This window comes from Chenopodium album, chromosome 15 (genome assembly GCF_948465745.1).
Source record: "Chenopodium album chromosome 15, dcCheAlbu1.1, whole genome shotgun sequence".
Classification (NCBI taxonomy): Eukaryota; Viridiplantae; Streptophyta; class Magnoliopsida; order Caryophyllales; family Amaranthaceae; genus Chenopodium; species Chenopodium album.
In genome coordinates, this window is record NC_137848.1 from 23,217,158 (window position 1) to 23,289,246 (window position 72,089).

The window sequence follows — 72,089 nt, forward strand, 5'->3', positions numbered from 1 at the left end:
ATTAATTTATTAATAACCGAAGTCTCATTCAGTCCTTAATCGAGTCTAGACACATAGTCCCTTGGTCTTACACAAGTGTCAAAGCATGCCACTTTCACTCACTATTCTAAAAGCACACACTTTATGTATGTTTCACTATGACCCTATATAGAGAGTCTTGTGTGCGAGTGTTTTCCGTCATTTTTTTTAGGAGGGTAAGTCGAATATTAATCCTCCTAATTTTCTTAAACCATTAATCTTGATTCCCAAAAATGCACCCCATTTTTTTTTTTTTTTTTTTGCTTTTTTGCCTTTTAAAACCAATAAAAGTCAAAGTCAATTCGAGTCGAGTCGAGTCATTAAAAAAATCAATGGTTTAATATTACAACGCTTGGTCAAGAAGAGAAGGACGGTTAATCAAAGACAACACCTTCGTTCAAGTTCTACTCTTCGACAAACCCATCGGGCACAGAAAAAAGTTTGTACTAATGGCTTCCTAACAAGAAGTCGATGAACTAAGGCAAAACATGACTAACTTGACTGAGATGTCCAAAACTCTCGCTCTTCAAGTCAATGACCCTACTAGACAGCAATAGCTTGAGCGTATTGAAGAAAGCTTGAGCAAAATTTCCAATGACTACAAGTTTTAGGGAATTAGCTCATAAGGAGTATTGGTGGACAAGGAGATTTTTCCACAGAAGTTCAATGCCAACGACATCCCTAGATTCAAGCCAACTGACAATCCCTATTTTCAACTAAGAGCTTTCAAAACTATAATGAATATCAAGGGGATTAATAGGAAAGTTTTCCATTCGCTGTTTTCACTATCTCTAGAAACCATTTGTCAACAATGGTTCTTCTCCCTAGACAAAGAGAAGATTTCTTCTAGGGATTCTATAACAAACGCTTACATTAATAGATACAAGTGCAATATTCAAGTTGAAACCGGCCATAGAAAACTGGAGATGTTGAAGCAAAAGAAGAATGAAGGATTTACTTCCTTCTTCAACAAATGGAGGGAAACTTCTTCTAAGATGGTCGAGGTTCCGACTGAAAAAGAATCTGTGAGGTTGTTCATCAAAAACCTCCAAGAAAAGTGCTCGAAACATCTCAAATACCAAAGCAATTTGAGTACTTTCAATGTCGTCTATGACATAGGAATTGATATTGAAAACGATCTTGCAAAACAAAAAGCTGCTAGCAACTCCAACAGTGGCTGGAAAGGAAAGAAGAACGACAATCCTTCTTCTTCCAAAACTACCCACTCAAATAATGTTAGCAACTTTAACATGAATGAGGTTCTTGCCATGAACAATCAAGGGTAAAAGAAGCCATTCAGGAGGAACTTCACACCTATTGGTATAAGTTATGACACGGCGTTTGATCGACTTCATGCTAAGGGTCTCATAACTCCTATTGGCCCTTTTGGAGATCCACCAATCGAAAGAAGGACGGCTAGTTGGAACACCAATGCGCATTGCAAATATCACCAAGGAAGGAGCCATCTCACAAAGAATTGTTGGAAGTTGAAGGAAGGGAGCCAAGACTTAATTAATAGCAATAAACTTCCATTGCCTCCTACAAGCAAGAAGCCAAGCATTAATAACGCTCCACTTTCAGATTCCTTGGAAATTTATGATGAGGAAAACAATATTGATCCATCATCCCTCATCAAACCAATAGAAAAAAATCATGCTATTGAAGAAGAGGAGGAAACCTTTTTCGATGCTGTGAGTGATTACCCCACAGGAGAACAACTTGCCACTAAAGAGGAGGTATGGCTCCTCACAAACACAATGAGGGAAGCAATAGACATATGTCGCCCAGGCCCTCGACCATGCAAAGTTGGTTCAAAACAAGCGTGTCATTGAAGAAAATGATGATCACAAAGACTACTTAAAGAAAGCCATTTTCTTTCAATGTAGTCAAACCACCCCAAAAGAATAATAAGGCATACACACCTATTAAGACTTCATATGCAAACATGTTCAAAATGCTCTTCAAGAATGGGAAGATCAAACCTCTCGAGCCAAGACCATTTGAATTGCTGAAAAGAACGTATAGATTCTACTGTTCGTACCATCAATTAGGAGGATATACCATACAACACTGTTTTAAATTCAAGGACCTATTCCAAGGATTGATTGACAGTAAAAAATTGGTTCGAATTCAACCAGAAAAGGATGTTAACATCAATGGAGTGTGGGAAAGTGATGATGAGGATGTCTACCTCAAAGATATAGAAGAAAATCCACTTTCCTCGATTTATCGAGTCGATGATATTTGGGATGAAGAAGATTCCTCTATCGACATCCTTACAAGATCAAGAAGAATGCAACTTCCCATCACAAATCAACCCATTCCTACCACTCAACAAGTCCCCATCCCAATTATAGAAGACAACGACGTTGTCAAACAATTGAAAAAGACTAAGGTAGAAATGAACGTATGGAAACTCCTAGCTACATCCCACAAGCATAGGCACGTAGTAATGGATGGCTTAGCTAAAGTAGGGATAGATTCAGAAACCTCACCTGAAGGTTTAGCTAACTTCCTTACTAGTGATCTTCCTAGTCCCATTAATTTGATCACCTTTTTTGACAAGGACTTACCTCCTGATGGTGATAAGCATAATAAAGCCTTGAACCTCACAGTGGTTTGCAAAAGGACGAATGTTCCAATGACCACTTCGTGGATAATGGATCGGCAATTAATGTTTGCCCACTTCGGACCGCGAGAATGTTAGGAATAAGTGATGAGGGATTTGTCCCCGTCAACATAAGGCATAAGAGGTTATGATAACACTTGTCGTCAATCTCTTGGGACTATTACTATGAATGTCACGACAGGAGTTATTGAGCATGCTACTACTTTTCAAGTGGTAGATATTAAAGCCTCTTTTAACCTATTATTAGGACGCCCTTGGCTTCACGGCCTTAAGGCCGTCCCTTCATCCCTTCACCAACAAGTCAAGGCTATAGTTGGAGGAGTTCCTGTCACAATCGATGCTTCCCCTATAAGGATCAATGAAATTGATAAACCACTCATAAATGTAGAACATGATGAGAATGACGAAGATTTATGGGGCTTTAATGCCGAAGAGGTCTCTTTCATTGAGTAAGATGAGAAGACCCCTTTTTGCTACGACCTCCATTCGAACATGATAGTCAATGGCAATCTCAGAAAATAAGGACACTTTCCTGGAATGACTCTAGGAAAGAAGAAAGGAATAGCGCAACAAATGAGACTACCTGGCCTTCCTAAATTAGCTACTTTTGGACTTGGTTTCGAACCGACTCTGAAAGACTATAAGCAAGCCCGGGAAAAGTTCAATGCACGGAGAAATGCTCATACCCAGAAAAAGGTTATTCCAATGGATCACTACCCTCTCACTCTGAATGGACAATTCATAAAAGAGGGTGAAGATTATCCATGCCACAAATTCCCCGAACCATTTGTTAAAGATGGGATAAGACAACCAAGGTTCGAGATATTCTTGGATTGCAATTTCTTAGATGAGATCCCAACTCCCATCTACAAGGAGCAAGAACCCCCATGCTTTGACTTCAATGTTATGGGTCTCCTCTTTAGGTACGAGAAAAATGAGCCTAAGCGTATCGACGATGATTCTATGCTTATCCAAACGGTATTACAAAGTGAGAACTTTGATCCCACAAAGCTCATAACTCCGGCAAAAGGATTAGTTCAGGGATAGCGAAAGACTGTGAAGGTGACTACGCCGAGTGGAAAAAAAATCTCCATCACCACAGGACAAGGACCAATGTTCGATGAGTCTGAGTCTTCTGAGTCTGAGTCTGATTCTAAATTCAAATCTTCTGTAGTCGAGTCTTCTAAACCTTCTATAGTTGCGTCTCCATCTATCCCTTTTAGTTCAGAACCTAATCCTAGGATAGTCCGTAGTCAAGTCCCAACGGACGTTTCTTTATTTGATGTAATGATTTCTGAATTTAATAATATGTCTTCTTCCGCTTACTTCTCGTGTCATTCTCTTACCCAAGATGATGAGCATTGCTTTGCTAACAATGAAAGCGATAAAGAAATAATTAAAGCAGTGGAAACACTTGAAAATAAAAAATCGGTAATTGAAGACACCAAAACAGTTTATATTGCAAAAGATCTAACTGTTAAAAGAGAAGTTAAGATTGGTTTAACCCTTAATCAAGAGGAAAGAATTGATTTAATAAATCTACTAAAAGAATTTTATCGATGTTTTTGCTTGGTCATATGAAGATATGCCAAGAACAAATAGAGAAATTGCTCAACACACTATACCACTAATCCCAAGAATGAAACCTGTAAAACAAAAGTTACGTCCAATGAAACCCGATGTAGTTCTTAAAATAAAAGAAGAAGTACAAAAGCAAATAACTGCAGGTTTTATCAAGGTACCCAAATACCCCGAATGGGTCGCAAATGTGGTACCGGTTCCTAAGAAGGATGGTAGGGTAAGAATGTGTGTCAATTACAGAGATCTAAATAAGACAAGTCCAAAGGACGACTTCCCTTTACCATACATCGACATTTTAGTAAATAATACAGCGAATCACACGCTTCTCTCGTTTATGGATGGATACGCAAGATATAATCAGATTCTCATGGGTGAAGAAGACATGGAAAAGACTACTTTCACAACACCTTGGGGCACTTACTGTTACACGGTGATGCCATTCGGGTTAAAAAACGCGGGTGTCACTTACCAAAGAGCAGCAACTTCTTTACTCCATGACATGATGCATAAAGAGATCGAAGTATATGTGGACGATATGATTGTAAAGTTAAAGGACCGTCCAGGATACCAAATAGCCTTAAGGAAATTCTTTGAGAGATTAAGAAAATTTAACATGAGACTAAACCCAGCAAAGTGTGCATTTGGAGTCACCTCAGGGAAACTCTTAAGCTATGTCATTAGCTCTAGAGGAATAGAGATAGATCCAAATAAGATCAAAGCAATCATGTCAATGCCGTCACCCAAAACCGAGAAACAAATTCAAAGATTTATCGGCCGGTTGCAATATATAAGTAGGTTCATATCCAAACTCACTACGATATGTGAACCAATATTCAAGAAGCTCAAGAAGAATATACCAGTAATATGGGACGACGAGTGTCAAAAAGCCTTTGATAAGATCAAAGCCTATCTTGCTAATCCTCCTGTATTAGCACCTGCGCTTCCAGGAATCCCTCTTCAATTGTACTTAACAGTTACTAAAGAGACAATGGGAGCTATGATAGCACAAGAAGTAGAGAATAAAGAAAATGACATCTACTACTTAAGCAAGAAGATGCTCGAGTACGAAGTTCGCTACACACCACTTGAAAAATTGTGCCTGGAGTTAGTGTGGGCCATAACCAAGTTAAGACACTACATGCTTGTCCACATAGTATATGTAGTATCTTGAATGGATCCTCTTAAATACCTGAATATGTAGATGGATAGTCAACTTAGCCCAATTTGATGTAAGATTCATGCCTCAAAAAGCTATCAAAGGATCAGTGGTTTCGGACTTCTTGACAGATTTCCCGATTGAAGATTCCACACCAATGCATGAAAATGATTTTCCAGACGAAGATTTAATGGTCATGGAAGATGATACTTGGACATTATACTTCGATGGAGCCTCAAACCAGAAAGGATGTGGCGTAGGAGTACTATTAGTATCACCAAAAGAAGAACACGTCCCAATCTCAATAAAGTTGGATTTCGATGTTACCAACAATGCTGCGGAATATGAAGCATGTGTGGTAGGCCTTGAAACCGCTTTGGCATTATAAGTAAAGAAGCTACGCATATTCGGAGACTCTTCTCTCATCATCAACCAAATTTCCAAAAAATGGAAAGTAAGGAGTGAAAGTTTGGCCCTTTACCAAACATACTTGGAAACCCTCACTGATCAACATGAAAAGATAGAATATACATATATACCAAGAGAGGAAAACCAATTTGCTGATGCCTTGGCAAGACTAGCCTCGATGGTTAGAATTCCTAAGGAAATTGAGCAAATGCCTTTAATAATAGAAAAAAGGCATAAATCGACTTATATTCAAGCCATAGAAGATGATGAAACCATCCAAGAGGAAAAGGAACCTTGGTACATTGACATCCTTAACTATGTCACCAAAGGAGAATATCCACTTCATGCTGACAAGAGAGCAAAACATGTTCTAAGACTTTTGGCTTCCCAATTTGTGCTCATAAATGATGAGTTACATAAAAGGGTACCTAAAGGAAGAGCTCTCTTATGTGTAGGGAAAAAGGAAGCTCAAAGAGTGATGAGAATAATCCACGAAGGAGCATGTAAAACTCATATGAATGGCAAAATGTTAGTCCAAAAGATAATGCGCCAAGGGTACTATTGGACTACCGTAAATAGGGATTTCCATCAATATGTAAAAAGATGCCTTAAATGCCAAATATACGCAAACTTGCAACATGTTCCGCCATCGCTACTTTACACCTATACTTCTCCATGGCCATTCTCAACGTGGGGAATAGATATCATTGGAAAATCACCCCTCTTGGAACAGGAGGCCATGAATACATCCTAGTTGCAATTGATTACTTCGCAAAATGAGTTGAAGCAGCGTCATATGCGAAGCTCACTGCAAAGCATGTAGCACTCTTCATTAAAAAGAACATTATATGTCGATATAGAGTCCCGCTGAAATGATAAGTGACAATGGAACTCACTTTCAAGCAGAATGTGAAGATTACTGCAAAAATACGGCATTTAACATCATCACTCTTCTCCATACAAAACCATAGCCAAGAATCTAGAAGGATAACCCTCCCAAGGAAAACGTAGAGGATTTTTTTTTACGTCGCGTAAGAAAGTTTAATTTTAATTTTTCATTACTATCAATATTATTACTAATTCTCAAAGGCAAGGAGTACCACGTCCCCACGTGTCACTTTATTTTTCTTATTTAGCCACATCATCGATCAACCTGCCACATAATCAATTACATGTACATGTTAAATATGAGTCGAGTATTTAAAATGTAGTAAACTTATCAATTAGTGCTAAATTTAATTTCCTAACGGATTTGGGTTTATTCCAATTTCCGTCTAATTCACAGCGGTGGTGGAGTATAAATTTATTTCCATTTAATTGTTAAGCTTGATATACTCTTCGTAATGATTATCAGTCTTCAATTGGAGCCGAAATTAGTGCCTAATATAATTGAGTGATTAATGAGCATATTTTAATTCCCAATTAATTTGATGGTTTTAATAAATTAAATTTTTGAACGGACTCTAAATGCTCATTCAATTCCCTTTTGATTTGCCAGTTGACAAGTGTGACTTTTGGACTATTTAACCAGTGCAAAGAATAAAGTATCTAATTTGATTTGATATACTCCATAGTAACTAAATGTAAATGCTAATTTCTACTCCCTCCGTCCCTAAAAGAACGACCCATTTGGCCTAATTTTAGTCCCAAAAAAATGACTCATTTGTTTTTCCCAACATCTATTAAAATCACAAAATTACCAATATATCCTCAAATATTTTTGTCATGTAGCTCCTTCTCCCTATTTTACCCTTGTATTTTTTCAGATCTTTGTGCCATCTCCTCTCTAAATTTCTAAACTTTTTTTCTCTCTTCTATCACCATTAATTTTTCTATCCCGCTTTCTCTCTCTCTCTCTCTTCATTTTTTTGGGGTTTGGGTATTTTCTCTTGAAAAACCCTTGTTCATCTTCTTCTCTCTCCTTAATTCATCCTCTTTCATAGATAACTTGGAGCAAAAAAAATACAAATCGGCGGTCTAAGTGTGTTTGCGAATCAAAGCCATCCAAAAAAAAGTCGAAAGTGAAAGAATTGATGCACTTGGTATGCGTATCTTACCCCTACAAATGCGTTTTTTTTCTTTTTTTTTATGTGAACTATTATTCTTAGTTTGTGTGATTTGTAATTTGTGATTGTATACCTTCGATTGATGATGATTTTCGTTTTATCTTGATTATTATAGTGTTTTCCATTTCAATTATACGGGTTTGGAATTTACCTTGAAAATTTGAAAGATGTTATGCTGTATAATACGAATTATATGTTAGGGTGATTAACTCATATTAGGGATTGACATGTTTATTTGGGTGATTAACTCATTTTATGGTATGATTACTTTGGGTGATTAACTCATGTTAGGGTTTGATTATGTCGGGTTAATTCATGTTATGGACTGATGTATTTGGGTGATTAATTCCTGTTATGGTATGATTACTTTGGGTGATTAATTCTTGTTATATATAGAGAGATGAATTTGGGTGATTAATTTATGTTAAGATGTGATTAATATGGGTTTTATTATTCATGTTATGTTCTGATTAATACGGGTGATTAATTCCTGTAATGGTTTTGATTCATTTGGGTTATTCTTTCATGTAATTGTATAAGTAAGTTTGCTTAATTCATGTTAGTGTTTGATTAACTATGCACACGGTTTGATTAAATCTATTTATAGCTTCTTTTGATTACCTAGTTTTAGTAATGTTTGTGTCGTGAAGCCTCTTATTTGAATGTTTCATGGTAGAAACAAAAATGAAGGCTTAAAGCATAACATTCCTTGAACTGTTTGAATATGTTATATTTACTGTCAACTTGTTATATCCCTTACTATCCCTCTGTCCCCTATCCATGCCCATTTTAAATTTACAATGTGTGATCATCAATATTTACATTTTTTTTTGTAAACCTATGTTTTTTAGGCTTTGTGGTCATCATGAGTTTGTGCCCTAACACATCTGAATCACACTCTCATCACACCCACAACTATGAAATGTATAGAAAACAGAAAAAAAAATTTGTGACGATAAGGTTGACAAATCAGCCAAATTTAGTAGGGAGGAGGTTGATCAACCACCCAAATCTCCTGCTAGAGTTCCAATTCCTTAGGAGATGCAAACTGAATCATTTAATGATAGACTATTTGCTGACTCAAGGTCTCATTACACATGTGAGACCTACTAGTGCACTGATAGGGATTGTGAATTAGGTAGTGGCTGTGAAGGTGAGCACAACTACAACAATAAGACAAAATTGTACAGGTTTGGGATTGTTCCAGCAGGCCAACCTCCCTTACATGATTGGTATTGGCCAAGAGGCAGTGATCACTATTGTTCCTCTGACTCTGACTCTAATGATGATGTTGGTAGCTGCCCTTCACCTAACAAAGTGAAGTCCAATGATGATGCCGATGGTGGTTACTTTGCAACCAAAAAAATCAAGTCTCATAACAAAGATTCTGACAAAGAATCTCAAAGCTAAGTTATATGTTGCCTTGTTTGTAAGAATTGGTTATTTATGGTTTGACTTTGGAACAATGATTTGCATGTGACTAGTAGTATGCTGACTTTGGATTTTAATTATGGCATTTTGGATTTGGATTCAGTAAAGTATATGTGGTTGTGTTTGGCTTTTAGAATTGAATGCATTGATATGACTTAAAATTATGTATGGATATTGTTGCTGCTTTGGTTGGCTGGTTATTGCCTGTGACCTTAATGTTTGTTTTTGCCTAGTATTTTTTGTTGCCTTGTGGACTGGTTGTTGCCTTGTTAGCTAGTTGTCTAGTTGTTGCCTGAATCTTTTTGTTACATGTACCATGTTTGTTGTTTTAGTCTATGATGTGAACATTCAGGCATTGAGAAGGCTTTAATGTATTGTGCAGGTGTTTTTGTTCCTTTTTAATGTTCCTTGCATAAATGAGATTGTTGCTTGGGATGTGTTATCTTAACCATTAGGTGCCATTTGTGTCTAGGGTATGTAGTACAATCAACCTGTTGTGTGTTTGATGTACATGCCTTCAATGATTAAAGTGAAGACTCTAAGATCTCTTTAATAAAGTCAAATAAATTATTATGAGAAGGTTGTCACATAATAAGTTGTATTGTGTCTAACCCTTAAATCATTTGAGATTGCTAATTGGTTGAGAGAGCTTTCAAACAAGCTACCATTTCATTTGAGGTCTTATTATGTGGAACATACACTTCATGGGTTGCCTTCAATGATGTGAAATGTTTTCCTGAGACCTTTGTATTGTTTTTTTTTATAACTATGATGAGTCCATTAAAGTAGAGATATGTAGCCAATTTGAAAATTCTCAAGATTTCTGTTGTCCCTAGTTAGTAAGTTAATTTTACTTGACTTACTAACTTTGCTGACTTTGGAAATTACTCTTGAAGTTTTCTAAGCTGTTCTATGAAGCTTGGGGACATCTGAGTTCATTTTTTCCAAAACAAAATGACTTCTTTTTTCATTTCATATTTTATATTTGAAAGTCATACATAGATTTTGAACTTTTACCATTCACCAACAAACAAAAGATACCAACTGACTACAGTCCCCCCCACCCCATTACATATTTGAAAAAAAAAACATAAAAAGCAAAATAAATCCATAGTTCTATGTACTCTGAATCATTGATGTTGGCTATTCATAGCATTGGAATTAGATGTGGATGCCTCATGGTCATTTGCCATAACAAATGGTTGTTGTGATGCATTGTTTTGTGTGGTTTGAATATTTTCTTGTTCCTGTTCATCATCTGAGAAGTCTCTGTCTCCATGAACCCTTTCTCATGCATCTATGACAGCCCAAAGAGGTGCTTCAATTAGATCCTGTAGTCTCCCTTCTCTGTCTAACTTGGCTTTATTTACATGTGGAGGTTCATATTTGTTTCAACCTTTAGCCTTTAAAATCTGATTCATAACATGATTAAGAGTGACTAAACACTTGAACAATGTCTTTGCACTCAACTGTAGAATGCTTCTTTGACAACCTTTATAAGTTGCTCTGGGTTTCTTGTAAATTTCCTGTGTTGTAGTGACTGAATGCTCCTGAAAAAACCCAAGTCCAAAATGTGTAAGTCTGGACTATTTGGTGGTTATTGAATGAGAATGAAACTGAATCCTGGCTGCTCACAATGTGGTTGCCACTCTAGATCATCTTGAAGCACATGTGGTTTTGCATTGTCTTGTTGGATGTAAATTGTGTTGTGTTGTCCTGTATTTGGCCATTTTTCCATAATTGCTGGTACAATATTCTCAATGAGCATCTTCCTTGAAACATCTCTTATGACTCTCTCCACCATCTTTGTAACCATTTCTCCTTTCTTTCTGTACTTTGAATTTCTTAAAGCAGTTGCTTCATATGTGAATGGGAATATTCCTAGTTTACCATAAAAAAAATGCATTCTTTTTGTGCATTGTACCATAGCTTTGCAACTGCTGCACTGAACATAACCTTAGGGATGTGTTTTCTTGAATGAGCACACCTATAATGCCCCTTCTCTCCTCTTGCCAAGTAGGCCCTTTTAGATTTCTTTGTCAACTCAAACTATTTCTCATCAATCATGACTGTGTTGTACTATGGTAGATACTCTTTTTTGGTGACTTAAAATCCACCTTAATCTTTCCTTTTTGTTTGCAGGTTTGAGACTTGGTTTCAGAGCATTTGTATGGGGCCGTATGTCTCCCCTCCTCACAAGCCTTTGCACGGTGCTTTTTGAGACATTGAGTAGAGTTGCCAAATCCCTTTGACAAGACCTAATTCCCATTGAAATGCTCTAAATTTGTTCAAGTGATATCTGGATTCTTTTCCTCCTACAAAGATGTAATTTTGTGGTCACATTATACACTTAATCACCTCTATGTTGCCTATTTCTCTAGTTCCATATGAGGCCTATGTATTTCCTAGTTATGTTGAAATGTTGTGTAGTAGCTGTGATTGCTCCCCTTCCTAGTTTGCCATTAGTTTCTCTATTTAGAAGCCATACAAGTATATTATGATTGTCCTCACTTTTGAGCCTGCGCTTGTGATGACCATTAGTTTGCTGTTGTTATTGATTATGTGTTGCTTGATTGTCCATGTAAGCTTGCCCAATATGAAATGTTGCTTCTTGGTCAGATGTGTGCATCCCTTCAGTTGTTGTAATTTGGTTAAGATCTATTCCAAACGCAAATATGATAAGAGGAAAATGTAGGTCGTTATCTACCTCTCCCTAGAGCCAAACTTAATTTGTAAACACTCGACCAACCCTAATACAAGTATATGGTAAGTCAAGGGTCGAACCCAAAGGAATGAGTAGGAACGATGCTATAGCCTATGTCAAGCTAAATCGAAGAATATAAATGGTAGTGGTTGGTAATTAAGATGTCAAAAAGCTAAACAAATCGAAGAATTTAATATGCTAAACACTAGGGATATTGGTTCCACATGCAAGCTCGATGATTATGCTAATTTATAGATCACTCAATCGATTCAGAATCACAAGGGACAAACAATAGTTGCAATCAAAGGAATCCAAAAGCTATCTCCTATAAGCCAAGCTAGGGTTCACTATGAATGGCTAACAAGGAAAATCACAATCAAATTCAATCAATTAAAGCAATTCTCAAATCAAGCGTTCATGTCATTGAAATTTGCAATGCAATGTAGATTAATCTTATAGGTTGATCACTCCTAGTTTAATTAATCACATGCACAACTATGTCAACCAATTTAATTGCAACATTCAAATCAACTTAGCATAATCAACTAGAAAAAATCATCAATCAAGCATGCTTCCCCTTCTCCCTAGCAACTAATCTACTCACTAATCATGGTGAAATTAAGGAACAAAACAAATTCAATCAAATTCATATTCATTCAAGCTTAATCAAAGAAAATCAATAAATTAACAAATTCTAGAGCAAGGAATGTAATTTCAATCAATAATTCAAGAAACAAGAAGGAATTGCATTAAAAGTAAATCAAAGGAAAGAAATCTTACAAACTTTCATTGAATTGAAGAAGGAATTTCAAGATCAAATTGAAATCTAAGATCAAATTCAAGTACAAACAAGTAAATCTTAAGCTTCTATCTCTACTTTCTCTCTCTACTATTTCTAGAAAATTCTCTCTCAAGTACCAAAGTTAAGTCGTCATAAAAAAGAAAGTCAAAAGCTATAAATAGGAAAATCGAGCGAAGGGGGCCGCAGAGGGCCGTGCGCACGCACAGACTAGCCGCACACGCGCACAGCTGGGTCTGCGCGCACGCACCCCTGTGCCGCGCGCGCGCTCGTACCCCTGTGCCGCGCGCGCACCCCTGTGTGGTGCACGAGGCCTTGGCTCTTTCGCTTGCTTGATCAAACTCCGCGCTCCCGAGCATCCCTATCATCAGTGCACTCGAGATGATGCCCGTGAACAAGGCAGTCCCAAAATGAGCAAATTGACTTGATTATTCACCTACAAAACACAAATAAAACAAAGAGAGAAAGCATAACAAAATAAAACTAAAACTAAAACTATGAATTATCAACTAAAAATATGAAAAACTCGTAAAAACTAATCGAGAACCAAAGTGAATTATAAAAATGGAAAATCAAATAAAAATAAGAGAATTATATGAAAATGATGAAAGAAAATAAAGAAAATGAACCTAAATCTTATTCTTTTGAGCGCCATAAATGACGCTCATCAAAATAGTCCCCTCCATGACTTACATCTTCATCAGCAACATCTTCAACAACAACATTCAAATTGAAATTTATGTCTGAAGCCATGATGAAGCAGGAAATGATGAAGTGGATTAATTTTAAAGCAGATTTTTTTTTACTCCGTAGAGTGTTTAGTGATTGTGTAAAAAAATTTTTAGAGGGAATGAAAATTTTCTTTTATACAGTAAAAGGAGGGAAATCTGATTTCATTTCCCTTCCTTTTAAAAGTGTCAGCTTCCCAATCTTGTGTATTTTAATTATATTGGTTGTTGTAAAACAATATTTTAATCTTATTGGCTAATAAAGCATCACATGGATTAGTGAATTATTACATCATGTTTATTGGGCATAGGATAAAGATAAAAACCCAAAGGTTTTCTCTTTGAACTTACATCTAGGACTTTCTCTCTCTAGGTATTAATTGGAAATTATTGCTGACTTGTGTTTTCCCATACATTTGTACTTGCAAATTAAGTTTCTTAATACCTGCGAAATCAACCCAAATGGGTCATTCTTTCGGGGATGGAGGGAGTAGCTGTTATGTCATTTATGTAAATGCCAATGTGTTTTAATTTTTGAAACAGATGTATTTTATGTTTTCCTAAAATTAAATGGAAACCATTAATGATCACCGGTGTTTAGGGTAAAAATACCCTAGACACGTGGCCCAATCAAAGAGGGACACGTGTCAAGGTTAGGCAGGTCCAACATGGGCCATTCACTAGCTGACACGTGTCAGCCTCAGATATCAGCTAGAATTGCGGCCTTCAAGGCCCAATTCCCGAGAAAGCCGCAAAACGGAGCAGCCCATTAGGTCAGAATGACCTAATGAGCAAGTATCCCCATGACCCTATAAATAGGGAGATTTCCCCCATTTTGGAAACACGTTCATTTATTACATTACCCTACATTCTCTCTCATCAGAGAAAACACCTGATCTTGGAATCCGAAAAGATCTCACTTTACTTTTCCGCACTCTTTACATTCTTCTACATGTTCTAACTTGATCGTCGGAGGCAGAGCTACTACCAACCGGAGTCTCCGTGTTTTTGCAGGTACGGACCGTGCCGGACCAGTCTTTGTGACGTAACTCTCCCGAAGGACAAAAACACCCAAAACATTTGGCGCTGTTTATGGGGAAAGTACCTCTAAGATGGTTCAAGAGTCTGTACCGCCACCTGAACCCAACTGGCCTAGAGCCGATGGGGTGGTCTACTCAGACCATGATACAGACAACGACTATGAAGTCGAAACCCGAGTGGGCTTGATGGGTCACTCCTCTCTAAACACATCCGTTCCAAAGACAAGATGGAACGAGTCAATAATGAAGCGGGTACCAGCAAGACTGCTGGACCACCGCCTGGTAACACCTAGGCGTCAGGGGGTCAGGCTCCAGTAACCCGAGATGAACTCATGAAATTCATGACAAGTTTCAAGGGTGAAACCAAGGACCTGATCAACAAGAGGATGGTTGGCTCTAACAAGGGTCAGTCGGAAAAGAAGACTCCTCAAGCTGAGAGGAGGAAGTCAGTCAGAGACAGGCAGCCTACTCCACATCCAAAGGAGAAGACTACTCCTGCCATTGACTGGACTAAGATCCTTTAGCCTCAGACGGGCAAAAGGAAGGTCATCCGAGCTGTTCAGCCGGATGGCAGAAAGAAAACCTTCTCCGATGCTCGACACATCATCGTGCACAACGGGAGACAATAGTTGTCTAAGTCAGCCTCTACATCGAGCTTTCCAAAAGCTTCAAAAATAAATCTGCAAGGAATTCTTAGTCCTTGCATGAGAGCCATACAAGCGGCAAGTCCGTCCATACTAGCCCCTCAGATGATTGGGTCAGCCCCGTATGTGCTTTAGATGCCATACGGGCAGTACACCCCTCTTTTAATGCATCCGGCCCTCTTCGGGGGACAGGCAGCATATAATGTCCAACCCTTGCACTGGCAGCTCCGTCTGCTTAAATTTAATGAACAAACTTCTGCGTTCACCAAGGAGATAACCGAGGCGGCACAACTGGCCAAGGTTAAGAATGTGTTGGTTGGTGCCTATGATGGTAACACCAACCCTGAGGATCACCTCATGGCCTACACCAACCTTATGCACATGCAGGGGTTGGAGGATGCTATGTGGTGCCGATGCTTCCCAGCCACCTTGAAGGGCATAGCCCAACAATGGTTTGGCAACCTGCCAGCCGGATGCATCGATAGCTTCAAGAGGCTTGCCTTCCTATTTGTTTCCAAATTCTCAATGAACATCCTTGCCAAGAAAACAAGTCTTTACTTAAGCACCATACGGCAGGAAGAGAGAAAAGGACTTTGCTCCTACGTCAGACGGTTCAATCTGGTGAGAATCCAGATACAAGGGTTGTTTGACGAGGTAGCCTATATAGACTTCTTCAAGGGTCTAAAGGATGGGTCTACCTTTAAGTTCAACCTCATCCGGAATAGGGTCTTCACCCTCCAAGAGGCGCTGATAGAGACGGAGAGCTTTATTCAAGCCACCGACCTCTGCTCGTCCAGCCTTGCTGATCCAAGCTACAGACGGATCACCTTGCTGATCTCCGAGAAACCTTCACCACACTCAAGCGGCATAAGGTCATGTTAAATCCCAAGAAATGTGTTTTTGGTGTTGAGTCTTAGAAGTTTCTCGGATTCCTAAATGATCAAAGGGGGATAGAGGCTAACCCCGAAAAGATACAGGCGGGATTGACATGAAGTCACCCAACACTGTCAAGGAAGTTCAGAAGCTCACCGGTTGTCTGGCGGCATTGGGAAGATTTCTCAGCCAGTCAGGTGACAAGTGTATATTTCTTCCAAGCAATCAGGAAAAAGACAAGGTTTGAATGGGGAGATGATGTTGAGGCGGCCTTTCAAAAATTGAAAGAACACTTACACTCTTTGCCAAGGCTTGTTATCCCTCTGTCCAAAGAGACGCTTTACATGTACTTAGCCGTCTCAGATCATTCCCTCAATGTTGTTCTCCTTACTGAGAGAGACGACATTCAGCTCCCGGTCTATTTCATTAGCCATGTCCTCAGAAATGCTGAACTACGATACCCTATGGTTGAAAAATTTGACCGCGCCCTTTACATGGCTGTTAAGAAGTTAAAACCTTACTTCTTGGCACATCCGCTTGTGGTCTGCACAGACCAACCTCTCAAGCGGCCAATGAAAACCTTGGAGTCATCCGGTAGGATGTTCAAATGGGCTATTGAAATGCAAAGTCTTGAAAACACTTACGAACCAAGAAAGGCAGTGAAGGGTTAGGTGTTTGCCGACTTCATTGTCGAAATGACAAGGCCGGTTGCTTCGAACCATCCTGATCAGGTTTGGAAAGTGTATGTAGAAGGGAGCTCTACTATGAACGGTTGTGGTGCAGGTATAATTTGTCAGTCTCCTGAAGGGAACAAATATGAGTATGCACTACGGTTCAAGTTCCAGGCCTCAAATAATGAGGCAGAATATGAAGCCCTGTTAGCCGGCATCCGCATGTGCAAGGCGGCAGGGGCAATAAAAATTGACGCCTGCTTTGACTCTTAGTTGGTCGTTAGCCAATACCATGGTGACTATGAAGCCACTCATCCGACAATGATCAAATACCTTCAGGTAGTCAAAGCTGAAGCTGGGACACTTGAAAAGTTTAATCTAAGTCAAGTGCCTAGATCTGAAAACAATCAGGCGGATGCACGTCAAAATTGGCATCCTCTGCCTCCTATGATATGCCTCGGTCAGTCTTCTGGGAAGTTATGGGAAAGCAAATTATTACTAAAGAAGTGCCCATTGGAGTTGACCAAAGCTCTACCTGGATGGATGCCATCTGGGCATATCTTCAAGACGGCACGCTGCCTGATTCGCCACAAGAAGCGGCTGTCCTGAAGAAGCGAGTAGCAAACTTCGAGATGAGAAACGGAGAACTCTTCAAGACGGGTTTCCTCAAACCCTTGTTGAAGTGTCTTACCCCAGAAAAGGGGAAGGAAGTTATAAAAGAGTTGCATGCGGAATACTACGCCTCTCACATAGGCGGCAGATCTCTAGCTGTCAGGACCAGGCGGCAAGGTTACTTCTGGCCCACTCTTGAGGCAGACGCCATGGAGATGGTCAAAAAATGTGAGAAGTGCCAAAGATTTGGCAAGCTCATCCATGAGTCGGCAACTGAACTGACAGCAATCCACAACCCAGTCCCATTTGCTAAATGGGGCATGGACATTTTGGGTCCTTATACGCCTGCACTAAGCGGAAAGCGTTACATTCTGGTAGTTGTTGATTACTTCACCAAGTGGGTGGAGGCAGAGGCGGCCAAGAGCATCAAGACAAAGGATATCATCTCTTTCATTTGGGAGAACATCATCACCCGGTTTGGGGTACCTATGTAAATGGTGTTTGATAATGGCCCTCGGTTCGAAACCCCTCAGCTCAAGACTTGGTTAGGATATCAAGGGATCTCGCATTGTTTTGCATCAGTCGACCGATCCGAAGCAAACGGCCAAGTTGAAGCCTTCAACAAACTCATTTCAGACGAAATCAAAAAGAAAATAGAAAGAGCCGGTGGTTTATGGGCTGAGGAACTAATTCACGTCCTATGGGCCATCCGGGTAACTAAAAAAGGGGCAACCGGTGAAACCCCATTTCTTATGGTATACGGTGCTGAAGCCGTCTCGCCCATCGAGCATTATGAGCCGACTCTACGAGTCATGCTATACGATGAAGAGGCAAACTGGGAGGCCATGCGGCTAGGATTGGACTCGCTTCCGAAACGCAGGGGCAATGCCACCTTGCGTCATGAGATTTACCGTCTGAGAATGACCCGTGCTTACAACAAAAGAGTACACAAACAACCCTTGAAAGTTGGGGACTTTGTGTTACGGAAAATGGAGGCAACCGGTAGGGCCAATGAGCATGGAAAGCTAACTCCTAATTAGGAAGGCCCCAACCGGATCTATGAAGAAGTAAGAGATGGCACTTACCGCCTGGAAACTCTAGACGGCAGACGGCTGCCTAGAACTTGGAATGTAGACAACTTGAAAAAGTACTACTTTTGAGACTTGTAAATTTTTGTAAATGAAAAGCTTGTCAATGAAAAAGTTGAGTTTTGTTTTCAATACTGTTATTTAATTTTTTTATGCATGCGCAATATTTAAAGCACCGCCTGTGCAATGCACAGACGGTCAAACCATCACAATACCAAAATTAAACTTAGTGGCTAAATCAATAACAGAGGTCAATGGTCAGATGATACTTATTTTATAAATTCGTCTGCTTCAACATGAGTATGGCGTCCAGTGACGCCCATCCGGGTGGATCGTCGTAGAGAGTATCTCCCATCCGGGTGACAAAGTGCTCTACCAACTCATACAGACAGCAAAGATTGAACAACCTAATTGGTCAACTCATAGCCGTTTGACCATGATAATCTAAAGAACAACTAAGTCCGCCAAAGCCGGATGTCAAAAGACATCAGCCGGTCGTCGGCCGAAATTCTAACTTAGATTATTTTTCGAAATTATGCAAGTCCTCCCAATGGGGCAAATGACATTGAACGTAATTGGATCCTTAATGTACCCCAGACGGGGGAGAAGAAGTTAAGTACAACCAATTCCCCGCCTGGGCTGACGGCTACCCGCTTGTATGCTTGGACGGCTGCGTACTTGGTTTGGGGCAATCACTACTATGATTGATTGACTTAGGAAATCTCATACTCTTTAAAGTATCAAAAGTTCCTAAGTCAATCATCCGGCAAGCTTTTAAACAAATTACACAGCCGCCTAGGGGCAAGTATAGCCGGATTGTCAAATGCCGCATGCTATTAAAGAGTTAGGCAAAAATTGCAAAAATTCAAGTATATATGTATGCAAAAATTTAAGTGCAAAAATTAAAACAAATTGAACAAAACCGACTCAGTCGGCATACTTCATTAATTCAAAACCGACCAAAAGGCCGGGTGATATTGTCAACCGGATAGACATCCGGAGAAAAGGCAAAAAATTGTTGAGTTACCCGACTCCTCAGTCGATAAAATACAAACATAAACGGCTCACAGGCCGGTGAAAACAAGATTGGCATACTGCCGCAAAAAAAGTTAAGGCTCCTGAGTCTGCTCCGGCTGGTCTTGGCTGACAGTGAGATTTTCTTCAGTTGGCTCAGGGGGAACTTGATCAGTTTAGACCTGGTCAGCTTGGTCCTCCACCTTCTCCTCTTCCCCATCAGAAACCTTAATACCTTGCTCCAAGGTCCATGCTTTGAATGGAGGCGGTGCCTGCTCCTTCAAGACCTCAGCATCATACACCGCAATGGCGTAATCATACCTCAACCGGAGATACTCGAAGTCAGATCCTGGGTGAGCAAGATCCCAAGCCATCCTCAGGCGGGCCTCAGTGTCTCTCTCATTCTTAGCGACCAGCCGGTCTTGCTCTTTAGACAGCTCCGCTTTATGGTTGTTCCTCATTTCAACCATCTCCACCTTGAGCCATCTGTTCTCTTCCTTTAGCTGAGTGTTCTCCTTATCCACCGCCTCCAAAGCCTTCAGTTCAGACTTGGCATTTTTTAGCTCCAACTCTAAGTTGGTGACTTTGGCATTGGCCTCCTCAACAGCAGCCGTCAGGGACTTGAACAGCTCCTCCTGTTTCAACTCTTGAGCTTTAATTTCTATTTCACTCATTGTATTTTGATATTGAGCAGAGTTGAGAGCAGCTTCGGCCCTTTGTTTAGCATCATTTACCTCTTCTTGCTTTCGCCTGAACGGGACCTTGAGCCCGTCCACCCTCAGCATTGTCTGTATAATACAGACGGCAAGTTAGAATCCAGGCAAGAAGAGTAAAAAACTTAAAATAAATTTTAACTTACCTCAGCAAGCAAGGCCAGGATCTGGTCAAAGTTGACCACCTGCAGCCCAGGCACTTTGTCCTTCTCTGACCTTGTGAGGGTCCTAAACATCCGTTTGGCGTACTGCTGGACGTCAAGATGGCTGCTGGACGCATCTGCACCACAAGAAGTACATGGTGAGAAGGCAACATAGACGGCACCTAAGTTGTGCCGGCTGCTAAGTGAATCTCCAGACGGGCTCACTCGAGTCTTGACTCTCATGAAGTCAAGTGGCCATGGGGGTTCAAAGTATTTATTCTTACCTTGGTCTTTAGTTTGGGAAGATTCCCCTTCCCCAATCGCTGCATTAGCGGCTGCAGCATCGAGTGGTCGCCACTCTTCGACGCCATAGAAGTGTCCGACAATTTTGCAGACGGCCCTGAGCTTTCGCTCAAGGCCTTGAGTTCAGCCGAGCCCTTTCCACTGGTTGTGGGGCGTATAGGGTTCGGTTGAGCAGAAGAAGTTGGTCGGGGAGGGTTTTGTCTCCCCACCTTAGCCAGAGTCTTCTTTAACTCGTCCCTAGGCCGCTTGAACATTTTGCTGATGGAGCGGGGGATGGGTTTGTTGCCACTCTGTAAAACCAGGCAAAGGGGTTACATACGGCATATTAGAACAAAATGAAAAATTACCAGAAAGCATGGCAGGAGAGCCTTACCCCATCTTTCTTGGCGTCCAAAGCCGCCTTCTTTAGTTGTAACTGCTCTTTCCTCAGTTGAGCAACTGACTTGGCAGGTGTTTTGTCAGCATCCACCATTTTCAAAGCCTCCTTTGCAAATGAAAACCGGCTGTGTAGTTACTTTACAACAAGTTAGTTAGAAAATAAACATTAAGCAAAATGGCAGCCGTAACAAATCACATACGTTTCTCAAACATGGTGCTAAGACCACAGGCGGAGAGAAACGCCCCATCTTTCAAGAAGTCCAGGTGGGGTATCCAATTTTTGGGCACAATTATATGAGTCCCATCATCCAAAGGTTCGGTGGTGGTCTCAAAAAATCCCTGCTCATGTAGTGCATGTGAGCAAAGGCCTCAAAGCTAAGCTCAAGGTCATGGAACTGACAGGCGGCTATGTAGCATAAAATGTTAATCCACGAATTAGGGGTGAGTTGCCAGACTTCTAACTTATACCCCTTCAAAATTCTTTTTATTCCCCTATGTAGGGGGAAGCGGAGGTCGGCTCTAATCACAGCCTCATAGCAGCCGAAATAGTTATCGACGTTAGCAATGTCATCCTCCCAGGCCATCGTTGCCTCCGCAGGTGGCACTACTATGTCCCAGTCGGGCCCTATTGGGTGTTTATCTATGAAAGCTTGAAAACTACCCTCCAAGATAGCAATGTCCCTAAGGGACATACCTACCTGTGTAGGGCTGGAAGCAGACGGCCCCTTGGCCAGCTACTGATTGTCAGTCGCAACATCCTCTTGGCCAGAGCTGGAAGCCTCTAATCCAGATCTTTCAGTGGCCTCTTCGCCGCCTGACTCCTCGTTTGTATTATGAACAGAAGCGGATTCTTTGTCGTCTGCCTCCCTCAAGATCTCATCACTAGGAGTAGTAGGGGTGCCACCCGGAGAGGATCCTTCTTGCTCAGTTGACCCCTCATACTCCCCATCCAGAATAACTTCATCGGCGGGCACTTCTAGAGCACGCCGTCTCCTTGGATTGGTAGCCGTTTGTTTTACTCTAGCCATCGTGTCCTGCATAGACACAGAGACGGAGGGATTCGGGGATGAGCAAGGCAGGTCCAAATGTCCAGAAAAGGCACCCTCAGCTTTAGACTCAGCCGTACCAGGAGACCGGCTGAATGACCTAGGCAATGCCGTGTGTGTCGATAAAGAGTCCATTTTATTTGAAAATGTATGTATACAAGCGGAAAAAATGTAAAAAGCTGGAAGAGAGGAGAGGTGGTTATCTTTTTGCTTAGCTCTGGAAACTCTGAAAACAGCCTCAGACGGTGACCGGTTGAGTGTGCTGGAAAAGCAAGCGGACAGTTGAGAAATCACTACAGGCGGTATCAAAGTCTCTCTCTCTAGAAACGCTCTCTCTTTCTTTCTCTAGACTTGAAAAAGGTCAAAGATGGGGAGAGAGGGGGGGGTAAAACCTATTTATAGAGAGGTAAGATGGGGGCATCCCCATCATACCTCAGAAGGTGAACAGTTTTTTTACTGTTCACCATTCACAGGGTGACGCGTGTCACAGGCGCAACGTGGCCTGCCACGTCACCCCTGTGAGGGGCAAATGTTTAGGGTAAAAATACCCTAGACACGTGGCCCAATTAGAGAGGGACACGTGTTAAGCTTGGGCAGGTCTAACATGGGCCACTCACTAGCTGACACGTGTCAGCCTCAGATATCAGCTAGAATTGCGGCTTTCAAGGCCCAATTCCCGAGAAAACAACAAAACGTCGCAGCCCATTAAGTTAGAATGACCTAATAAGCATGTATCCCCATGACCCTATAAATAGGGAGATTTCCCCCATTTTAGGAGCACGTTCATTTATTACATTACCCTACGTTCTCTCTCATCAGATAAAACACCTGATATCGGAATCCGAGAAGATCTCACTTTACTTTTCCGCACTCTTTACATTCTCCTACATGTTCTTACTTGATCGTCGGAGGCGGAGCTCCTACCAACCGGAGTCTCCGTGTTTTGCAGGTACGGACCGCGCAGGACCAGTGTTGGTGACGTAACTTAATTGAGGGACAAAAACACCCAAAACAACCGACATATTGAAACTAAATGTAATCGTTAACCTCTTCTTATATATTACTAGACTGTAATAGTAAATCTACAACCGAAACTCTTGGAGGTATAATTAAATCTACAACCAAAACTCTTGGAGGTATAATTTATCTCTGGTTTGCAGCTAATACTACCTCTGTTATTCGTTATTTGCAACTTTGGGGTATTATTTGTGAGATATAAAATATTCTAAATTTGCAGATAACGATTAACAAAGGTAGTATATTCGCTTATTTTAGTGTGCTTATTTTTTTTATTAGTGCTAATTACTTTTTGCTTATTTATATGCTATTTAAATTTAATAAAGGCCTGCAAAGTGGATTTTTGTTTATCTTCTCATAACTAAGTCATTCTTGGTGAATTATTTTTTAAAATTTTCAACTATTAATATTATAACCGGGCATCGGTTGAGTTACAAACTAGTTAGTTTTACTAATCAAATTATGAAAAATGGTAAATAAATTTCTAAAAAATGTTTCCAATCAAAACAAAGGGAACCTTTAATGTCCCGACGTTTATTCAGAATAGAGCTGGCAATCATGACCCGACCCGTGACCTGAAAACGTAGACCCAAAATTGACCCGAACACAAAGCTGACCCAACCCGACCTATACCCGACCCGAAGTGGAGTTGACCCGACACCCGAATTGACCCGATCCGAATCAACCCGACCCGAAGTTGACCCGATACCCGAATTGACCTGACTCGAAATTGACCCGGTACCCGAAGTGACTCGAAACCCGAAGTAACCCAACCCGATTTGATTGACCCAAACGGACCCGAAACTTGAAGTGACCCAAACTATACTCGAAATGATCCGATCCAAAATTAACAAATACTCAAATTGATATAACTGATTTACGGCTTAATTACTTTACCCGAATAAACATTTATCAAAATTAACCTATATTAAATAGTATAGTATTGTGTGTAATAATGTTGAGATGTGCGTGTAATTTAGTACTTGTAATTCATAAAGAGTTCCATTTGATTAAGAACACTAGTTATTGTTATTATTATTACTATTAGCTTCTTCTTTTAAGTCTTACGTTGAATTTTTTTCCACTGTTCACTTTATCTAATTTGAATTTTGAACAATTCAATGATAGTGGTCATACATATTAAACAATACATTCTTGTGTATATAGTATTGTTGAAATTGTCTAATGAATATATTATTAATATATTCAATTGTTATACTTTATACTTATTGATAATTATAATATACTAGATGAAGCTCGTGCGATGCACGGTTTGTTTGAATTTTTTAAAATAATTTTTTTATACATATATTTATGTGCTAAAAATTGTTATATATTTAGATAAAATTTCCGATATCAAAAGATAATATTTTATATTTAATTAATTTAAATTGGGAAATCTCATTCGCCAATTTTGCTTACGTGTCATTTAAATTATTTAATTCTAAAAGAAATTAATAATCTCGTATTTAATTGGCTACCACTAAAATTTATTATCCTATATGGTGCGCTGAAAAAATTAAATCCTACGTGGCTCTCTAAAAACTCGGGAAAAAACTCCCCTTTATATATATTATATTATATTATATTATATTATATTATTGGTCAAATTTCTACATCGACATAGACGAAAATTGACCCGACCCCAATTGACCCAACCCGAATTGACCCAACTCGAACTTGACCCGATAATTGAACCTGAAAACTGACTCGACCCAACCCGAATTAACCTGACTCGAACTCGACCCGAAGTGTTGACCCGATACCCGACCCGAATTACCATTGACCCGAAATCCGAATTGACCCGACCTGACCTAAACCCGACCCAAATATTGATTGATCCAAAATTGACCAAACTTGAACTGACCCGACCCAAATGACCCGTTTGCCGAGTCTTTTTTAAGAGTAACTTTGGTATTCCATATATGAAACTAATGGAAGCATGAAGTTGGAAGAAATATAACAAATAGCAGTCACATTAGAGAGCCTAGCCTGAACAAAATCAGGCTTCATCGTTGAAACCCTAACAAACATGGCGGGTAACAACCCCAAATCATCCTCCACCACCACCACCATCACCAACAACCGTCCTCCTCCTTCCTCCGAACGCAAATCTCGCTGGCAATCTTCCTCCTCCGCCACCCTCACCACCACCTCCGCCGCAAATCCCACCTCCGGAACCCCATCAAAGCCCTCCCCAAGCAACGCCAAACCCCCTACCAACACCAGCAACGCCGCAACAAGGTCGTCCTCTGAAAAACCCACCCCAAAACGCAGCTCACCTTTCCCGTCTTCCGTTGGCCCTCCACCTCCTCCTACTTATGGGTTCCACATGCTTGATCGTCGCACCATTGTTCTTGCTGACGGTAGTGTTCGATCCTACTTCGCTTTGCCTCCTGATTACCAAGATTTCACCCCACCTCCTAGACCCCCAATTGGGCGTTTTGGGCCGCCTCATGAGTTGGGCCGGGTTGGGCCGATGAGCCCGGATGGTTTTCGCGGTAGGGAGGATCATCCCTTTGGGTCTAATTCGTTGTCGATGAAGAGGAAGTTTGGTTTTGGGGAGGAGAGAGATAGAGATAGAGATGGGGATGAGTTTGCCAGGCAGAAGCAACAGCTCTTGCAGTATGGTAATGCCGGTGCCGGTGCCAATTTGGGTTCGGGTACTAGTAGTCCCTTTAGACGTGACGATGAGTTTCAAAATTCCAAGATTATGAGGGCTGGTGCTGGGTTTGATAGTGGTGGTGGTAGTAATAATGTGGGTGCGAGGCAGGAAGTTCGGATTGATCCTCCTATTATGAAGGCATATCTTCATTTTATTAAGTTGATTTACGAGAATCCTAATCAGAAAAAGAATTACTTAGAGAATGGCAAGCATCTTCAGTGCCTCGTCTGTGGCAGGTTTGATGGGAAACTACTCTTTATACTTTAATTTAACTATGTTTTGTTGTTATAATATGGTTCTATTGAATGTGTGATTAGATAGTACATTACTTATATTCTTACTGCTTTAATGGCATGAGATTGTACGTGAATGAGATTTGCTTAGACATGTGTTGAACCTGACTCTAGCATTTCTCAGATTCTTGAAATTCTGAAACTAATGGGATAGAAGAGGGTACGATAGATATATGGAAATTAATGGCGAAAATAGGTGCCTTTAATTTCGGTTATCTATAAGTTTTATAATTTATTTGGTTTTCCAAATATATGTAGTATATATAGCTGTGTTTGTCTTTTATTTTAATATATTGCTTTCATGTCTCTATTGTATTTGTACCCTCTCCATATCTGTATAAGTGCAATTTAGGTGATATATTTTAAAGGTATTACAGTGAAGAAGTTTACCTTCGAGCATTTTAGTCTCACATTAGAGGATATGATTTTTCTAAGATGTGTTCTTTCTTTGATATGATATACCGGTTAGTAAAGCTCTTGTATTTTGGGGAACCAGACAATTAGGTAAGCAAGGTAGTCATCAAATAGAATATTGCTCAGCTAGAAGTAGTGTTACTTGTTTGCTAGTAGGGCTCTTGGTATGTGCTGTTAATTCATACTTTTATTGGCTAATTAACTTTGGCTGCAAAGTGTATATTTATACTGGTTGCAATAATGCACAAAGCTCTCATCTGATTGATCTTTAATTGCCATCATTTTGTTCTTTGCCCAATGCTGCAGCTTGTATGTAATCTTTGGGGAGGTTTGCTTACATTGAAGGCATCCACTTGTATATCTGAGATGGTGTTTTTTGTCTGACATTGGCATGCATTTATTAGAACATCTCATACTGAAAAGTGAAAACTTTAACTTGTTTGATTGGGACCTAATGAATTTGAGGTTGCTCGACAACTTGGCTTTTGGCTAAATTCCATAAAAAGACATTTGACTGTGCTGTTTAAATGTATTTTGTAAATGTTTGTTGGAACCACATGCTTTGTTAAGCACTGGGGTTTGTTATTTGTTTGATTAGGACTAGTTTTGTGAGGTCTTATAAGTGTCAGCTATAAGTGACATTTTTCTAGTATTGTGTATACCCTCCTTCCTATTAAATCTATATTTTTACTTATGACCTAATACAAATCAATGTGTCATACTGAAGGAGCCTAGATGCCAAATTATCAACATGCCAAAACTAGATAGTTGTTAACGGAGGGCTACCTATATTTAGAGATATTTAGTTCTTTTATGTTCTATGTTATTTTATAACTTTATTGTACCATATCATATTTCATGCCACATTCACCCAAGCCCTCCATTTTCTTTTATAATCCACTATCTTTGTTGTTTTATAGAGCGCTCTACTGTACTATTTCCTATTGTTATTATTCTTTATAATTGTCAAGTTCTTTTATTGACTTCAAAGTTGAATGTTGCTGGTACAAAATGCAGACTCACTCTACTTGTCACTCTGTCACTCCATTCGTCCCAATTTATTTTTGCCCACTGCCCTTCTTCACCCATTCTAATAAAGTTTGTCCATTTTTTTGGCAATGACTCTCTTTTATTTTATTACTTCTCTTTTCTACCCTTGATCCACCACATCTCTTTTCTCCTATATTTTTAGTATAAGATTACCCCACAATCTCCCATCATTTCTACCTTTTTTAATTATAATAACAATTGATGAATCTCCTAATACTATGTGCCCTGAAAATTGGGCACATGAAATTGGGATGGAGGGAGTAGTTAATTGAATATTCTGATGCCATGATTTTGTTGAATATTAACGCTCGATGTAGGCCTTTAAGCACAAATTGAGCATGAGTGGAGCTACCTTTCTTTAGGGTTTATGGAGGTGGAGTGAATACGAATGCATGTGTTTGAGCCATTCCACTCTACTAAAGAGCCGTGCAATTCAAGTTGCTTAGTAGTTGGCATCAAAGGGTGTTAATTTAGCTTCCATCGGTGACTGCTGTGTGTTACTACACTCTTATTGTTTTTTGTGTACTACATTGGCAAAGATACTTTTTTCTTCTTCTAGTTTTACTTTCATCTTTTATCCCTCCCTCATTGAAGTCTTGTGACTTACCCTTAGCATGCACCATCTATAATGAGATCATTCGCTTTTGAAAAGTCAAAGTGTTTCAAGTAAAAAAAAAAAAACAGAGAAGGTATAACCGCAAAGTATCTTACCTTTACTATCAAGGTTTGAAATATTAATTAAGAGGTGTTGCTTAGGGTTCTGACCTAGCTTTGGAGACACACCTTGACACAATCTCCCCTCTCCCCACCCAAACACCTAAAACTCAAAAAATTTAGTTTAAAAATCCTACCATATGAAAGCTTCATACTCTCATTGGAATATTGCTTCATGTGGGTGTGGAAGCATGTTAGCTTTTCTCTCTTCATTTATTTTCCTCCTCACTTTGCTTAAAATTATCTTTCTCTTTAATTTGTCTTTCCTTCATTCTGTCTCTTTTTGGTTTTTCTCACAGGAGAGCCTCTTTGCTGATTCTGTCTTCTCATCTCCCTCCTTTTCATTCTTTTTCTTTCATTATCTTTTTATTGAAAAGAAAAGAGTTCAGATGAGTAGGTTGTTTTCACCTTGTTCTTTCCTATCATATTTGAACTTATTATCTGCTAAAGTGAACTTGGTAGCTCTTATATGAACTTATTCATCCCTATTGGCCCTTATTTTTATGGTGAAAAGAATGGCTGTCAGAACATACTCCATATCTTTTACTGGTTTTGATTTTATGATGTAACATAAATGTAAATCTAAGTAACCTGCCATAAATAGTAGGGGTGGAAGTTGAGCGGGGTTAAGCCTTTTTTATTTGACATTTTTTTTTTTTAAAAAATATTTTTTTAATTAGTTCCTTGTTTTAAAATGTTTAAGCTTCTATTTCCAACTTAGGCCTTGCTTGGTTCATATTATTTTGTTTAAAGTTATATCATGTGACCTTATTGTATTTTATACTTATATTATGTTTTGTATGAACTTATGTGATTTTATCTGAACTTATCTAAAATTTATTTTGTCAAACTTATTATGTCTGAACTGAACTTATCTGAAAATGCGAGTAAAGACTTCTTCCATTTTAACTTATTTTATCTGGACTTACTAAAGTTTTCTTAAACCATTATGTTTTTTACTTGCACGTTTTACCACTCCTTTAAACCTTTATTAAATTTTATTCCTGGTACTCTTTTAAAATTCTCTTTAATTTTACTTGGATGTTATTTCTTTTTCTCACTTTACACACCTTTTTTTTTTCCAACTTTCCAACTAGTCATCTTGTATGTCCTTTTTTCTTTGGCGAATGGTTCCTTATGATGTTTCTTGTTAGTTGACCCCAAATCATCTTGGGACTAAGGCTTTGTTGTAAAAAGATGAAATACATAGGCCCTTAAAGTAGAAGCTATATTTTTAAAATAATATAGTCTAAGATAATTATATAGATTTTTCAATCAAATTTTAACATATGCATAAATAAAGGCATCTCTCATGCCTTGAGCTTTTTGTGCCATTGAAATCAGTGGCAATGTGCTAGGCTTAATGCTGAGACTTGCCTTTGAGCATCTATGTTTGTTTCTCTTTAAAGCTCCTTAATTAACCGATGCACACAAGTCTTGAATTGAAGATGGTCTTAGATATGGAATCACGTGCTATGTCTTTGTTTCTGGTTACCAAAGTCTTCTGTTGAGTGCTGTGAGAGGTCTTAAACAATTTTGATTTTGCATAGTTGAGATAAGTTATAGGCTCTCAAACATTTGATTCAGTGTTGTCAGGTATCCAAGTTGTATGCAATATGCATCCTTATCCCCTTCTTTAGACCCAACGATATGTTTTAATCACCTAGCAGATGTAAGCCATTTTTTGTAGTAATATTAGTAAGGGTAGAAAACAAATAGAAGTTAAGGATGGCACATGCAAAACAACACAAAGTATAAAGAAGTTGCACACTGAGGTAACAAAGAAATAGGTAAATATGACTTTAGGATCATGGATTGACATGGGCCTGTGATCCCCCTTGTATTACATGTTCTAGGAAAAATCCCTGTTTCATTGTCACTTTGAGGATCTTGAAGCAGTAAGGTCCTTTAATTTTTGATTTCTAGTTTGACTTTGAAGTCATAGTAGATCTCATGATTAATGTTGTCTGCATTTTAGATAATTTGAGCATAGCTCCTGTAGCTTTCAACAAGGCTTGAACGTCAAACTCAGTCAATTATGGTTGATTGAAGTTGTTCTTCTTACAATTTCTGCAGCTTTATCAGTGGTCGTTATCTGTCATATTCATGTCCATATACTAACATTATCTGTTAGATGTTTTGGTTGGTTGGGTCCTGTGCTAGATCTATATAATATCTTTTATTTGTGTTGGTTTGTACCATTGTACAAGTATGACACTCTTATTATTGCCTTGTTGCTTTTCCTGCTAATCCAATTGAAGATTTGTTCTTTTTCTCTCTGTATGCATGCTAAAAATTATGCTGGCTGATTTTGGATGGTTTAACTGTAATAATGGGCTACAGAGGTAGTACCTTTGTCACTGGGTTTATCTTTTTCATGCTGGTTTTTCTATTAACACCTTGCTGACAAGAATATTAGAATCTTAGCACACAAATTGAGGTTAGATTATGAATCAAGAAATATTGATGCCAAAATTAATGTGAATTGACTGGGGTACCAAATGTTAGTAGGAATTCAAAATAGTTGTGTTGGCAATGTACCAGGTGAGTTGTTTATGCTGCAAACCTGCAACAAAGAATTTGGAATTGCAAATGCAAACTGATTTTATCAATTTTAGGTAGAGAAACAGGCATTTAGAGTTTTAGAGACTAGGAAGGAGGTCTTTAATAAGCAGTGAATTGTCATTGTTTACGGATTGCTATTTTCACAGCCTTCTCAACTTCTTGGTCTCCCAGAGAACAATGGAAATTCCATAAGAATGAGTTTGGGCTTTCAAAAAGATGAAAATGGAAGAACAAAGGTTGTGAAAAAGGCATATAATATCTGCTGTTGGCGTTAAGTGGGGAGATGGAGAGGTTGGAATGTTGGATTGCTTAATTCATCATACTGCAAAAGAGGATTAATCTATGGCCTCTCATTACTGTTTGTGAGCATGGTGGTGGGTATTTTGTGTATTGTATAATTGCGGCTCTTAACTTTACTGACCAGCTGCAGATTTTGTTGAGTCTGATGTTTTGTTATAATGATGGGTCCTGAAGTATGCTTGTTGTACTCTCATTCGATCTGCCCAAGTTACAAAATCAGAACTTTTGCATGCCCTTGATTTGAAGGATCTTATGTTTATTATATGTTTGGATGACCACCTTTGATGTTTGTAATATTTTTCTTATATATCTTTACCCTTGCCGGTATTTGTGTTATTAATAATCACCATAGTTGATATTATGAAATATACCGAGACGAATCTCTAACAAGACCTCACATGACTATATTTCTTTATGTATTAATCACAATATTTGGTTGATGAAGATTGTGTGAATAGTGTCAAGTTTGCGAATGATGCAATATTTCTAGAACGGAGGAGGTTTTTTTGTTTTTTATTTTTTATTTTTATTATGGTTTTGAAAGAGGGTCTTCCATAGATGATTGTTGTAGTTTGTTGAAGTGAACTAGGTTCATTCTCCTGGTCTTTTCATTTACCTTAGGCTTGGCTGTTGATTTTATGTTCCTGTCATCTCTCTTATTGATTTATCCGCATATCAAGATAAGAGATGTATTTTGACCATTTGGGTTCATCAACTTTATGGTGACGAGGAGTTTTGTGCTTTTGTCTTCAACCTCATTTCACTGGGTTGCTGTAATTATGTGAATTTACTTAGTTCTATAGGTCTCTTCACTGATATGAAACTTGGCTGTTAATTTTGTGTGTTCTTTTTATTGCTCATATTCAATCTTATGTATTCAATAGTAACATTGTAATTTGGATGACCAACCTTGCCAAGTGGCAATGGAGGCTTGGTTTTAATTTGCTGTCTTGAGGAGCATATTTCCAACTCTGTTAAGTGTAGTTTCTTTTGTATCCATTGAGAAGACAGCTATGCTTATGCTTCTTGCATTATAGTGGTTTACTGTGGCAGTATACTAGAGATGCAACCTATGATGTGTTGCTTTTGTTATGTCAGTCATTGATGTGAGCATCTAGTATTATTCTAGTCTAAAATCCAACTTTAAAATCCATATTAGTTTAGATAAATTGTTTTCAAAGTTTATCTTGTAGGGTTTTACAAACCTACTAGTAGGCTTTTAGTTGTAGTAAAGTGGGACTTTTGACAAATTTTTAGCCTTAAATAAAAAAAAAAAAAAAAGTAACTTCTTATTGACTCAGTGTCTACTTGCCTGAATTGGCCTACCAACCAGCTAAAAATATAATTAGTGCGATAGTTGTGGGCTGTATGCCTGTGTATATGAACTTTATCTTTCCTTGAATGTATCTGAACTAATTTTATGTCAGAAAAATTTGAGTTATGCATTGTCCGACCCTCTTGGTATTGGAAATTACAGGTCTTCAAAAGAGTTTCCAGATATGCATGCTCTTGTTATGCATACTTACAACTCAGATAATGCTGATTTGCGAGTGGATCACCTGGGCTTGCACAAAGCTCTCTGTGCCATAATGGGGTGGAGTTTTATGAGGCCTCCTGATTCTTCCAGGGCCTATCAACATATGCCTGCCGAAGAAGCGGCTGCATACCAGGATGACTTGATCATGTGGCCACCTATGGTGATTATTAATAACACAAATACCGGCAAGGGTAAAGATGGCCGTATGGAGGGTTTGGGAAATAAGGCAATGGATAGTAAACTTAGAGGTATTACCCTCAGCTTACTATATAGAATATGGATGCTATAACATATCCACTTTGTTCTTTGCTATATTGACATACATGTGGAGTAATCTTACATAACTAAATCCATGAGATCTATACTCTAGTGATATACTGGAGATCTGGATTTATCCGTTTGACATCCAGATATTACCTTTGTGGGTTATAAACTCTTTTTTGTTGATAGCTGGCATTCTCACTTTCATTTTTACCGAGAAGCTAAATTTTTGCTGTCTACATTGAAACTTGCGTTTTTTTTAACAGATACGTCTGGCTTCTCATTGTCCAGAATATTATTGCGAAAAGTCTTGTATACTCTTTAAGTCATTTAGACATCTTTGTGTATGCCCCCCCTTTTTTTGTATTTTTTTTCCTCCTAGAAGCTTTCTTGCTCTACCTCTGTATATGCCAGAGCTTCCATCATTTCTTTTGTGGAGCCCTCTAATGCTATTGTGTAAATTTTAATTTCATAAGCAGATAGTAGGTTAGAGATGGTATGTATAATCTTGACTGCAGTGTATATTACATACTTCTGAGCTCATGGATAAACTTAATGAACTGTTTAGAAGAAACTGTCATCCAATTTGTATTTTTTTTGTCTGAGTTTGAGTTTTAAGTGCTAGTTGTGAGAAAACAAGGGGTGATTGAGCACTTTTTAATTATGCAGAAAACTCTATAGATCAGAAGCTGATTATTTATGCTCGGCGTCTAATTGCGCTGTTGCACATCTATTGTCTTACAGTTGAGAATACTAACCTGGAAAACTAAAGCTAGTTTTTTTGATAATGTATCATGTATTCATGTTGGTTGGATGTTAATTCTTCCTGCTTCTACTTGCTATTCTTAGCATCCTCCTCCTGGAGGACTCGTCATTCTTTATGTTGGTTGAAGCCGTTAGTCAATCAATTATGGTATCAAGTTTTATTTAGGATTTGAATTGCCAAAGAATGCAATATTAGTGTTACTAAATATGCTAAGAGTGCTATAGGGATTTATGGTCATTATGGCTCCAACAGGGCATATTGCTCTTAATTTCTTATTACACCTTAGATTTGATGGTCTATAGAGTTTCATAAGTATTCAAATCGAGAAGCTCTAGAGTAGGTTTCTTCTTTTGGAATCTTTTTTGTAAGTACTAATTAGTGGGTTACTTGTTAGCTGATACTAAATTTAAAAAGATAACAGAAATTTGACATTGATTTTATGTTTTCTAGAACTTGATACTCCCTCTGCCCCGAAATAAAGTTTCTATAACCCAAAACCTGTCCCTAAATAAAATTCCAATATCACCTTTATACATTTTCTTTTAATTCACTTTCAATATAGCAAGCCCCGCTATTTTTTAATTTATTTATTACTTTGTATCTATTTATACACTTTTAATCCTCCAAACCCTTTTCAATCAATCAAACCCCACTATCTTTTTATTATTCACCTCCCTAAAAACTTGTGATTTAGGCTAATGTGACTTATTTGGGGATAGAGTATTATATTTCCTTGTGTATGATAAATGATTGCAGTTACTAGTCCCCGCGTGGAGGGGTTGCTATATACTCAACCCTTTTAATATTCATTTAAGGATTTTACTATGTTTATGCTATATCTACATTCAACTCTAATTTCTATCTACTATTCTATTAATTTGCAACACAGAAACTAGATTCCTTGTAATCTTTACATGTGACAAGATATATTAATGACATGTTCTATCTGTCAGCAGTATCTCTCACTGGTTTACAACTTGTACTTTTAAAACCAAACTCAGGAATAATTGTTGTCTGTACTATTTCCAATTGTTGGAGTATTTTGGGATCTTTCTTAGTTACAGGATGTAAGGGATTTCCTTCTGTTCTAGTGTATTCTTTGTAACAAATTGCGTGTTGTTTTTTAAGTCATCATAGGACGACTAGAGGTTGCTCTTTATTTTTTTTAGGCCTCCAAAACTCTAACTGAACGCCCCCCCCCCCCTTTCTTTCTCCTTTTGGTTTATTACTTGTAGTGAGTGGGCATATTCTTTGTTAATGCTGTTGTCCTTCAACTCTGTTGAATAAGGTTCTGAATCCTTCTGATCCTTTGTGCAGGAATGAAACCCTTCTCTGTTTCCCTCCCTATCACCGACACTCTCTGTTAAAAGTGAGCTATTTATAGCATTTTGCTTGAGAGAAATTATGGTTCTGTAAAGTGAATATGAAATCAAGTTGAAATACTTAGTTTTATTGCCTTGAATAAAGTTCAACCTAGAGGTTGGATTTCCTTCTTGATGACTGCCGGACTGGCAAGAGTGTTAACTGATTTACTTATCAAAACTATGGGTTTATATCTCCTGTCTTCTTTTCCTTCAGTGCCTACGCTCTATTTTCCTATCCATCCCCCCTCTCTCTCTTTTTTGGTGGGGGCGAGGGGTGGGGTAGTGGGTGTTTGTGTGTGTTAAGGGTTTTGACTGTCTTAATTGCAACTACTCTGTATTGCCTTGAGTTGGATAAGTGAAGTCTTATCTAGATTAGTGAATTATACATTTTTGTGATTGCGATTTGTGAGTTTTGTATGTTTCTTGATTTTATTAGGTAATTTTGATTCATTTTAATAGTCCTGTACCTCATGTTTTCTTTGTTGTTCTTACACACCTTGCTTATTCTGTTATTTGGGTCTGTTACAATTTGCACTCCTTATTTACAACATGAGAAAACTGATTTTTTTTGAGGCATCTTTTGGTCTCAATGTACTGTTTATTTTGTGTGTGAGTTATCTGATTGTAATTATATGAAGTAATGGATCACTCTTGTATTTGAGTCTTCATTTGGAGAAAATGGGAGAATAGAACCTACATCTATTCATCATATTGGCTGTTAGGAGATATATTTATGTTACTTGAAGGCATGGATGGTTGCCTTTTCCTCGGACTCTTCATCTCACCTCAAGTATCCATGTCGGACCCTGAACACTCAGACATAGGTAGGACACTTAGGCACTTCATATTAGTTCAAAATCATGGAAAATTTTCAAAAAATAGGCGAGTCGGACACTTAGACACGTATCCGTGTCGGACATGGATATCTGAGTCCAAGTAACATAGCTTTTCCTATTACGACAGGGCCATGTATGGTTAGAGTATTCATTTTTGATGTCCATGAGGGTGACTATACTTTTGGTTGTTTCTCCTTAGTTGTGAGAATTGGGTATAGGGTTAGCTTTCCTGCAGGTTGTTTAGCCTTTGATTTGTCCCCTTCCAAGGTATAATCTTAGTAAAACAAAAAAGATTGCAACAAGGGTTGTCTTTGGTAATTGCTTGAGGTGAATGAGGTCTGCATTCTCTATTAAAAAGTGGCCATTCATATATTTTGAATTTTGTTGGCATCAGTGAATGTGCAATGTTAGCTAGGCATTGATATATGTTATATTGATCCAGTTTTATGATTCTGGTAACTTGGTCCAGTGTCCATGGCTCTCACAAAGAACTTTTGTTCCTGGGTGCAGTAGCAGCTGTGTATAGTTTCTGCTTTAGGTTTAATTTTGGTGGTCATTTTGTAGGGGACCTTATTATTATTTTTTTTTTTTTCCCAATAATTGAAGCCCTATTTGACTTTATCAGAGGCAAATACAAATCAAAAGATGACATGCATTTGCTTGTAATGCCCCACAAGTAGTGTTTTTGTGGACTTTGATAGCTTTCAATTACAAACTTATACAGCTGTTTTTTGGTATTAAAAGAGAATTTGAAGGAATCTGTTTAAGCAAATATGTACACTAGGGTACTTATATCGTTTCTTCCCATAATTAATTTTTATTCTCCATATATCCTACCTATGTATTAGTGTTAATCCAAGTAGTGCACACCCCTATCATTACTAAGAACTTAACATGTAGACCGTGTTTCTGATTATGGCCTACTGTTTCGATGTGGTATGCTGTCTGCTCTAACACTATATACCTTTTATTTGACACAATTTATAATCTGTTAGCTTGAACTTTGACGTGTACACAACATTTGGTATATTACATAAAAGAATATGAAATTATCATGTGGTCATTCTGTTTTCACTGTTATTGTTATATCATATTTGTTAATGGTTTACTGCCTCTATACAGATCTTGGCTTCTCTGGTGGCAAGTCGAAGTCCTTATACAGTAGAGATGGCCATCTTGGCATTACTCTTATTAAGTTTGCAAGCGATCAGTCAGGCCTGAAGGAGGCCATGCGATTGGCTGACCACTTTGAGAAGGATCACCATGGGCGTAGAGATTGGACCCGTGTACAATCGATAACTACTGATAAGAATGAGGAGAACAATCCAAATCTTGTAATGGTAGATCAGAGGACAGGTGAAAGGAGAAGAATACTGTATGGATATCTTGCTCTAGCCTCTGACCTAGACAAAGTGGATTTTGAAACTCGAAAGAAGGTTGTCATAGAAAGCAAGTTTGAGAAACTCCAACCATCCAAGTGATTTTAGGTAAGCCTCTATTTGTCCTATGTAATTTTTAGTTATCATGAGTTTAGCAATTTAGGTTACCGTATGAAAAAAATAGCTTGGGTTACCATACAGATTGATGTTCTTTTCATTATGCATTCATTTCCTTTTATCATACTTCCATGTTCATTTATTACTTTGAGTGTTATGTTTATTTATTTTGGTCAGTATATTCTTTTATTTTGAACTGTATGTTCTTTTATGAACAAAGATGAGATGAGGTATGATCTCTTACCTTTGTACTGTATGTTCATTCGCACATCATGCCCCCCTGTTTAATGAAATAATTTGTGGTAGAAATTTGGGATCCCCTTGTAACATCATTCATAGGGTTCTTGTTATCTGGAGTTCTGGTTGATCCATCTATTCATGAACATTAGATGTAAAATTATTGAACTGTGGCTGTGACATATACTATTATTAGTGTAAAAATGTTCATTTTTTGTGTTCAGATGTCAATGTTGACTAAAATATTTCTCTGATGGTGATCAAGAAAGTAATTTTAATCCTTTTATTTTTCTACCTATGTAAACCAACAATAATTTCATATTGTTGATTGTCAAAGTAGGCGTGAGTATTGACTGCCAAATTTAGATTTTGCTCATTGTTTTGATAATCGTTGAAGTTGTTTAGATATCCCCTTTCTTAAGAATAGCTGACACTTTGTAATTGTTATGCAGTGATTTGTTTTTGCTCTGGTTAAAGAAATCAAGTGGGTATCAAGTCTTTGAAAGCAGCTTTCCATCCACATCACCAATGGTTGCAGTATAGGTTGAGTCACGGCTTTGCTAGCTCTTGAGAATTGGCAACTTGCAATCTATGATAAATGTGGTAAAGATGGCCCGATTAGTTGATCAACTTGGCATTATCTTGATTTTGTGGGAATGATGAAGAGAGGGTGTTCTTTTAGTTCCCCTTACCTTTTTTTTTTTCTTCTTTTTTTCCTTTTAAAGTTCATGCGAAAGCCTGCAAGGGTGATTAATGACCTGCTGTTCTTGTATGTTGATTGGAAATTGCTAGTAAATTGGGAGACTAGAAAGAAACGTAGGCTAATAGGTATGCCTGTGAATTTGCACAGCATTATCCATGGGCATTGTCTTAAACCTTAATTTATTGCAATTGGCAAGTGGTTATTATGGTGATTGGTGATGCGTAGGTCCATTTGTGCCTGTGAATATTTTACGCAATTACTAGTAATAGTTGAGTTCATTGAGCTTTCCTCATACTGTAAGATGCATTAATTTAAAATTTGTACTTGATAAAAAATTTTATTTTCGAAGGTTTATTTAATGAATGGGAATGTATCAGGTGAAGTAGGCAGATAAGTGAGATTTCAGAAGATAGATATCAGGTCAATTTTATGTTTGTCTGAAAATAGGATATGGAGTAGATCGAACTGGGATTTGACATTTATTTTTCATGGCACAATGAAGAACAGTATAGATGGCTAGAATTTCAGCTTCCGTCAGTCATAGTTGCTTTGGTGCATAGGAAGATGCCCATGATCGAAACTATTCCAACGATGATCGACATCCACATAAATGTTAATGTCTCCTAAATCTGGAGGTTCATTTGACTTTGAATAAGGACTTGGTGTTATACAACTCCTTGGATTTCCAATTTTTTTTATTTTTTTATTTTTATTTTTATTTTTATTTTTTTTTTCTCTCCTGACAAAGAACACTAGCAAAGAAACAACAATACAACAACCACTAACTAAAAAGAATAAAAGGGAAACCAGAAAGGCCATGAGATTGTTTGATCTTTGTTTGGATATTTTCACAAATCCACATCTTTTTTATTTTCTTGTATTCTAAACTAACCTTGCTCTAGCGCATTTATACAGAACATGCATGGTGGTTTCAGTGGCAGAGACAACATAGTTTGCAATTTGCATTATGCTTCTACCCCTTCCCAAACTTCCTCCGTTTCGAGGTTGGATATTAGAGGCGATGCTTGAAGAGTAAATGAAAGTGCTTGAAGCTACTCTAATAATGGACTTGAAAACCTATTTCATTTAGGCCTTGTTCTTTTGAGCTGCTCTACTTTGCTCTGTTTAAAAATAATAAATAATAATAATAATAATTAATATTTAATAATAGTAATTAATATTTAATTATAATAACTAATATTTAAGATAAGAATAATTAATATTTAATAATAAATAATAATTAATATTTTATATTTATAATAAGTAATATTTAAGATAATAATAATTAATATTTTATAATAAACAATAATTAATATATTATTTATAATAATTAATAATTAATATTTAATATTTAATAATAATAATAGTAATTAATTTTTAATAATAATATTTAATATTTTATAATAATAATATTTAGTATTTAATAATATTTAATAATAATAATAAATAATTAATATTTAATAATAATAATATTTAATAATTAATAACAATACTAAATAATATATATTTAATAATAATTAATATTTAATAATAATAAATAATATTTAAAGATAATCATAATAATAATAATAATACTAATACTAATAATAATAATAATAATATTTAATAACAATAATAATAATAACAATAATAATAATAATAATAATGTGTTAATATTTAATAATAAATATTAAATACTTCCTCCGTTTTTTTTTATAGTTGCAACACTTCTCTAAAATGGAAATGTCATAATACCTGCAACACACTATAATTCAAAAGTATTTTATGTCAAAAGTTGTACTATAACCCTTATTATAATCTCATGGCCCACTAAGTTATACTCTTAACAATCTCTCTCCGCCATTTTAAGTGTTTTAAATCACATATGACCCACTTTTCTTAAATACCGTGAAAAAGGGTGTGTTGCAAATATTAAAAAACGGAGGAAGTAATAATTATAGTTATTAATTAATAACTAATAATAATAATATTAATAATAATAATAATAATAATAATAATAATATCATTATTATTATTAAAATCTGCTCTGCTCTGCTCTACCCAGAAGCTTAAAAGAACAGGCCCTTAGTCTTTACATAATGTTGTTGGTGCCCATTCAAATAATCCCGCTACAAAGGCCAATTTTTTCATTTTAGTGGGATTTACTTGGGTGGCAAAAGATTAGAGGTGGTGTATCAATTACAAATCTACGAGTAACTTTTTCCTTAACTCTAACCATATCCCCATGAGATTGAGGTGATGGAGTAGTGGCATCGCTCCCACCTCGTATCCGTGATGTCTAGGGATCTAGCCTCATGGGACTCATTTGAGGGATTTCCCTTATCCCTCCCTCAAATGAACCCCCTTCTTCTTACCACAAAAACAAAAAAAAAAAAAAAAAAAAAAAGCATATCCCTATTCTAGAAATTGCATAATCATCCTTGGAAATTGCATCATTATTTTACAATGGACTTTTTGTGAAAAACTACCTTATTAAAAAAATGTTGTAAGAAACTACCTATTAAACAATAGATGTTGTTAAATACTATCTTATAAAACAATTAATATTGTAAAAAGCTACCTTTTGCCGAGTTATTGCATTGAATAGAGACGTTTGATGACCCATTTTCAATCATTTTTTCTCTTTTTTCCACCCTATTTCTCCTTCACAATGGCAAACTACTACTAATCCGGAGCTTTTATAATTTTAGTAGGCCCCACATGTTATTTAATTATCCTAATAAAATAACAATAAATAAAAAACATAAAATAAATGCCAAAAAAAAAAAATCACAAATAAAATCATCCAAAATGAATAACACATGCTTTGGGTGTAATGAAACTACATAGCTATAGATTTGTAAAGTTATGAAATTTCACTAAAGGTTTGGGACTCAAGTTCTCAACTTTTTGTTTAGGGTTAGGGACTTCACTTATTTACATTAATCAAATCAAAAGCAGAACACCAGGATTTCTTCCTTCATTGCTCTATCCTAATAGTTCGAGCTCATGCACTAAAACTAAGCTTCTCGTTAATGGAAGTTTTCCTCAATTTTATAGAGAGAGAAAGTTCACTATATTACAGAACCAGAGAGAGAAAGTAATTGAATGAAATAATGTCGCTAACCAACTCTAAGCTATTAATACTACTATTCTAAGGTGGTTGTAACTGTTGGGTTTCGATGAGTCCGACTCACCGTGGAAGAAAACCCGAGCTAAGACCACACTCACAATAATTATAACCATAAAGCATAATTAACTTAAACAACAAGATTAAAAAAGAGATTAATACCTTTGGCGCGTGCTTCGCTCACTATAAGAGCTCTTACTTCGAAATCTCTAAGCCTCGCTCGCACGAGGACCTCCAACGAAGTCCACCCGCAACCCGAACACTGAAAATGGCCTAATGCTTAGGGGTTAGCTAAGCCCGACCTAAACCCGAGTAATTATATGTGTTCAAAGGTTTTCTCAATGGAGATGCCTTTTTCAACACCTTACTCAAGTGATTTTCCCAATACCCCAACTTGGGTATTTATAGGGAAAAATAAGAGTGAGATTTGCTCTTCCATCAATGTGGGAGATTTGATTTTTCCATTTTATTTTTTAAATCAAAAATAAAATTAATTATCAAGCTACTAATAAATCAACAAGTGGCATATTCATGAGAGAGGTTAGGTGAGGACCATCTGGAGGGGAGGGGGACCAAACTTGCTCCCCACTCCTCTCCCATAGCCGGCCACCTTAAGCTTCAAGCAAAGAATCCTCGCGCGCCATGTGGCACCCACACTTGGGCACAAAGGCACCCCAAGTGTGGGTTGCTTGCTGCTGCCGCACACTTGGCCTAGCAGGCCACGCACATATGTGCTGGCTGCTTGGCCGTGGCATGCTTCTAGCAAGCCATGCACATATGTGCGGGCTGCTGGTTGTCTCCTACTAGCATGCCTCGCACATTTGTGTGGGCTGCTGGCCAGACCTGCTGCTAGCAAGCCACGCACATTTGTGCGGGCTGTTGGCCGAGGCTGGGAGCACGCCACGCACATTTGTGCGGGTTGCTGGCCAAGGCCTGCTAGCATGCCACCCACATATGTGCGGGCTGCTGGCCAGCCTAGGTGCGCCAAGGTGTGCTAGCATGCACTAGCCAGCCTAGGCTCGGTTTGGTGCGCTTGCTAGCCACCTTGCTATGCCATATGCCCCTAGCACTCGGTTTGCTCGGGGCATTCTGTTGCTAGGGGTATTTTGGTAAGTTTGTTGATTTATTAGTAATTTTCTTTTCTCGTCTTTTATCATTTTCGACGCGACTTTTGACGCTTGGTTTCGACGCTCGAAGCTCGAATTTCCGACGTTTAAATATTAATTACTCGGGCGACTCATTAATTCCTTCCGAATGAATTCGTCGCGTCGGCTCGTTAGTTGCTTGGGTGTGACCTGAAGGGTTCAGTCAAGATTAATCCGTAATACTAATTATACGTTAATATTACAGATCGGAAGCGGCCTCCACCCAGGCATTCCGATCACTTGACCTCACTGAATAATTAGCTTTCTAATAATTCCGAACCCCCTATCGGAATAATACACTTGTTCGAAGGACACCATTCCTTTCAGTAATTAGGGTTGTTCATCGGTCCAAGACTGGACCGGACCAGACTGACCCGGACCGAAGACCGAAAATTAGAATTTTAAGAACCGAAGACCGAACCGATTAAGCTAGGACCAAACCCGGACCGGACCGATTTTTATTAAAAATATGCGTGAATTTTTTCGATCTTAGACCAAACTGATTTTTATTAAAAATCAGTCTGGTCTAAAACCGGTTTTGGATCGGATCGGACCAATTTTTATAGGGTTTTGGATCGGACCGGACCGAACACCGAAAAAATTCATTTCTAGACCCGAAGGCCGGACAGATTAATTCGGTCCGGTCCATTTTTTCGGTCCGGAATGATTTATGAACACCCCTAGTTGTAACCACTTATTACAAAATAAAGGAAAAACAATACTCATTGTAAAAATATCATAATAAACTAAAGAATATGATGAGTCAACAACTAAAACACTACTATTAAGCAATCATCAACAAATACTAGGGAAAGTGGAATCCAATTACATTAACGAAGTCATCAACAAAATGAAATTAGATGATCATGATCTCGATTAGAACAACCAACACACTCAAATCACTCCTGTGTAATTAAGCATGCTAATTATCCTACTAAGCTAATTCACTCCAGCGCAATAGCCTAGCAAAGGAATGGAATAATTTAGGCTCTCAATCAACTCACTTCCACACAATTGATAGAAAGTACAATTAGAAACTTAGAATCAATAAGCTTGAAAAACTCTAATCAATGTAAGCATCATCCACACACAATAATCAAGAATCAATTGCATATTAATAACAATCAATCATTCAATTCATCAACATAACCTTCATCCATTTCCCTAGAACAAAATCTAAGCAATCATAATGAAGAAAAACATGGAAAACAAAGTAAAACAAGAATTAAAGCAAGAATAAAACAAGTAATCTAATCATTTACTCTAATCACCAAAGAATTAAGCAAAAACAAGAATTAAAGAAAGCAATAAAGGTCAGAGAACGTTAGAACGAAAAGCTCATTGAATAATTAAGAAGAGAATCCACAAATTAAAAATGCTTCTTCAAGCTCTCAAATCTCCATTGAAATCTAAGCTTTCTCTCTCTAAAACTACTCCTAAACTAGAGAGAGAAAATCATAATCTAAGCCTAATCCTTCTTAAAGGAGAGGGAAAATGTAAAAATCTTCTTAATGAAGTCTAAATAAGTCGTCCTATTTAATTACAAGAAGAAAAAGGAGAAAATTCGAAGATTAAACACGAAAAACAACAAGAAGATCGCGCCCGCGGTGGTAGCATCTCTGAGGCATCTCCAAATGCTGGCCAAAACTAGAAACATGCAGGGTTGTGCCTGCGGGGGTAGTAGCTGCGCCCGCGGTGGTTAGGGCCATGCCCTTTCTAGTCAGGGACGCACCCTTTCTAGTTAGGGCCGCGCTCTCTCCAGTTAGGGCCACGCCCTCTCCAGTCAGGGCCACACCCTCTCCAGTCAGGGCCACGCCATCTCCGGGCCATCTTCGTGCCATCTCCGTGTCCGTGCCATCTCCACTTAAACTTGTTAGCTTCTCCTCTTCTTCTCCATGGCTCTTGAGTTTAAAGCGTTGTCTTCGAATCTTTGTCTTTCGTTGTCCCGTAGACATACTTTGGCACTTCAAGAACCTACACAAAGGATCAAAGAAAGGTAAAAGTAAGAGAATAAAGAGGAAAACACGTAAAATTAAGCAAGAAATCGAGCATAATGAACGTTAATGCAAACTAAGGCCTAAAAGCATAGACTAAGACAATATTAACCAAAACAAGACTAAAAAGACTAGAAATAGCAAATAAAGACGAAAATAGACCAAAAACAAAGGGAGAAAACTACCCTAAAATGTGTCATAAATGACACTTATCATGGATGCATCAGAAGGGTTAGCGCATATGGATGGGACCCTGTGAGTTAGACTCGTTTCCATGGTTTGATGAATTCACAAACTCGGATGTACCCGTTGTTGCACGGAGCATTCAATTGAGTATATGGAGCGTGAATTCCAAGAGGGCTAAGGCCATATGTAGAACACATATGAGTTTTAGAAAAGAAGAAAAAACTCAATCAGGAAGTAGAATCGTCAAAACAGTACTAGAATCGGTCAAAACAAGAAGACAGACGTCTAGCCTGATGTTGGAAGAACTCGGTGCGAGAAAACAGGGTCCATCGCACTACGATAACCCTATCGCATTGCGATGGAGCCATCACATGGCGATGGACACTACTGTCTCGTGACATTTCCTACACTTCATGATAGTTTTATGCGTTCTTAGGATTTTTCCGATTTTTGTAGTATTTTTTTCGATTCTAGTTGTGAAAGATTTTTCCCAATTTTCCTACGTATAAAAATCCTATGTTTTTTACGCATACGGACTTTTTATGCTTATGTCACAATGTTAATCAAAATTACACACATGAATATCAGGAACATTTCGAGTCTCATCTACTCATTCTAAGTAAATTGCCAAAAAAAAAAAAAAAAATAGGAATTAAAATAGAAATCCTCTCCAGTGGAGTCGCCAAAAGCTGTAGGGAATATTTCCAACATTCAACTTTGAGCCCCACTGTGATCATGCATTCAGGCATGGTGGCGTCCAAAGGGAAAGAAGCTAGAGTAAAAGAGTTGGCAATAAGTTTTAGGAACTTGTAAACCATTCACGGGTGTGAAGGTTACACCCCATTCACAATCACGGAGATCGCTAACTCCATAGTGATGCGGAACCATGACTGGATATTCAAGGATGATGGTATGAATCCAGCCTAAAAGAGATTGAACCTGCCAGAAATAGGCCTCTAAGTAATTCTTATGATATTCATGTGCGCTTTCCGATCAACATACAATCATTAGGTTAGCCCTAAACCTGTTTAATCTATGTTAGCCGATTATTAATGCACAAATAAATCTATTATTGGTGATCACTTGAGTTAAAATCATATTAAGCCTAAATCAAATTATTAATTATCTTATTAGGCGTGATTTCAAGTACAAATTTCCTTTAAACCTGCAGATTGGGCGTGATCAAACAATAGCAATAAATCATGAATAAAATCAATCAACATATAATTGACACAACCATCATGATCATAATAATAATATCAACATTAAAATAATTAGCAAGATCCTAGGCATGATACTAAACGGATTAATAACAAATCCTAGCATGTCACTAATAAATAAAGATCAAAGCTTTAGCCTAACATGATACTATCATAATATTAGAATTTTTAAGCATCCTAAACATGATATTAGAAATCATAAAACATCCTAACATGATGCTAGGAATTAAAATATTATTCTAACCATGATTCTATATCAAAGGAATAATTAAGTAATCGAATTACTTACGTCGATGTCTTGTATCTCTTTCTATCAAAACAGTAAACACGTTAGTAACTTCAATAAAAGAATAAATCAAATAATAAATCAAAGAACTGAAATATAGTTTTGGGACCAAACCCTCAAAACTATCAACCTTTCACGCTGAGGTCGAATGCAATTTTGAGAAGGGCTTAGAGTATTCCAATCTCGTGAATAAGGTATGGTGACTAATCAAAGAAATATCAAGTATGTGTGTTTGATATGTTTAGGCTAGGCTTAGAAATTCAAGAAAGAGAGAGAAAGAGAGAATAAGTTTTAAGCTTAGAGAGAGATTAAGATGATAATTATTGGTGAGTAAAAACGGACGAAAACGACCTCTATTTACAGAGAAAAACGGGAGGAAAGATAAGAAAAAGAGTCAGAATCCAATTCGGAGTAAAACGCTTTTCATTGCGTAACGATGACTATATCGCGACGCGATGCTTATATTGCTACACGATATTATCATCGTTATGCGATATTTCCGTCGATGCGCGATGCTTTTCAGAAGATAAGATCGGTACGGAATCCGACTTCCAATGAAATTGGGTTAGTCGAATACCCGTACTTATCCTTATTTTATCAGAATTAAATCTATTTAAAAACCAGTGTTTTATCCGATATAAATTCTTAGTTTTTATCTTTTCAAAAGGATGATAAATTAGAACCTTCTAGAATATTCTAGAAGCTAATAATCAATCCTAATGGATTTAGGACTCAAAACAAGTTTGTAGATAATTCTAGAAACTTGAAATAAATCCTATTGGGTTTAAGAAAGGAGTTAAGGTTAATGGACCCTCCACATGATCATTGGGTCCTTAGGTAAAGCACGGTTTGGACCTACTTTAGTATTTTGGCCATAATTTCCTCGCTATAACTCGGATTTAGGCTTATAATATGTCGTTGGAAAGCTATTTTTAAACCCCATCCAAATATGCATTTATTGGACCCAGATTATGGAATAAAATAAACTGGATTGGACGATTTTATAAATATAGACACAAAATAATGATTTTAAATACACAAAATGAATGATTTTTGGGTTTAAAACATCTTGGGAAAGGGTAAATTCACAAGACTCTTCAACTTTTCACCTAACTCGATAACCAAAGATGTGAAAGGTACTAATTACTAGGTTTGGTTTTTGGGGAGACACAATCAGGTGTCTGCAATAGCTAACGAACAAGTATTGAAATTTTATTAGTTACATTAATTTTTTTGTTTTTTTTAAAGACAATAAAGTCTTTTATTTAAGGGTGGCCTGGGGAAAGGAGCGACTTTTTAATGTTAAGGCGACAAATGTTAGTTTTGGTTTTAAAAGTTTTACATATATTTTTATAAATTTGAACAAATATTTTGTCAAAAAGAATTGTAACTTGATTAAAATAAAAAGATGCCAAGAATATCAAAACCAAATATTATATTTAAGATAATAAAAATAATTTGACGTATTATATTATAAGGAAGTATATTCGAGATTATATATTTATGTCACTGATTTCCATTCATATGCCTTATCACACTGAGAAAGTATGTATATCAGGGTAATTAGTAGATATTTATATTATTTTATCATATAAACTTTGATTTAGTTCATATATTTAGGGGTTGAAAGTAATGCGAAAATATTTTAAACTATAGAGCGACACATGGTAAAATATAGTTTGAGGCCTCTCTGTTTTAGTGCATATATAAATAGATAGATTTAATAGTATTTCAATACATAATAAATATATGATAAAGAGAACGGACCCTAGCAGTAAAAAGAACCACAAAAAATCATTGAAAATAAAAGTAACGCATATAATTTACTATCTTAGCAATGTAGTATTATTCTTAGCTTTTATTTATAATCATTTAGAAATTTTAACTGATTATAAAATGTTGTAAAATATAAGTAATTTATTTAGGTAAATTTCATTTCTTGAACCAAAAAATATACTCCTACTAAGATTTTATAGGAAATAAAAAGATGTCAGATACATATTCTATTGAAATTGCTTTATTTAGGATTGCAAAAATGAGCGGGAAAATTTTCAATGAGATAACAACACGTGTCAAGTTTGCTTCTACTGTCCTCTGTTTTAGTATAGTTACTGGTATAGTACCCGTGCAATTGCATAGTTTTAAGAGTTCAAATATTAAATCTCATAAAATCGAAACTAAAGTTAACATAATGCATAATAGTGATATTTTTTTACATTATTTGATTATTCATTCACAATAATATGTACCCCCATCTTATCATACTGTTACATATCTTAATTTTAATTTCAATGTTGAATAAAAAAAAAATAGATTTAGAGATACCAATATGACCTTTATGCATTTTACCTTTTAGATTATAATTACTCTTGTCCATTCATAATCTCATATATATTGCCTAATGTATACTTTTGGTTTAATTAACATAATAAAATACTTTATCCGTTCATTAATGTGGTCACAAAATTTAAAATCAGGTACTTAATTTACCCCCTAGATATATAAAAGTTACCATGTTATGAATAAAAGTTATCCATTTAATGAAAACCTTATACTTTTGTATCTAATGGAGACCGTATAATTTACATTAATAAAAGGAAAATTTGATTCTAATAACCCAACCTTTCGCCGGGCTTAGTTTATTAATACTACCATTCGATTTTAGCTGATTAATCCCACCTTTACACCCCTTTTTATGTTATCCGGCCTAGCAGGTCAACCCACCTTCTACAGCAGGTTACCTGTTCACGTGTTGCACTATGATTGGTCGAAAAGTAATTTATTTTTTTAAAAAAAATTATCATTTTTTACCTTTTTTCTATCCCCCTACCCTTACCCTCTTTCCTGCCCCTCACCTCTATGAAACCGATACACTCCCAGGCCCCAGCCACCTCTACCGCCTTTCCCCAACCACCTTGTCGCCTTTCCCTACTTCCCTAGCCACCCCAATCATCAACCACAACCAAAATCCGTTAGTGCTGCCCTTCTTTATATTCCGGCGGAAACCTAAAACCCCCACCTAGTTTCCCTTTTCAGTTTCGATGGGTGGGGTTTCGGGTTTCAAGGGTTTCGATGTATGGAGTTTCGAGTTTCAAGAGTTTCGATGGGTGGGGTTTCGGATTTGAAGGGTTTCAATGAGGGTTTTCGACATTTTCGAGGGTTTTTTTTGAGGATTTACAGGGATTTTTGAGTGTTGGTCAAAAAGAGAGGGGAAGGGGGACAAGTTAGCCGGAAAAGGGTGGTTAGGGGGAGGGGAAAGAGTGGCCGGAAGGTTGTTTAGGGTTTTCAACGGGAGGGTTGGCCGGAACAGCGGAAAGAGAGAGGAAAGGGGAGCAGAGAAAGGGAGGTTAGAGGGAAGGGAAGGACTGGCCAAAAATGGATGAGGTTGCCGCCTTACCGGACAATTCAGGCTGTCGGAATCCATGGGAAATTTAGGAGTGGCTTAGGGGAAGGTGGGTCAGGGGTGGTTTGATGAAGGATTTTTTTAAATCATTTATGTTTTGTTAAAAAAATTTACCTGAACAATGAGTAACCATTCAAGTTGGCCTAATAGAATAAGATGACCCCTAAAAGTGGGATTAATCAGCTATAATCGAAAAGTGGGATTAATAGACTAAGACTGCTAAAAGGTTGGATTATTAGAATTAAATTTTCCTTAATAAAATTATACATAGTTTACAAGAAAATATATTACCTCTAAAGATCTTAATCATAAAAAATTGTATTATAATAATGAGTTCTTGAATATTCATTCACAAAATTTGATACTTATTCAGCATACTTTTCCCATCAAGTACATTTTTCAATTTGTTCTTCTTATCAATAATATTAAAGAAAACAATAAATTTAAGAAAAATTCAATTTATTGTAAAAATAAATTATATACAATATATTATCTCACTGTTGATCTTCTATCTCAAGTGGCAACTTGTAATTTGATGTAGAACTTTTCGACTCATTTGTCATCTCACCTATTCCCGTAATCGTTCTGATTATATCTATATATAAGGCCTCCAAAAATTATATTAATTTTATTAAATTAAATTTTTAAACAAACAATAATTAAAAGGGGCAAAATACGTGTCATTTAGTTGTAACTGTGAAATTTTACCGGTTAAAAAAATTTCATTTAACTACTTTTCTAGTATTTTGTAAAAAGGAAATGAATCCAATTCGTGTAGGAAGAATCCAATTTCTTTGCAATTATTAATCAAAGTCTTATAAAAAAAAATTGATTTTGTAAGTATGACTAGTTGATTTATATTGTCCAAAAATTTTCCCTACTCCAAAGTTAGAAATGATGCAAGTTGAGCCTTAATTCACAAGTTTTTTAAATAGCTGAATAAGTATTTGTTTTATACTGGCTTGCATATTTGATCCTACAGTTAAAATTGTATTAAGTAAATATGCATAAATAAAAGAACGCATATTAGTTTGAATAAAGTACATAACAAGAAAGATAAATTTACACCTTTTCATCAACCAAAACCAACTCAAGTAAACTGGTAATTATTGGTTTATTGTAGTTTGAAACGTACCAAAGTCTCATAATCCTAACTTTTATCTTCCAAATATATTTTTAATAGGAGCGATATTGGTAATCATGGTGTATATGCCATTTAGAATTTAATAGTATAAAATACAAAATTTTGATTTTTATATTAATGTGAGAATATATCAAAATTATTTTAGTATATATAAGTTCGTGGCATATCAAGATGTTACTAAAAAAATTCTTTCTTTGTTATTTTTTTGAAACCGAATTTTAGTGCATATCAAGGATGGTTATATATCACACGGGTAGCTAACTTATGTCCAAAATTCCTACTTTGTTATTTTGAGAGTAAATTTTATTAGTGGAATATCAAGATGTTACTAAAATTTACTACATAGATCAATTAACTTACTTTAAGTTTAATATTAGACGAATAAAATTGATTAAGGGCGCTGATAATGCCAAGACAAAAACTTAACCCCCATCCAAGGTCAATTTATCTACCTGCTATCTCCCGTCAAAAAAAAAAAATAAAAAAATAAAAACAATATCTACTCGCTATCCAATATTTTTGAGAATCTACATATATCAAACTTATTAAATGTTTAATGAAATATTTTACAATCTTTTGATAATCTTTTGTTGCCAATAATTTTTTGTAATATTTTATTAACTATAATTTTAGTAGCTAAATATTCCAATTAATTGTAACTCCACCAACCAATTTTTCTCGTCAAAATCCGACATTATGAATTTTTGATGTAAGAAAATCGGACTAACACCAATAATATTTTCCCCAAAAAGTCTAGTACTATTCCTATATATTTTAATTTTATAATCACTCTAAATATCTAATATTGGACATTTTAAAGATTGGTTTCATACTTTCATAACATTTTTTTAGTAGACAATGGTTTTTAGTCATCTATATTATTTATAATTTTTTGGAAGATTATTTCTAAACATATAATGTTCAAGCAAAGTTGAAGTATATAGCTTGTGATATTATTGGCAAAAAAAAAAAAAATTATTAAAAGATTACAAAATATTTCATTAAATCAATACATTTGACATATATATATAGACATATATATATATATATATATATATATATATATATATATATATATATATATATATATATATATTCTCATAGATGGTAGATAATTTGGGCTTGGAAGTAAATTTTTTTTAACTTGGCAATATCAACGTAAAGATTAAATTGTTTAATATTTTGCATGGAAAGATTTACTTCTTTAAGGAAAAATATATTATAGAAGATCAATTAATAATATTCTAGGATATACGAACTGTAATATTTTTAATTATATATGCGTAATATATATAGGAAATAAAAGGTATTAAAAAATATTGAGTGAACTAATTGCTTTATTTAGGAAGTGAAAAAGGGCGGGAAAATTTTTAATGACACAATGACACATGTAGCTATTGTTTCGAGCGCCCTCTATTTTAGTATAGTTATAAATAGATGGTTTAAGGTAAGTAAATAAGATGATCAAATATTTGGGAGATTGAAAATAAGAATTAAGGAAATAATAGAATATAAGGAATATAATTAATTAAAATACAAACAATACTAAAATAATTAGCTAAAAATATTATATAGTGGCCAAAAATTTTAAGCTTTCTTAAGCTCATATTTTCGGACCTCCTTATTAATATTTAGGCATTATTTTGCTAGATTTTAAGAAATAAAAATGATTGTGAAAATAATATATTTTGTATAAAATAATTAATTAGAAAAACACACATTATTCACTAATTAATTAAACTAAGAAAATCGGATTTTCTTCACTAAAAAATTCAAAAATCCTAGCTAACTAACTTAGGAAAATTCGATCCTATTAAATAAATAATAAAATATAATTTTTTCTTAATTAAAATACCTGAAATAAATATATATAATTTGGTTTTTAAAATAAAATAAATGGATGATCAATCTTATCCAAAAAAAAAATAAAAAAAAAAAATTAAGTTTAAAAATGTTTTTGGCGCCAAAATTCAAATATCATTTTGGCTCCAAAATTCAAATAGTAAAACAAATTACTTAAAACACTCTTTTTAGAAATACTAATTAATTAATTAATTAGAAAATACATTTCAAAAATATGGGGTATTATATTGACAATCGAAACGACAAAGTGACAAACATCATACGTGTAGACATTATTTCTTCCGAATCCTTGACTCTATGAGGAACTTTTTGGTAGTTCTCTGCTCTTTTGACCCGACGATTTACCTAGAGTGTGTCTCTCCCTCTCGAAAGTCCTTTTCACGTAACTCGCCTTGAGAATCAGTTTTACCTTCATCGACGATCTTTTAGTTCGCTCGAGAATATCAAGGTTAAGATCTGCGAAATCAGAACCACGATCAAACATTCAGAACACTTTAGTTCTATGCATCAAAACATAAAGAAAAATCGATTACCCCTTCTCGGGCCACCCTCCGTTAGCTAAGCTCCTTAAGTACCTAGTGACATCTTATTGACGAAAACAAAGTACTAGGCCCAACCCCTATAATTACAGTCAGTGTTCAAAGTCAATTGTTCTTCCTTCTTATACAAACTCACAAAACGATCCTTTCTCATCCTCCAAAGTGAAAGGGTCCTCCTAATCTTTGGTAACCTGTTCCAAAATCGACAAATCCTCCACCCAAACGACATTAGTTGCCTAGGGATTAGTCTAGGCACATTAAAGAAATACTTGGTTAAAGGTTTGAAAGGTTATACATCCAATGTTTCCAAAAACAGATATCGAAAGAATACAACGAAACCCTTAGGACAATCTTCCACCTTCTTGCCTTTACCCGGAATCTAGGAAAATGCTGTCTCAGGAAACGTAGCCATTTTCATAAATCCTGCCATCATCGACAATTCTGCCTTGGTCATTGATTTCTTCTCTAAAACAACCGTTCCTTTCCTCTCAACAACTCGAGGTGAATTGAAAACCTAGACCTAACTTTGGGATTTCTACTTGAAATTTGCTAAAATTAATTAAACAAACTCGAAATTGAAGTAATTACCTGTTTGTTGAGGTTATTTAGAGCTGTAGGGAATATTTCAAGCATCCCACACTTGAGCCCCACTGTGATCATACACTTAAGCATGGTGGTGTCCAAAGGGAAGGAAGCTAGAGCAAAAGAGTCTCCAAGAAGTTTTAGGAACTTGTAAACCGTTCACAGGGTGAAGGTTACACCCCTTCACGATCCATGAGATCGCTAACTCTATAATGGTCCTGAACCATGACTTGATATTCGGGGATGAAGGTACAAATCCAACCTAAAAGAGATTAAACCTGCCCTAAATAGGCCTCTACTTTCTCATATTCATGTGCGCTTTTTGACTAACATACAATCAATATATTAATCCTAAACCTGTTTAATCTATGTTGGTTGAATATTAATGCATAAATAAATCTATTATTGGCGATCACTTGAATTAAAATCATATTAGCCTGAATAAATTATTAATTATCTTATTAAACGTGATTTCAAGTACAAATTCCCTTTAAACCTGCAAGAAAGGTCATGATCAAGCAATAACAATAATAAAAAGGAACATAATAATAACAACAAATCATCATCATCATAATATCAATCTCATAAAAGCATAATAATATTAGAAAGATCCTAGGCATGATACTAACAAGATTAATAACAAATCCTAGCATGTCACTAAATAATAAAGATCAAAGTTTTATCCCTAACATGATACTAACATGATAGAAGAAATAGGAAGCAACTTAATCATGACACTAGAAAGCAATAAATAACATTCTAACATAATACTGGGAATTAAAATAATCTAAACATGATTTCTATATCAAAAGAATAACTAGGGAAGAATTAATCTAACTACTTACTTTAATGTTTCGTATCTCTTTCTATCAAAACAATACACACGTTAGTAACTTCAATGAAAGTATTAAATCAAACAATTTAATTTAAATAATTAAAGTAGGGATTTGGGACCAAACCCTCAGAAATACACATCTAGGGCGAAGGCAACTTCAAGCTTGGATGTCTAAGTCTCGTGATGGAGGAATATTTTATTTGGAAAGGCAAGGTTTAGAAAGAGGGAGAAAGAACAAGCTTCTAGCTTTGAGAGAGAAAATAGAAAGATGATTGTTGATGATTGAAATGGGGAAATATGACCCTATTTATAGAGAAAAACATCCAAAAACGATCACAAAATATCGAATTCTAATCGGAGTAAAATTGCTCCCATCGCGGCGCGACAGGGCTATCGCAACGCTATGGCGCTGTCGTGATGCGATAGGCCTATCGCGACGTGATGGACCTGTCGTAGCGCGATGGTGCTGCATGATAAAAATCGCTGTACGGAATCCTTTTTCCAATATAATTGGGTAATTAGAGTCCGTACTTTTATTATTAAAATCAGATTAAATCTTTTTAAAACACTTGTTTTATTTCAACTAAAATCCTTTATCTTTTCTAAATCAATTAAAAATATAATTATTAATCCTAATCCCTTAGAACATAAAATAACCTTCTAGATTATACTAGAATATTGAAGTAATTCCTAATGACTTTAGGAATAATAACTAATGGACCCTCCACTTGATCATTGGATAGCCCATAAAACTCATTTAAGATCCAATTTAGTATTTTGGCCATAACTTCCTCTTTATTCATCGGAATTGGGCTTATAATATTTTGTTGAAAAGCTCTTTTTAAGCTCCATCCAAGTACACAATTATTGGATCCATATCATGGACCAAAATAAATTGGATTAGACATTTTTCATAAATAGAGTACAAAAAGAAATATTTTTGGAAACAGAAAGAAATATTTTTGTTAAAAGCAGAGAAATCACGAGACTCTTTCACATTTTGCTTCGTTCGATAATTAATGATGTGAAAAGTACTCATCATTGGGTTTGGTTATTTGGGAGACACAATCAGGTGTCTACAAGAGCCTGAGTTTAAGAGTCTCTACCTTTCGCTGCTTCAATTTCACTGGAAGCTTCATGCCTAAGAGAGAGAAAGAAGAAAGAGAAGAGAGTGGTAATTTTTAGGAAGCGGGATGCGTGTTGCAGTAGTTAAATGTAGGAAGTGTTTAGGGAAAAAAATACCCTAGAAACTTAGTCCAATAAGAGAGGGACACGTGTCCACCTTGAATGGGTCCAACATGGACCACTCCTTGGCTGACACGTATCAAGCCTAAAATAACGAATAAAATAGCGGCCTTCATGGCCGAATCCCCAAGAACGCCGCAAAACGGCACAGCTCATTAGGTCATTCTGACCTAATGAAGGGCACTTTTCCCAATGACCCTATGTAGACACCTGATTGTGTCTCCCCAAAGCCAAACCCAGTGATTAATATCTTTCACGTCATTTGATTATCGAACGAGGTGAAATGTGAAAGAGTCTCGTGATGTATCTATTTTTAATGAAAACACTTCTTTCTATTTTCGAAAATATTTCTTTTCGTACCTCATTTATGGAGAATGTCCAGTCCAATTTAGTTTGGTCCGTGATATGGGTCCAATAATAGTGTAGTTGGTGGGGCTCGAAAATAGATTTCCAACGATATATTATAAGCCCAATTGTGATGAATAATGAGGAAGTTATGGCCAAAATACTAAATTGGGCCCAAAATGGTTTTGTATGGCCCAATGATCAAGTGGAGGGCCCATTAACTATCATTCCTAAAGTTATTAGGAATACTGATTTTAATTAAGATACTTACGGAGTCTAATTACCTAATTATATAAGAAAAGGACTCCGTACAGGATTTTTGTCCTGATCAAGCCGTCGCGCTGCGGAGAGCCTATCGCGCCGTGATAGGCCTATCGCATCGCGATAAGGTCTGTCGCGTCGTGATAGCCCTATCGCATTGCGATATGCTTTGTTTTACTTTGAGTCAAATTCTGACTCTTTTCGAAGCGTTTCGGATGTTTTCTCTATAAGTAGGGGCGTTATTTCCCCGTTTTCATCCATCAACAATCATCTTTCTATACTATTCTCTCTTTAAGCTAGAAGCTTATTATTTCTCTCTTTCTAAGCCTTCCCTTTACAAACACCAAACGTCCATCACAAGACTTAGACACACATAGCCAAGCTCTAAGTTGCCTTTGCCCTAGACGTGAAAGGCTGATAATTTCTGAGGGTTTGGTCCCAACTCCCTATTTCAATTCTTTAAATTAATTGTTTGATTTAATACTTTCATTGAAGTTATAACGTGTGTATTGTTTTGATAGAATGAGTTACGAGGCAACAAAGTAAGTAGTTTTATTGCTATATATCTTTAGAAAGCATGTTTAGATTATTTTGATTCCTAGTATCATGTTAGGATGTCTTTTATTGCTTTCTAGTATCATGATTAGGTTGCTTCCTATTTTCTTCTATCATGCTAGTATCATGTTAGGGTTAAAGATTTGATCTTTATTGTTTAGTGACATGCTCGGATTTGTTATTAATCTTGTTAGTATCATGCCAAGGATCTTGCTAATATTATTATGCTTTGTTGAGAATATTATGATGATTTTTTGTGTCAATATTTTTATGTTGCTTAATATATATTGTTGTTATTTCTTGATCACGCCCTCTCTTGCAGGTTTAAAGGGAATTTGTACTTGAAATCACGCTTAATATGATAATTAATAATTTTGTTTAGGCTAATATGATGTTAATTCAAGTGATCGCCAATAATAGATTTGTTTGTACATTAATATTCAACAAACATAGATTAAACAGGTTTAAGGTTAATATATTGATTGTGTGTTAGTCAGAAAGTGCACATGAATATGAGAAGAATAAAGTAGAGGCCTATTTAGGGCAGGTTCAATCTCTTTTAGGTTGGATTTGTACCTTCATCTGCGAATATCCAGTCATGGTTCCAGACCACTATGGAGTTAATGATCTCATGGATCGTGAAGGGTTGTAACCTTCACCCCGTGAACGGTTTACAAGTTCCTAAAATTTGTTGGCGACTCTTTTGCTCTAGCTTCCTTCCTTTTGGACGCCACCATACTTAATTGTATGATCACAATGGGGCTCAAGTGTGGGATGCTTGGAATATTCCCTACAGTTTTTTGGTGACTCCGCTAGGGAGGATTTCTATTTTAATTCCTAAAATTTATTTTGGCAATAATTTAGAATGAGTGGATGAGACTCATAAAATTTTAAGTATTCATGTGTGTAATTTTGATTGATATTATTGGCATAATCATAAAAAAGGTCCGCATTGGATAGACCATCCGTAATGCGTCAAAAACATAGGATTTTTACACGTAAGAAATTTGGGAAATATCTTTCACAACTAGAATCGAAAAAACGCTACGAAAACTGGAAAATTCTAAGAACAAAGAGAGCTGCTGAGGCGTGTAGGAAATGGAATTGAGAAAACAGTGCCCATCGTAGTGCGATGGCTCTGTCGCGGCATGATAGCAATATCGCGGGGCGACAGGGCTATCGTCTCGCGATGGTCCCCGTTGTCTCGCGCTACATTCTTCCAATATCGAGCCAGAAATCTGCGTTCTTGCTTGAGTTTGCTCACTTTATATTATAAGGTCCCGGTTCTAGTACTGTTTGCTCAGTTTTACTTCCTGTTTGAGTTTTTCTCACTTTTCTGAACCCATATGTGTTCTACATATGGCCATAACCCTCTGGGAATTCACGCTCCATCTACTCAATCGAACGCTCCTTGCAATGAAGGGTACATCCGAGTTTGTGAGTTCACCAAACCATGGAAACAAGTTTAACTTGTGGGGTCCCATCCATACGTGCCAACCCTTCCAAAGGTAAGGCTTCCGAGCGATGCATCCGGACTCATAACCATGGACCCTCTTTGACTAACCCTTACCCTTGAACTTTAAAGAACTAGAGCCATGGTTAGGTTGCAAACTCATTGCATCATATTGTGCTTACTTTACTACTTGTGCATTCTTGCTTGTGCATAATCTATATGTGTTTACACTAACCGTTTATTTGACTTGTGTATAAGTCTAAATAACTAATTAATTACTATATAGGACTTTTCTTATTAATTAATTAATATGATTAATTAAAAGCCTAATAAATTGACTAAATATGACTTGGTACGACTATAGGCTTGCTCTTTTAAGGTAGAACACTGGAAACAGGCCCAGACTGACGTTTCAGTAATGACCCGAAGGTTTGACCTATGGCACGACACGACAGTGTCCATCGCGACGCGGTAACCATATCGCGCCGCGATGGCCCCTGGCGTTTCGCAGCAGTTCTCTTGCTTCGGCGATGGTCTAGTTTTTTGCCTGAGTCCTCACGCCGAGTCTAATTAATCAGTTTATTAATAATTAAAGCTTAATTTAGTCCATTAATTGAGTCTAGGCACATAGTCCTATTGTCTTACACAAGTGTCAAAGCATGTTACTTTCACTCACTTTTTTTTAAGCACACACTTTGTATATATCATCATGACCAAGTCTAGAGAGTCTTGTGTGCGCGTGTTTTCCGTAATTTTTTTAGGGGGGTAAGTCGGATATTAATCCTCCCAACATAACCTTGTTGTTTGAACCCATACATGATTCTCAAAAACATGCACCCTATTTTTTGCTTTCGCTTTTTAAACCCAATAAAGTCAAAGTCAATTCGAGTGAAGTCATTAAGTCAAAATGGTTTAATATTTAATTTACAGCGCTTGGTCAAGAAAGGAAGAGCGACTTATCAAAGACAACACTTTTGTCCAAGTCTTACTTTTTGATAATCCACTGCGACAAAGAAGAAAATCTAAGAAGAAAATGGCAACCGAAAAAGAAGTTAATGAACTAAGACTGAACATAGCTAGCTTGACTGAGATGTTCAAAAATCTCGCTCTTCAAGTCAATGACCCTTCGAAACAACAATAGCTCGAGCGAATGAAAGAGAGCTTGAGCAAAATCTCCAATGAATACAAGTTTCAAGGGATTAGCTCACAAAGGGTATCTTTGGACAAGGAAATTCTTCCGCAGAAGTTCAATGCCAACGACATCCCTAAGTTCAAGCTAACTGATAACCCTTACTTTCATTTAAGAGCTTTTGAAATAATAATGAACATTAAGGGAATTGATAAGAAAGCTTTCCATTCGTTTTTCTCTTTATCATTAGAAACCGTTTGTCAACAATGGTTTTTCTCCCTTGACAAGGAGAAAATCTCCTCTTGCGATTCTTTAACAAACGCTTTCATTGATAGATACAAATGAAACATTCAAGTTGAAACTGACCATAGGGAACTTGAGATTTTGAAACAAAAAGAGAACGAAGGATTCACTCCTTTTTTCAATAAATGGAGGGAAACTTCCACTAAAATGGTTGAGGTTCCCACTGAAAAGGAATTTGTGAGGTTGTTCATCAAGAACCTCTAAGAAAAGTATTCAAAGCATCTAAAATACCAAAGTAACTTGAATATTTTCAAGGTTGTCTATGACATAGGAATTGATGTTGAAGACGACCTTGCAAAACAGAAAACTGCTAGTAACTATAACAGTGGCTGGAAAGGAAAGAAGAACGACAATCCTTCTTCTTCCAAAATCACCCACTCAAGCAATGTTAGCACCATTAACTTAAACGAGGTCCTAGCAATGAACAATCAAGGACAAAAGAAGCCATTTAGGAGAAATTTCACACCTATTGGCATGAGTTATGACACCGCATTCGATCATCTTCATGCTAAAGGTCTCATAACTCCTATTGGACCATTTGGAGATCCACCAGTCGAAAAGAGGACGGCTAGTTAGAACCTCAATGCAAATTGCAAATACCATCAAGGCAGGGGCCATCTCACTGAGAACTGTTGGAAGTTGAAGGAAGCTATTCAAGACTTAATTGATAACAATAAACTCTCATTGCCTCCTGCAAGTAAGAAGCCAAGTATCAATAGTGCTTCACTTTCAGACTCCTTGGCAATTTCTGATGAGGAAGGCCACGCGGACCCATCACTCCTCATTAAACCGGTTGAAGAAACTCTTGTTATCGAAGAAGAGGAGGAAACCTTTTTCGATGCCATGAGCAATTCTCCCGCAAGAGAACTACCAGCCACTAAAATAGAAGTATTGCTTCTCATAAACACAATGAGGGAAGCAATAGACATGTGTCGTGAGGCCCTCGACCATGCAAAGTTGGTACAAAGTAAGTGTGCCGCTGAAAAAGTGATGCCCACAAAGACTACTGAGAGAAAACCCTTTTCTCTCAAAATAGTTGAAACACCAAAAAGGAGTAACAAGGTATACACACCTATTGGTTCTTCTTATGCGAACATGTTTCAAATGCTCTTCGAGAATGGGAAGATCAAACCTCTCGAGCCAAGACCATTTTTATCATTGAAAAGGACAGATAGGTTCTATTGACCCTATCATCAATCAGGAGGACATACCATAGAACACTTTTTTAAATTCAATGACCTAGTCCAAGGATTAATTTACAATAAGAAATTGGTTCAAATTCGACTAGAAAAAGAGATTTTTTCAAAATTGGTTCATGGAGTTTGGGACAACGATGATGAGGACGTTTAGCTCAAAGATATAGAAGATACTCCACTTTCCTCAATTTATCCGGTTGATGATATTTGGGATGAAGAGGATTCCCCTATCGATGTCCTCACAAGATTAGGGAGAGTGCAACCTCCCATCACAACACAACCTATTCCTACCGCTCAACAAGTTCCCATACCAATCATAGAAGACAACGATGTTGTCAAACAATTAAAAAAGACTAAGGTCGAGATGAATGTATGGAAACTCTTAGCTACATCCCATGAACATAGGCTCGCAGTAATGGATGCTTTAGCTAAAGTAGGAATAGACTCAGAAACCACTCCTGAGGGATTGGCTAACTTTCTCACGAGTGATCTTCCTAGCCCCATCAATCTAATCACCTTTTCTGACAAGGATTTATCTCCTGAAGGTGATAAACATAATAAAGCCTTGAACCTCACAGTGGTGTGCAAACGAATGAATGTCCCAATGACCCTTGTGGATAATGGGTCGACAATTAATGTTTGCCCACTTAGAACTGCGAGGATGCTAGGAATAAGGGATGAAGACTTGTCCCCATCAACACAAGGAATAAGAGCTTATGACAACACTCATCGCCAAGCTCTTGGAACAATAACCATGAATGTTACGACAGGAGTTATTGAGCATGCTACTACTTTTCAAGTGGTAGATATTAAAGCCTCCTTCAACCTACTATTGGGACGCCCTTGGCTTCACGACCTTGGCACAAGGAAAATGTTGGTCGTTCTCTACCCTTTCCTAGAGCCAAAGAAAATTTATAAACACTCGATCAACCTAATACGAGTATATGGTAAGTCAAGGGTCGAACCCAAGGGAATGAGTAGGTGTAAGCTATAGCCTAGGTCAAGCTACTTCGAAATTTGTGGGAAGATGCGGTTGGTAACTAAGGTATCAAGAAATCTAGATAAATTGAGAAATTCAATATACTAAACACTAGGGATATAGGTTCCACATGCAAGCTCAATGATTATGCTAATTGAAGGATCACTCAATCAATTCAAACATTGCAAAGGACAAACAATAGTTGCAATCAAAGGAATTCAAGGGCTATCTCCTATAAGCCAAGCTAGGGTTCACTATGAATGGCTAGCTAGGAAAATCACAATCAAATTCAATCAATTAAAGCAATTCTCAAATCAAGGGTTCATATCATTGAAATTTGCAATGCAATCTAGATTAATCTTATAGGTTGATCACTCCTAGTCTAATTAATCACATGCACAACTATGTCAACAGTTTTAATTGCACCATTCAAATCAATTTAGCATCATCAACTAACAAAAATCATCAATCAAGCATGCTTCCCCTTCTCCCTATTAACTAATCTACTCACTAAACATGGTGAAATTAAGAAACAAAACAAATTCAATAAAATTCATATTCATTTAAAGCTAAATCAAAGAAAATCAATCAATCAACAAATTCTAAAACAAGGAATGTAATCTCAATCAAAATCCAAGAAACTAGAAGGAATTGCATTAAAAGTAAATCAAGGGAAAGAAATCTTACAAACATTCATTGAATTGAAGAAGGAATTTCAAGATCAAATTGAAATCTAAGATCAAATTCAAGTACAAACAAGTAAATCTTAAGCTTCTCTCTTTACTTTCTCTGTCTACTATTTCTGGAAAAATTCTTTCTCTAGTACAAAACTAAGTCGTGCTCCAAAAAGAAAGTCAAAAGCTACAAATAAGAAAATTCGAGCGAAGAGGGCCGCACAGGCCGTGCGCACGCACAGCCCAGCCGCGCGCGCGCACAACTTGGTCTGCGCGAGCGCACCCCTGTGCGATGCACTAGGCTTTGGCTCCTTCGCTTGCTTGATCAAACTCCGCGCTCCCGAGCATCCCCATCATCAGTGCACTCGAGATGATGCCCGCAAACATGGCAGTCCCAAAATGAGCAAATTCACTTGATTATTCACCTACAAAACACAAATAAAACAAAGAGAGGAAGCGTAGCAAGGTAAAACTAAAACTAAAATTATGGATTATCAACTAAAAATATGAAAAACTCGTAAAAACCAATCGAGAACTAAAATGAATTATAAAAATGGAAAATCAAATAAAACTAAAAGAATTATATGAAAATGATGAAAGAAAATAAAGAAAATGAACCTAAATCTTATTCTTTTGAGCGCCATAAACGACGCTCATCAAATTCTCCCAAGCTAAAATTTTGCTTGTCCTCGAGTAAAACAAAATCAAACCCAAGGGAAAATGATGACACTACTCAAGCAAAGAAAGAAACAAGAAAATTAGAGAAGATGAGAATATACACTAACTCACTTTCGTAGGAATCACGGTCCATTTTAGCAACTAAAGACAAGCCATTTAAACCCCTAGATCGCTCTAGAGGACGAGTGATGCTCTCGTAAAGGTTTCCAAAGAGGTTAACATATAACTCTTTTTATTAAAAGGGAGGCAAAGCATAAGAAAGGAAAAAAGAAAGTTTAAAACCTTAAAAAGAAAAGAAATTCTTATATAATGGACTTTTGCACATGATCAAAGCACGAAGGGTATCAAACTTTCTAAAACAACAATGGTAAGCACGTTCTAAGATATCGAGGATTAATTGAAACATAGGGTATGCTAAGCGTAGAGAACTAATGAGGCACAATCAACTTTCATCCCAACCAATCTAACCGCGTTCTCCCTAATGGCCTCAAATCTTCCCTTAGTAAGCGTCTCTATGGTTTGATGAGTCTAAATCGTCAGATTCTGAGTCTGAATTCAAGTCTTCTGTAATTGAGTCTTCTAAACCTTCTATAGTTGCATCTCCTTCTGTCCCTTCTAGTTCAAAATCTACTCCTAGGATAGTTAGTAGTCAAGTCCCAACACACATTTCTTTATTTGATGTAATGGTTTCCGAGTTCAATATCATGCCTTCATTTACTTACTCCTCGTGTCATTCCCTTACTCAAGATGACGAGCAGTACTTGACTAACAATGAAAATGACAAAGAAATAATTAAAGCAGTGGAAACACTTGAAAATAAAACACCAGTAATTGAAGACATCGAAACGGTTGATATCTCAAAGGATCCCACTATTAAAAGAGAGGTTAAAATTGGTTTAACTCTTAATAAATAAGAAAGAATCGATTTAATTAATCTACTAAAAGAATTCATTGATGTGTTCGCTTGGTCATATGAAGATATGCCATGAATAAATACAGAAATAGCCCAACGCACAATACCACTAATTCCAGAATGAAACCTGTAAAACAGAAGTTACGTAGAATGAAACCCGACGTAGCTTTTAAGATAAAAGAAGAAGTCCAAAAACAAATAACTGCAGGTTTTATCAGGGTATCGAAATACCCCGAATGGATCGCAAATGTGGTACCAGTTCCTAAAAAGGATGGAACGGTAAGAATGTGTGTCGACTATAGAGATTTAAATAAGGCATGTCCAAAGGACGACTTCCCTTTACCACACATCGACATTTTAGTAGATAACACAACAAAACACGCACTCCTCTCGTTCATGGATGGGTACGCAGGGTACAACCAAATTCTTATGGTTGAAGAAGACTTGGAAAAACTACATTCATAACACCTTGGTGTACTTACTGTTACAGGGTGATGCCATTCGGGTTAAAAAACGCGGGTGCCACTTACCAAAGAGAAGCGACTGCCTTGCTCCATGACATGATGCACAAAGAGGTTGAAGTATACGTGGACGATATGATTGTAAAATCAAGGGACCGTCCAGGACATCAAATAGCCATAAGAAAATTTTTCGAAAGGCTAAGGAAATACAACGTGAGGTTAAATCCAGCTAAGTGTGCTTTTGGAGTCACCTCAGGTAAACTATGTCATTAGCTCTAGAGGAATAGAGATAGATCCAACCAAGATTAAAGTAATCATGTCAATGCCACTACCCAAGACCGAGAAACAAATTCGAGGATTTATTGGGCGATTGCAATACATAAGTAGGTTCATATCTAAGCTAAAAACAATATGTAAACCAATATGTAAGAAGCAAAAGAAGAATGTGCCAATAATATGGGACGATGAGTGTCAAAAAGCCTTTGATAAGATCAAAGCCTACCTCGCTAATCCTCCTGTATTAGCACCAGCGCTTCCAGGAATCATTAAAGAAATAATGGGAGCCATACTTGCACAATAAGTAGAAGGTAAAGAAAACGCTATTTACTATATAAGTAAGAAAATGCTCGAGTAGGAAGTACGCTACACACCGCTCGAGAAATTGTGCCTCGCACTGGTGTGGGCCACAACCAAGATAAGACACTATATGCTCGTCCATACAGTCTACGTAGTATTGATGAGTGTCATTTATGGCACTCATTTTTTCTCTTTTAGGGTGATTTAGATTGCTTTTGTATCTCTTTTCATTCCTTTTTCCTTAGTTTTTCTCTTTATTTCTTTAGTTTTCACTTTTCTTAGTTGATTTTCGATTTTCATGCATTTCTTGGTTTATTTTGTATTTTTCCCTTTTATTTTTTTTGTTTTCTTTCATTTTTAGGTTAAGAACGTTGTCCAAGGTTTCCTGAGGTTTCTTCCCGAGTTTTGCATTGATTAGGACGCCTAGTGTCTTCCATTTGAAGCTCAAGTTTGGAGATGTGCAAGTTCCAAGTAAACCTTAGGCCGTGCATTCAAGCCGTGGGGGCACCAATTCTGGTGTTGAACCCATCATCATGGTCTTTTAGGATCTTCCATGGTCCGTGTTCATCAAACACACCAAGTGGAGCGCACGAGGAGCGTCAAGGTGAAGGGGAAGGAGGCTTCCCTGTTCCCAGGCACGGGCGCGCGGCCTGGTGGCGCAGGCGCGCATGGCCTTGGCGCGGCCGTGCCTGTTGCTCCCCCTATTCCGTACCCATTTTTGCGCAGTCGCGCATCCTCTTGAAGAAGGCCGCGCCTGTATGGGTCTATTTTGGACGATCTAACTAGATTCTTTTTGTTAGTTTTACTATATATAGACTTTTCTTCTATTTTTAAAGAAAAAAAATTCATTGTTTTAGAAAGAGAGGTATATTGTAGAAGTTTAGAGAGAAGTTTAGAGAGAAAAACACTTGTTCTTAGATTTTTAGAGAGAGAAATTCATGGTTGATGATTGATGATTCTAAGCACATTTTTCTTTGATTTCACTAAAGTTTGTAAGGATTTCTTTTACTTTAATGCAATCTTTAGCTTTTGATTTCAATTGTTTGTTGATTGTTCAAGTTTGTTGATTAGTTGATTGAATTTGTTTGATTGAAATGATGATGATGAATTTGTTGATTATCTAAGTTTTGATTTTGATTTCTTCCATGGATTGTGAGTAGTTTACTTGCTAGGGATGTGGTGAAGCATGTTTGAGTGATGGATCATAGCTAATTGGGAGTTTTTGATTGATTTAGTATTGTGATTAAATTGGTTGATTGATTTTGTGCATGTGTGTGATTAGTTAAAGAGTAGCTAACTTTAATTGTCATACTAGATTGCATTGTGTGCCTACTTTGATACGGACCATTGATTTGTAGCTCACATTTATCGATCGAGCTTAGTTTGTGACGTTCCTAGTAGAGTCTTTCGTAGTTGGCGCTAGTTAGACCTCTAGGAGATAGCTTGGTGAGCTCTTTTGATTGCATTATCTATCTTCCCTCGCAATACTTGAATTAATCAATTTCCAACCTAATTAGCGTGTGTCCATTGCAAGAATATGTGGATCCTAAGTCCCTAGTGTCTTGATATATAGATTACTTTGTGATTTACTTTGTTGTTAGTTGAACTTAGATAACCTACACTCCCTTTTACGCTTTGAAATAGCTTGACTTTGGCAATAGCTAACTTCCCCCCATTCCTAGTGGTTCGACCCGAACTTGCCCTATTACTAGGTGTAGGTTTGGTTACAAATTTAGTTTGATTGGAGGAATTTTAGTTTGAACGACCTAGAATCCACCTCTCGGTCAAATTGGCACCGTTGTCGGGGAGTGGCGTAGTTGTTTGCTATTGTTGTTGAGTCTATTTCATTTTATTTCAAAAATATAAAAATATTTTTCTCTTTTAGGCTACACTTGTAGCCGTGCTACTAATTGTTTCTTTGAGATTGTATGCATAGGACAAGAGGAAGGACTTTAGTACCTTTTGATCCGGAGATTGAGAGGACAATTGCAAGGATAAGAGTTGCTAGACGTTCTTTGAGTTCTAGCTATTCAAGTGAAGAAGAACCACAACAAGAAGAATAAGCAAGCATGAGAGAAAATGCAAGGGTTCCTTTGAAGGAGTTGGGAACTTGAGAGTGATATTGCTCCACCTACAACACCGGCAAATGACTTTGAAATAAGGCCGGCAATGATCACTTTGATAGAGAGGCGACAATTTAGTGGGGCCAAGCATGAAAGCCCACTAAATCATCTCAAGGAGTTCGAAAAGTATTGCAACACTATCAAAGTGAATGGAATTTCCTAAGAATTCATCTGCCTCAAACTTTTTCCCTTTTCCCTCATAGGGCGTGCCTTGGAATGGCTAGACAAGGAGGTCAAGCCGAATTCTCTAAGGACATGGGATGAAGTGACCAAGGAATTTCTATCCCGTTTCTATCCACAAAAGAAAACGGCGGAGGTTAGAGCTTTGATTCAAGGTTTCAAGAAAAAGCCTAGTGAAAGCCTCTATGAAGCATGGGAGAGGTACAAGGAGTATCGAAGAGAATGTCCTCACCACAGAATTCCTACTTACCAAATTATTCAAATCTTCTATGGTGGCCTTAGTTCTCAAGGAAAGTCATGTCTAGATGGAGGAGCCGGAGGTCCCATTATGAATAAAATGGAGGAGGAAGTGGTAGAAATAATTGAAGACGTAGTGAGGTACTATAGGGAATGGGAAGATAGAGAAAGGGAGTCAACTAGCAAGAGTAGCTATTTGGTGTACTCGGTTGATCATCTAAATGCAATCAACAATCTATCCTCATAAATGACAAACTTGGGGAAGGAAATGTCCGCTATCAAGGTAAAGTTGGAAAGTGCTACCTCCTAGGTTTCAAATCTTCCCTCCCAATCTAAGGGGAGAGGTATTGTGTTCTAATTCTCAACCCTCTCCCTCTTCTAGTAACATGCCTAGTGGTTGCTTGTTTTGTGATGTTTGTGGATCGTATGATCACGATGCTTCTAATTGCCCTCATGCATGTATGGATGTTTGTGATGATTAAGATGAAAATGTGAATGAGCATGTGAATTATGTGTCAAATCATAATGATTCTAGGTTTGAGAATCAAAGAGGTCAATGAAATAGGAATTACAACAACCATGGGAATTTTAACAATTATAACCAAGGTGGTGGTAATAGGAACCAAGGGAACCAAAATTTCCGAGGTAACTATAACAACCAAGGTTATAGTAGCCAAAATCAAAACCAAAATTATGGTAATCATAACCAAGGTTATAATAACCATAATCAAGGTTACGGTCAAAATCAAAATAGGGGTAATTGGAACAACTAAGGTAGGGGAAATTTTCAAAACAATGCTCAAAGGGGTCCCCCACCCGATTTTGTTCCAAAGACCCAAGGTGATAATTCCTATGCTCAATCCTCATCCTCTAGAACTAACTTGGAGGATATCATTGAAAATCAAACAAAAATTTTGAACACTTACACGGCGGTGAGTGACAAGAAGTTTAATGAGATGATGACACACAACAATATGCTTGAGACTAAATCTCTCAACTAGCCAATACCTTGAAAGATTGTGCTATCCCTTCTTCATTACCTTCCTAAGGAGTCGATCCTAAGAAACCCGTTTATTCTATTACCACCAGGAGTGTGAGAGTGCTTAAAGAGAGAGTTTCTAGTATAAGTGAGGAGGATGAGAAGAGGAGTGACTCAAGTGAGGGAAATAGGAACAAGGTGTCAAAGAGTGTGAGCAAAGAGGAAGTTCAAGAGAAAAAGAAGAATGATGAGTATAGCAAGATGAGTGAGAAATCTAATGAGGAGACAAAAGAGAAAGAGAAGAAGCAAGATGAGGATTTCAAACCGAGACTTCCACACCCCCAAAATTTCAATAGGTACAAATTGGATGAACAATTCGGAAAATTTATCGAGATGCTTAGGAAAATTCATCTTTCTATTCCTTTCACCGATGTTTTGGGGCAAATGCCTAACTATTCTAAATTTCTTAAGGAAATCTTGAGCGGTAAGAGAGATTGCAATGTGGTTGAACCGGTGAGTTTGGGGGGAGTGTTGTAGTGCCTTTATCCATAATGACTTACCCCAAAAGATGAAAGACCCCGGAAATTTCTCCATTCCTTGCAATATTAATGGGAAATTGTTTCAAAATACCCTTTATGATCTTGGTGCTAGTGTTAGCATCATGCCTTACTCCATTTTAAAGAAACTTAAGTTAGGTGAGCTCCTTCCAACCAAGATGACCCTTCAATTGGCCGACCGTTCTATTAAGTTCCCAAAGGGTAGAATTGAGGATGTGGCCCTCAAGATAGGAGAGTTCACTATTCCCGTTGACTTTATTATGCTAGAGATTGCGGAAGATGACAACATTCCTATCATTCTATGGAGGCCATTCTTAGAAACTTCGGGTGCTTTGATAGATGTGAAAGGTGGCATGATTACTTTGTGTGTTGGTAATAATAAGGCATGTTTTAAGCTCAAGTCGATGCACGAGTCTCTATCCTATGTCCAAGGAATTATGTGCATAAACTCATTGCCTTCGAATGCTAATGATTCCATGTTTGTGTCTTCTACTAACGATATGCTTATAGCTTGTGATGATGTTCTTAAAAGTATTGAAAGCAAGGTTGTTAGTGAAGAAGACAAGGATCCCTCGAAGCTTGAGAATGACTTTGAAATGCCTTCTTGGTTTGAGCTTTCTTTGAAGGATGACGAGAATAGTTTTTCAAGTGGTGAACATGAGGATCTCAAAGATCCAAGGAAGAAGAAATCAAGGAAGAAAAAGAGAGTTTCTCAGAAATATAAGAGGAAGTTGAAGCCTAAAAAGTTTGATCCGGTTTCTATGATTCAAGATGACATGGTTCATGATGTGGATTTTCACAAGCTTTGCAATGATTTTACCCTCTCCACCACTTTGGACAAGGTGGTGTTCTTTGACCCTCCATAATTTGGAAGAAGGGTCGAGCTAAGGACCTTAAGCAAGCGCTTCCCGGGAGGCAACCCGGTTTTCTAACCCTTTTCTTTTGATTTTCTATTTTTCTTAATTTTCTTTCTTTTGTTTTTCTTTTCTTTCACTTGTTTTCTATTTGGATTGATTGGTCAAATTCATTGGATAAGGATAATTTCAAGCGAGTACGAGCAAGGGAAAGGTGGTTCATGTTTTTGATGAGAATATATTTGATTTTATTGAATTTTGAGGTAAAAGGGTAAGGTAATGTAGTGAGGTGAGTTAGGGAAAGTTGTGCTAAAATTTGAAGTAAATTTGAACTTAGTGGGTTCATTGTGGTACTCTCATTATTTTCTGATGTTGAACCCACTGTCAATATGTTTTGAAACTGCCATATTTGGTAGGTTCAATAATCCCGGGATGATATTGGAAAATGAGCCCATAGTAGAACGCACCGAGCAAAAATTTCAAGAGGAGCCAAGCCAGGGGCGCGGGCGCGCGCGAAACTGGCGCGGGCGCACATCCAGGTCGCGTGGCGACACACCTGGTCGGGCCGAATCCCTTATCTTCTTTCTTTCTCCTTTCTTTCCCTCATTTCCCCTTCACCCTCAACCTTACACGCACGGTTTGCCTTTCTCACTCTAAGCAACGAAACCCTAGCCTTGTTCATTAAAATTTTCATCATCGAATCACCAAAAATCCATCAAAAATCATTAAATTCCTTCTACAAATTCATCCTTAACAACAAAAATCATACTACTTTCTTCAAATATCAACCTCCAATCTCTCTCATCCATTAAAGACCAAATTTGGGGTTTTTCTACTTGGTGGGAATTGGTGGCTTGTTCTTGATTAATCTTGCTTCAAGTGTGGTATAATCTTATTATTTGACTCTATTTTACATAATTATATCATATTGTTGCAAGATTTTGATTGTTTATGATTGTGAATAGTAGTAGTATGTATTTGGATGAACTTAGTGATTGAATGTGAAATTTGGGTTGGTTATTTGTGTTGTTGATGATTTATTTTTCTTAACATTGTGTTGTTGTATGTTTGTATAGAAAATTTGGTTCATTTGGTGGTGATTGTGAGAAGTTGGAAATTTGGATTTTTGGTAGTAAGGTGTTACTTGTGTGATTGGCGTTATTGATTAAGGAGTTGTGATTTTGGTATTTGGAAGTGTTTTGTGGTGTTATTGTGGTGTTTGTGGAGTTGATTAATTGGATTTTAAATATGTTTATTTAGAGGAAACACAATGTCAAAGTTTGTTCAAGCCCTTTCCTCTAAAAAACGAAAAACCACCATCACCATTGAAGAACCTTCTTCAAACCCATCTACTTCCCAACCACAAAAACCTACTCCTATTCCCAAAACAAAAATCAAGGACCCAATACAAAAAGATCTATATGCCAAGCTCAACAAGAACCGATCCCTTAAGCCCTCTCATCACTACTTTCAACCGGACATGATCAAATTGGGGATTGATGAGGATTTAAGGGAGTTATTCGGCAATCTTCGTATGAGCACCTTCGTGAACACATGTTACCGTACTTACTTTGATCAAACGTTGGAGTTTTTGTCTACGGTTTCATGTGAGGCGGTAGAAGGTGGCAACTACCGGGTCCATTTTCAGCTCTTCAACATTCACCATGATCTTTCTCTCGCCGAGTTCAATGCGGCGCTTGATCTTAATTCGGGGGCGGATGTCTTGGACCCCGAGTTCTTCTTCGATGAATATGACCGAAATTCTTGGTGGGATGATATTTCGGGGGAAGGTAACTTTGTTACTCAGTATGCCGCGGTAAGC

General features: G+C 37.0%; 1 protein-coding gene and 1 non-coding gene across 2 annotated transcripts; one reads left to right on the top strand and one right to left on the bottom strand.

Moving 5' to 3' along the window:
• The first annotated feature begins 25,009 nt into the window (after positions 1 to 25,009).
• Positions 25,010 to 38,474, top strand: LOC145582092 (uncharacterized). Its single transcript, XM_081639117.1, has 4 exons — positions 25,010 to 25,963; positions 32,541 to 32,848; positions 36,950 to 37,314; positions 38,013 to 38,474. Exons 1-3 carry the CDS (start codon positions 25,095 to 25,097, stop codon positions 37,306 to 37,308), a joined length of 1,536 nt encoding a protein of 511 aa, XP_081495243.1. The 5' UTR covers positions 25,010 to 25,094; the 3' UTR covers positions 37,309 to 37,314; positions 38,013 to 38,474.
• Positions 38,475 to 67,773: 29,299 nt separating this feature from the next.
• LOC145583516 (small nucleolar RNA R71) lies at positions 67,774 to 67,880 on the bottom strand. The gene has a single exon (XR_014100159.1). It is a non-coding gene; the product is annotated as a small nucleolar RNA R71 (small nucleolar RNA).
• Between the last annotated feature and the right edge of the window lie 4,209 nt (positions 67,881 to 72,089).

Bases quoted from the DNA above. Each gene is read 5' to 3' on its own strand.
- LOC145582092 (XM_081639117.1), top strand. From the start codon at position 25,095: ATGGCGGGTAACAACCCCAAATCATCCTCCACCACCACCACCATCACC. The intron at 25,964-32,540 runs GTTTGATGGGAA...TGGAAATTACAG, and splicing joins CAGTGCCTCGTCTGTGGCAG to GTCTTCAAAAGAGTTTCCAG. The intron at 32,849-36,949 runs GTATTACCCTCA...GCCTCTATACAG, and splicing joins AATGGATAGTAAACTTAGAG to ATCTTGGCTTCTCTGGTGGC.